Source organism: Phodopus roborovskii, unplaced genomic scaffold (genome assembly GCF_943737965.1).
Source record: "Phodopus roborovskii unplaced genomic scaffold, PHOROB, whole genome shotgun sequence".
In the NCBI taxonomy this organism is placed as follows: Eukaryota; Metazoa; Chordata; class Mammalia; order Rodentia; family Cricetidae; genus Phodopus; species Phodopus roborovskii.
The window spans coordinates 3998440-4070201 of NW_026126487.1; the positions used below are offsets into that span (position 1 = coordinate 3998440).

Sequence of the window (71762 nt, forward strand, 5' to 3'; positions counted from 1 at the left end):
AGTTCCAAAATACGTCAGTCTCAAAGTTACTAGACAAAAAGGATGAGCATTCTGCAGAGAATGGAGAACTTGGGCAGGGAGGGCCACGAAGGAGAACAGGAAGGGCCCAGACAGCAAGTTGCTGCATCCCTGAGATAGGACAGTAGTAAAGAGTATTTGCCCTAGGCTTGAGTTCCACTCAGTCCCACTTTAGCCCTGCAATCCAAGACAAGGCATTTGGTCACAGTAAAATGGTTTAATACCAATAGTGAATGTTATGTGAAGGAGGCTTAACACAGTGGCTAGAATCACTTCGTCCAGGAAATAATACGTTACCACACGGGTCTCTGGTGTCCACTGTGCATTTAGCATTTGCTCAGCATTTAAGCCTCATGACTACTCAATGAGACAGTCTGTTATGATTGTGTCTCAGAAGTGAGAAACTGAGTCACTCAACAGCCCCAGGTGGCACAGGTGGGAAGTGGGTGCCTGAGTTTAATGTCATGTTCCTAATAGGAAGGTTTGAGTTCCTATGCTGGCTTGTTATATCAAGGAAGGCAGGAGGCCAGGGCTTCTGGTGTTTGCCACAAACATACCACAAACATGGATGCCAGCTGCAGGTTCACTCAATCTAATAGTCTTGAATAAAACCCAGGAGTCTGCTAGAATGCTAAGGTCTTGAGAAGTGGCAAATGGGCATCCGTGGTGAGCCTTGAAACCATAAACCCTACTGGTACCACAGGGACTAACCATGATAGGTGCCGTCATATCCTTCTTACAGGTGGGAAACAGAGCTTCAGAATCTGAAGGTCACGCAACACAAACAGTGATAGGGAGCCCTGAAGTCAGCTCTTAGTTCTAACTCCAAAATCTGAATGCATGGCTGTAACAACAGCCCACGGTTTCTATCTCATCTGAGTTGCATAGGCCTAACTTTAAAATTTTGGGGAAAAAGTCTTTGCCTCCAATAGATTTAAGGGAAGTATTGCTATATACAGTTGTTGTTTTAAGTGCTTTGTGTTTATTTACTCATTAATCCTCTCAACAGTTGTATGAGGTAAGTTACCACCACCACCAACAGCGGCAGTGGTAGCAGCAACAGCATCTTACACATGTTAAAAGATGAGGAAGCTGAGGTAATGGACAAACAAAGAAACTCAGCCCAGAGTCTGCAGGCAGTCAGTAGTGGGATAGTATTAAAACTCAGGCCACACCACTGCTAGGTGTGTCCTTTACCCTTGGACCATTTGACTTCTCCCACAAAGTCCCACACAGAGTTTAAAATACTTTGTACTAAAGAAGATGATGGCATGTCCTTTAATCTCAGATGAGATGGCCAAACTCTCTGGCAAGCTAACACTGTTGACCTGCAATGACCTCCCCCACCCCCCAGGCACCTCCAATGAAGAAGGACTGGAGATTTTTTTTTCTCTAGCTAGGAATATAAAGTCATGGTTATTGAGTCAGCAAGATACTTGGCACTTACAAACAGAAAAGTAGATCAGTAGAACAGAAGAGAAAACCTGGAAGATGCTCAGTCATAGGACATTTAAAGGCTGAGAATTCCTTGCTAATCAAAGCAGAAACATAGCTACTTGATGGTTTTACCAAAAATAATGAAGTGGAATTCCCACCACACACCTTCTACAAATGAACTCCCACTGAATAGATTAAAGACACAACTATGAAGGACCCAAACTGTCAAATCTTAAAATATAATGAAGGAAAACATCAGTGAGGGGAGAACTTCTCACATTACACAAAGGCACATAAACAATAAGGAAAGATTGTTACATTTACATAGTAAAACAAATAATTGCTGTCAAATCGTGAGCAGAGCAGGAATCTTACACAACCAAATAAAGATGCTTGCACTAACACAAAAAGATGAGCAGCCAGCATGCTTATAAGTTCCTGTGAATTAAGAACATACAAGCCAATATGTATGTATTGGGGAAATGCGCTGCCATTTCCAGAAGAAAGGACCAACAAAAAGGCATGGGAGAAGGTGTGCAGTATAATAAGCAGTTGGAGAAGTGCAAACTAACCACAATAAAATACCATCTCACAATGTGCAGATTGCCAAGAGTCAGCAGCCCAGATGTGAAGATGAGAGGGGAAAAACTGAGGCTGCTAGAAGGAGCCGTAGGTGCTTCCATCACTTAGAAAACCACGTGTCACTGCTTCATAAAGCTGAGCATAACCTGGAAAGCAACAATGCTTAGAAGAATATTCTCTCCTAAGAATACTCCCTGGAGAAATTCTTGTGAATGTGGATGAGAGACATTTTAACATGCTTATGTTGATTGTTTGAAATCCACACACATGAGCACACACTCCTTCCAACACCCCCATGCACACACATAAACCCATGTCTTTTACACTGAATAACTAAATGAATTGTGGTCATGTATTTAATATATTAAATATATACAGTAATGGAAATTAGGAAACTAAGACAAACACCATCATTCTGGATAAAGCTAAGAAGATATTATTATGAACTATAATAAAGCCAAATAATGCATTATTTGGTAATAAATTCATAGGTGGTAATGCCATGAAGAAAAAGTAGGGACAATGATTTTTAAGTTCAGGACAGTAGTTACTATGTGTGCAGAAACTCATGCTGGGAGGGAATGGGCTTGGGAGGACTGAATGGAGTCTTGCATAGTCATATAATAGCTATTATAAATGTGAACTATACACAACGCTTTCACGCTCGATGAGTTTCACACACAATCAAAACAGCATCTGTGTTCTGTTTCTGAGAAGTAAGTCCATGCTTTAGATACTTATGGAGTGCTGTCTGTTACAACTTGCAGATTGTTTCTGAGCTTCCATCTGCTTCAATATTCCCAGATGAATAAAGGTCTAGTGCAAGTTGATCATAACCCCTCTGTCCTCAAGACAGCTAGGAGCCAGGCAGGCATGATCCCTCTGTCTTCTAACTATCATGGCCATGGTAAGGCCATCCAAGGATGTGTCTGGGTAAGCAAAGAAGGAGGGAAATGTGTTCCCTTCAGGAGACTGCATTGTGTGTTCCAGATACACTTTCCCATTATCCCTCCTGGCTCTTCTGTTACAACATGTCTTGTTTTTCTTTTTCTCATGGCCTACCTCACTTCAGTGATGGCCTTGGCCACAACTCAGAGCCCAATCAAGCCTCAGATACCTTTCTGCTGTGCTACCTGTCATTCTTGTTCTCCTCACTTCTGGAACCTCTGTCACTTGTTGATGTAGGAGCTGTAGGCCTTCCCAAGATGAGTACAAGCAAGTTTCATTGGTTAAGGAAGGATTTTAGATTTTGTCCCAAATAAGAGTGGAGGAAGAATGAGGGTAACGGTCATGGACATATTGCCAAAACGCCTTCCTGCAGTTTTAGAATATTCAAGTCTCAAGGAGCTGGGACAAGCAGGGGAGGCCACCTGGAGACTGTCACAGCCATCCTGACATGAGATGACATGGCTCAGAATAGGGAAGTCACCTCTGAGGTGCAGAGATGTGACATGATTTGGAGTCCACAGAAGCTGTGCAGGGTTCGATATAGGATCAAGAAGAGTTAAGAGTGACTCCCTGCTCAGTGATTTGAGGAACCAGAAAGAGGGGGGCATTGTAACCTAGGCTGAGGGCAACTGTGGAGGGGCAGTTTACGTGTAAGTCATGGAGGGGGCACCAGAGGCTCTGATTTGCTCATGGCCAGTTCAATGCCTCTGGTTGTCCAGGTAGAGCTGCCTAGATTGTAGTTGAACCCAGAGCGCTAGGACCCAGAGCAGAGGGCTAGGCAGAGAGTGTAAATGTGGAGGTCAACAAGGGACAGTGGCCTTCTGGTTCCAGTGACTATAGGGGTCAGCTGGGCTTATAACCTGGCAGAGAAGACACTGAGAACTGAGACATAACTTTCTAGATGAGTAGGTTTGTAAACCTCAAGGGGTTCAGTGGGAAGTACCCCGATAGAGACAGATCTGAACTAGTGTGTTTTGTATTGAGAAGACTTGTTATACTATTTGTATTTAAAATACAACTTAGGCCAGTGACCAATAACCCTGGGCAGGCCAGCTTCAATGAAAGAGATTTAATATCCTAATAGAGATGGAGATAGAAGAGAGGAAAGGGATGGTGGAGGAAGGAAGAGGGAAAGGAGCAGGGAGAGAAAGAGGTGGATGCAGAGGAGGAAGGGAGGGAAGAGGAAGAAGAGGAGAAGAAAGAGGCAGAGGAGGAGGAGAGGAGAGACGGGGGGGGGGGGGGAGAAAAAGGGGGAGGGAAGGGGAAGAGAGAGAGAGATGTATAGGTAGACTTCCCTTTCTCTTTTGCCTTAATTGTTCTGTGATGCCTTGGAGGTAAGGGCTGTGTGTGAAGGAGCCCTCAGGCCTCAGCTTCATGGATGTGGATTCTAGATGCACTCCAGCCTAACCTCTGCTTGTCAAGGCCTGGTGTCTGCAGGGAGATGACCAAAGATGGACTAACAGCACCAGCTATGGCTTTGCATCCCATGGGCTGTGTCACCAAGTGCCATGGTAAGTGGAAGTGACGCCTCCCCAGAGACCATGTTAGCTCTGATAATACTCCAGCCTCCTGCCCACCACTTGCCCTCAGGCCAACTGGTGGGGCAGGGTGCAGAGCACGAGAGAAGCCACATGGCCCCGATGCCCCTTACAACTATGAGCAGGGAGTCTGGGCCGGAGATGAAGGAGACGCCTTCTCCTTCAGGACAGCTGTGTCCCCCAGATGTCTTGGAAGCCATGTGGGGAACTCTGAGAATTTGCCAATCAGCCTTCTGATAATGTCCATGTGGTTAGAGAATGCTTCTCTCCATTCCAGGGTCCTGCCCATCCTCCTTGTCACTCACTATGTTCTCAGTGAAGACCCCGCCCTGATGCTCCCTGATGCCAGGACCCAGGGCTCTGCTGAGACCCTTCTCTGACAGCAGACACATGATAATCTCAGGTCAGACTGGAAGCGCTGGGAGAAGTCAATAGTTGGGAACAGTTTCCATGGGTAAACCTTTCTCCTTGGGGGGACAAGCCCAAAGTATTTTCTGTGCCATGAGCTACTCTTTAACCCACCTTTTCTTGGTCTCATATCCTTTCCTGTCTTGCTTGTTCAACTTATTCCCAGGAGTTCCCCCCTCACATATTCTGATCATTCTTTCAAATTCGTCTTCTGGATGACTCCAACAAAAACTAATTCCCACCAAGGAACAAGCTCTCTTCTACTTCTGTCTGTATGAGTGTCTGCAGTGCTAGCTATGTAGCAGGTTATGTCAGATAACAACCTAATCCTGGATGGGGAAGTTACATAAATAACTGTACCAGACAAATGCACAAACCCCAATAAAATGGAGATCTAATGCTTGTGAGCACTGCTTGTCAGGGAAGGTTTCACAAGGGAGTCGGCCTTGGAGGCTTTGGAGGGTGAACAGACATTCACCAATAGACAAAGGGATGCGAAGAGCACATGAAACATTCAATAGGGCAAAAAACCATAATATTAGTTGAGTATCACCTATGTTGGTAGAGAAGAGAGTATATTTTAAAGACTTATTTTACTTTCTGTGTATGAGTGTTTTGCCTGCATGTATGTTTAAACATCATATACACACCTGGTACCTGTGGAGGCAGTTGCAGATAGTGTGAGCTGCCATGTGGGTGCTGGTAACAAAATCCAGGTCCCTTCCAAGAGCAGTAAGTACTTGTGACCGTATGTTGACCGCGCAGGAAAGGCTTAAGGAAATCAGGGACAGAATTAATGGTCAAAAGTGTGGTCAAATGGACAAGCAGAATTTTGTTTGCCCTGCTGATGCTCTTTATGCTGTGAAGCTTGGAGAATCAGGATGACCTTTTGAAGTTGTGAGTTATCTTTTCCTGATTGCTCAAGTATCAAATGCTATTGAGGAAAAGTGGGCAGATAGATTCCAAGAGGTGGAAAGGAGAAAATTACATTATTCTAAATCTATGGTTCATTTGGTTGTTCTGGTATGTCTCCGGGATTTCAGTTGAGGTGTTGGATTTGCATTTCAAGAATTTCTCTGGTAGCTGCATATGATTATATGGCTAGAAAGGTTCACAGAGTGAGCAAGAAGGGCTGATGGCAATCCTCTGGGGCTGCAGGAGGGTTGCCAGGGCTTCATAGGCATTCAGGAATGAGAGTATCGGGCTTGAAGACCAGCTAACATGCACTGAGCAGAGGGGAATGTGCCAGGTCAGCTAGAGGGATTCAGGTGTCTTTATTCACCAGAAAATGGGGACCAGGAGACCTAGGTTTCCCTTTCAGCTTTGACACTTCCCACATGTGGGACATCAGACAGGTCTCTTAATCCTTGGGTTGGGTTAAGCATTTTCCTTCCTCATAGACTTGTCACAGAGGACCAGAAATGATCACCATTGATGACAGGGAGCCTATAGTCTCCAGTTCTCATTGTGAAACCTCTACCCTTTGCCTAATCTCCTGTTTCCTGTCATCAGTCCCCAAGAGATCAAGATGAACCTACAACCCTCTGGGCATCCCATCATCTCCTCCCTGCATCCTCTCCACAGGATATCTGAGTTGCTGGCCCTGTGTGTGAAAATCCTCTAAAAAGTCCCATGTAGCAGCTATACAATTACTCAGGCATTCACTCATTTTATGTGCCAGTGAATATTTAGTGAGTTGCAGGTTCTAGAGACACAGAGGTAGATAGACAATGCTTCTGTTCTTTTGGAGCTCAACTGCCATTCCAGGAGAGATGAAATTAATTAGTCAAGTCAGTGATTTGATAGAGAATGGGGGTGAATTTTTAGGTGCATGAGTCTGAGAAGGAATCTCTGCACTAAGACCTGAATAACTCAGATGGAAGCAAGAGCAAATGGAAAGGCCCTGGGGTAGCCTTGAGCCTGGAATGTTGAAAGCATGGAAAGATCAGCGTGACTAAGTGTTATCGAAACTTCTTTCCATGCTGTGTAAGTGTCGTCCCTCTATTCCTGCCTGCTGCCCTTACTGATTTGACTTCACCAAATTCCTGTCCTCCCGTGATCACAGCTAGCCCTGATGGCAGTGGGCTCTTTACACATTGGCCTGGGAACTTCTGGGTATTGTCTTTCATGACTCTTAGCTGGGTTGATTCAGACACAAGCAGAAGTTGGATAAATAAACTCCTGGGTCCAAGTAGCTCACCCTTAAACACAAAGAAGATACTGCTCAAATTGTCCACCCATCCCCTTACTTTGCTTCACCCACACCAGCCCATACTACACCAGTTTTCTCACCCTTCTTAAGGTTTATTTATTGTGTTTCCTGTTTTCTTCCTGCTTCCGGGACTGAACAACTAGCTCTTTGACAGTGTTATCCACTTGTGGGAAACTAAAAAGGCTTGCTCTGGCAGTTGGGGAGACATTTATAAAAATGAGTATGTATCAGTACTCAGCCTTACAGAACAGGGTCACAGCCTCCAAAGCCTGCTAGCCTGCTGGTCACAAACAAAGCCAGGAGTAAAATCCTGGGCCTGACCTTTCAACAAACTGAGCTGGCCAAAGAAAACTGCCCAAGGGCCCAGGCCAGCCCTGCCCAGCCGGTGAGCTGAGCCACCAGTACCAGTGCTCATCTTGAAGCACGGAATTCCCGTTTTGCTGGTGGAGAGAACTCTCACCAAGTACATTAAGTGGTCTGTCCTATGAGAGCTCTGGTGTTGCTGTGGTGGTGGCTTCCCCCACCCCCGTTTTTTCCAACCCCCCTTTCACAGACTAGATCCCAGTTCTGGGAGTCTGTTGCCCTCTTCCTTTGCTCACAGGTCAGAGCCAGGTATCTTTGGGAGCTGCATGCTCTACTCCTGCTGAAGAGAGCCGCAGAAAGGGTGTGAAGCTAGGTCCCCACTCTTCCCTTGGAGTCTGGCTCCCGCCACCCCAGAGCCTGTGGGAGCTGAGCCCCCGCCTCTGTCAGTCCCGGCCATGCTGTCAGTCTGCATTAGCGCTAACAGGCTCCAGACGGAGCGGGCTGGGCGCGGGGCTAATGCAATAGGCGCGTTACCTGGAGCACAGGCTACATTACCAGGTCGGCCTCCTACGGGCACGGCCAGAGCCAGCCAGCCCGAGTCCTGCCGGCTGTCCCGCACCCTCAGGGCTCCCAGGGCCCCGCCTGAGTGCCACGCGGCGGAGCTCAGCCCGGGCTGGCGCCTGCGATCCCCGAGCTGCCCACCACGTGAGTGCGCCCTGCGCGCGGGACCGGTAAGTGTGCTGCCGGCCCCAAGCTCATCGTGAGCGGCTGCACCCACTAAAGTGTCCCGAAGGCTTCCAGGGTTATTAGGGGCAGTTTCCCCCACCCCCCTCCGGAGCAGGACCCGGGTCGCGAGTTGACTCCCAGCCCAGCACGGCCCACAAGAAACTTGCCATTTAGGGGTGTGTGTGATAGTGCGGTAGGCAGAGAATGACCCAGGTAGAGACCAGGGTCTTTAGCCCGACCCACAGGGCGGCCCAAGGAGGTCCCCACCTATGAGTTCTGTCCCAGTCGGACGCGCGTCACAACCTCTGTCTCCAAATTTTTCCAACACATGTGCTCCCTTTTCTAGGAAGCTGGAGTCTGCTCTGCACACGGATCCCGACGTTCTGGGTTCCCCTGGGTGGTCTCAGTTCGTGCAAACAGACTGCAAGCCCTGGTGACCACTTTTTAAATTTTTTTTTCCTTTTTATACAAGTAGAGCTTCGGTGTGTCCCCAGTGCCTCCGAAGTCCCTCTTTCCAGCCGCACCCATGCTTCTGGCGCGAATGAACCCGCAGGTGCAGCCGGAGCTCGGCGGGGCGGACCCGCTGCCTGAGCAGCCCCTAGGGCCCTGCAAAACCGCGGATCTGCTGGTGGTGAAAGAACGCAACGGCGTCCAGTGCCTCCTGGCGTCCCAGGACGGTGACTCGCAGCCCCGGGAGACTTGGGGCAAGAAGATCGATTTCCTGCTGTCTGTGGTCGGCTTCGCAGTGGACCTGGCCAACGTGTGGCGCTTCCCCTATCTCTGCTACAAAAATGGTGGTGGTGAGCGCAGGGTTGGCTGAAGCTTTGTACTTGGGAGGCTGCTTGCTCTTGCAGTGTCCGCTGGGAAGGGAGCAGGGATTCCCATGCAGGAGAAGAGGACACACATTAAGAAATTTAGTGTTCAGGAAAGAACTCTTTAGGGCGCCAGGAAATAGGTTCAGGGTGCTCTCCCTTAGGGAAATTGAGGCAGGACCTTGGACAGTGGTAGGCATAGGGGTACAAGGACAGAATAGGGGGCACCTGGTTGGGTTAGGAACTCCGAGTCAATCTGCCCTCACAGGAAATGGGTCTAGGTTCTCGAAGAGTTTAGGATGTTCTAGCACTCTTAGCCTTGGGGCTCCAACACTTGGTTCCGTAAAACTGGAGCCCTTGGATCACCAGAGAGCCACAGGGGTAAGTGCATATAGCTTTTGTGAGATTACACCACTAGATGCCAAGAGCTCAGCTGGACCTTGAGGCAGGAGGCCTGGGAGACTAGAATGTCCTCTTCAGTTTTACAGGCTCTGGCTATATTGTTGAGTAGCGAGCAAGTGAACCTGGAGAAGACACCCACCTCTTTTTCCCTCTTCTTGATGAGCTGTCATTTTACCCCTCTGCTCTGGAATGAGAGCAAAGAGGTCATATATAGCCCCATGGAAGCAGCCTTAAGCTCCTTCCTGAAGGACTTGGAGCCTAAGATGCCCAATCCAGTCCCACCACCTTTACTGAGATGAAAGCTCAGGAGTGCCCTGCACAGAACCCAGGGACATGAGCTTCTAGAGGAAGCTATTGGGTCATCCCTGGTACTACAAGACAAGGCCACACCTTGCCTTGGAGTAACTCTGACTTGGAATTTAAGGGAAGTCAGTTGGAGGTAGGGTGAAAGTTTACAGGGGGTTGGAAGGAGCTTGTGACTTTATCCCCCAGAGTTCAAGATGCAAGGCTCTTTGTTTCTGTGTGCTCTCTGGACACTTGCTTTGGGATAAACAATACCCAGTATTTGTAAAAAGGGTGTGGTCACCAAAGAGAGCAGGTGGCTCTGAGTTGATCCTGTTGCATATAGAAGCATCAGCTCTCACTGAGAAAGGGGATCAAAGCCAGAGCCAAGTGATGAGCAGCTATGTGTTCCCTTCCTGACACGGGTCTGTCACCATTAGACACTCCAGACAAGACAACTGGGGCAAAAGTCCCAAGTGTCAGGAGATGCTTCCTGGCCTCTGATTGTCCTTTTTACTTTCCTGGCTCAGTACTCTGATCCACATATGTTGGGCAAAGAGAGAAAGCTAAGGAAGAGGAACACAACCACAAGGTGAAGCTTTTCCACACATTGTGGCTGCAGATCTGCCAGGGACTCAAGGTAGATTTGAGCATTCTGCCTCTTGGAGGCCAATGGTAGTAACAACAAAAAAGGTAGATTTTTCTATATTTGTAGCAAGCAGGGAGATGATGAATAAATGACAAATCGGGAGCCCTTAGAACAGGTTGCATGTCCTTAGTGACCATCTGAGACTGCTTGTCCCTAGACACCAGACACTCTTGTCATTAATCAACAATATTTCTGTTCTCACTGTAAGGCATACTACTAGGCTCTGCAGGGGTTACCTGGATATATATATATATATATATATATATATATATATATATATATATCTCCATTGTGCCTGCTGGGAGCCCTGATTCCCAGAAAGTCCTCATTGTCACACTGTGATATGTCCTTTCTATTGTTATATGCCCATTGACACTAAAGCAACACAGATGGCCAACTTGACACATGTGCTAAATAGATATTTCAGGGTCCTCATTGATAGAATGCCCAAATGGCCACTGCCATGTTGCAGACAGAACAGCTGCCATGTGCTGGATGATCGATTGGGTTGCAGGGACAAAGTACACAAATTTGTCACAGACATAAAGTTTTCATGGAAATTGTCTGAAGTTCCCTTTCATGGGCATCCTGGTCCTGAAGTGGCCTACTCTGCATTGTTCTATAGTTTGTGTTTTGTAGACCTGTTTCCCAAGCAGGCTAGGAAAATGTGAGGTACAGACTGTAGGATTTTAATGTCCAATAACATTCAAATCCCAGAATGTGATAGAGGTCCCTATACACTTGTATTGAACAGATATGTTAATGAAATAACCCAAGCTCTCAGAGACACATTGTCAATTTTAGGAACCATGACAGAAACATGATGAAACTAACACAGCAATGTGTTGGAGATGACGATGAGGATGTGAATGTGTGTGTGTGTGTGTGTGTGTGTGTGTGTGTGTGTGTGTGTGCAGCCTAGATATCAGGAGCCTTGACGGTGAAGTTATAGGCTCCAGTTTCTAACATGTATGACTTTCAGCAACTCTCCAGGCCTTTGTTTCCTCATCTGTCCAATAATCTTGTTCAGCTAAGAGGAGGGCCAAGGACAAAATGCTCAGTACATGTTCAGAGCTAGTGTTACAGAGAGTGGTCCCTGCTTTTATCAGCATCATTAGGATGCCATAGGAAAGGGATGGGAGAGTGACTGGTTCTATAGAGGTTTATGCTGAGTAGTGACTGGGGGTGGGGAGTGAGCTGTGGCTAAAATGCAGCTGCTCCAGGCAGGGAGGGCTTGAAAAAACAGCATTTTAGCTTCCACCTGGGACAGGCTCCTCAGAAGAGGAACTTAGGCTGGCTGGAGGGCAAGTCAGGAGAGATAAGGGTCAGAGCAAGTTGGGGCTGGGCTGCAGAAGCCTTGGGTGCTAGGCTGAGGGGGAAGGGCTGCTACATCAGTGAATTTCCATTGCTGATTAGGAGGTTTGCAATTGATTCTGGGGACAGGTAGCATAGCCAGCCACAAGATCCAGTGCAGAGTGCCATGCACAGAGGACAACCCACAGAGGCCACCTCCAGAAATGAGTACTCAGTCTGGGAGAACAGAGCAGTCTGATTTTAGTACTCCCTTCCCTGCTCCAGGGGATGCTCAGTTGCCCCTGCAGGCCTCGATCTCCCCTGAGATTACACAGTTCTTGTGGCCCCATTCTCCTCCTGTAATTCTGAATTCAGTTCCAGGGATGGGCGAGCAGGCAGGCATTTCTTCCATTTTACAAGGAGCCAAAGACTTGAGTTTGAATCCCAAACCTGCCATTCAACTGTGACCTCAGACATCAAAACTTCTGTTATAAAGTGACACAATTCATGGCCCCCCCAATGCTGGACACAAGCCAGGCTTCATCATCCTGTCCTTTAGCAGCCTGGCCCTGGGTCTTTGTGTTCTTTGGTGCCAGTGTTAACATAGAACTCTCCAAGTCTGAGTGCTTATACTGGCCCAGACTGGAGAATGTTTTGAACTGAAGAAGGTGCCAATAGTTTATGCCCCTGGCTAATGTTTTATGAATGAATTACTGTCAAGGATCAGCCTGTCTGAACATCTTCCTGAAGACTAGCTGCAGGGATGACAGACTGTGAGTTCCAGATTGTTCCCTTGGAACCTGAGATTGGGCCTGTGCTGATCTCTGGAAAGGAACAAATACGTAGGTGACTGAGTACTCGTTTCTGGAGGTGACCTCTGTGAGTTGTCTTCTGTGCGTGGTACTCTGCACTGGATTTTGTGGCAACTGTGGATTCTGGGGTTTGGGCACACCCAACTTTGAATCAGAGTCTGATATTTGCTGGAGAAGTGGCCTTGGGCAAGCCATATGGTATCTTGAAGCCTCAGTTTCCTTGTGCAGAAAAGAAAGGGGGTAAATTTAACCTTTTCTACAGAGCCAGATAACATCGGACAATATAAAGTACTTGGGATAATGTTGCATAATAGAGGCTCAATGGAAATGTTATGTTTCCATATTTTTGATGATACTGGTTACAGTATGAATATAGGTACAGGATAAAGTCCTAATTCTGAAACATGTAGAATTTATTCTGAAAAGAAATTGATGGAGGAGATAAGGTAAAAAAAGAACTACTTAAACCTGAGGCCATAGCATGGCAGCTTTAGGAGGCAAGAGTTGGGCTTTATCCATATCAGACAGTCTATAGTGTGCCACTGTAGATTGCTCACCTGGATGGTAGGCTTAGCATTCCTGCATGGGTTCTATGAGATGCTATCATTCTGAGTTCCCAGTATACTTCCCTCACTACCCAAATGCCTGGGATCCTCAATACCACATCTGGGGTTTCCTGGCTTGATACCTTCATGTCTAGCTTGGATATATGGCCATCCACATATGTATCCTGTTTGGGTGACACATATTATTTAGCTCAGATGCACAGGGAGCCAATTAGCATGGTAATCAAGCTGTGGGGTTACCCCCACCCTTTTCTAAAGAGTAAAGTATTGATCTGGGCTCATTATTATCTAGTGGCCCACTACTCTGAGCTGGCCAATAGAAGCTGAAGGGCTGCTCCCAACCAAGCAGGATCCAATTGAGAAAAATGCTGTTGTGGCTTGTCCTGCAAGCCTAAATCCATTGCCTATGTGAGAGTTCTAGGACCAGTGGAGAAGGTTCAGGGCTTGCATTACTGACACCCTCCATGTGAGTCACTGCAGAGACCTGTTTATTCAACAGAAACTCATTGGCTAATGTCAACCCCTAGTATAAAGACGTGTGGAAGACAACCTCCACCTCTAAGGAGTTGTAGTCCACTGTAGATAATCTAAAAGTTCATGCTGTATTATACCATATTCCAAGTATGTTCTAAATGGGGGCACTGAGGTCCTACTCAGTTCTTTGTGGGTCACATTTCCTGTAGTAATACAGTTCTGAGCATCCCAAACACTTTCAGACTTATTCCTCTTAAAGAGACTGGAATGGAGGTGATGGTAACCAGACTCCCGAATGAAAGGGCCAGTCAAGTTTGGGTGTGACGGTGCAGGGAGATGTGTTGCATAAAGAGAGGTAGCCTCCAAACTCATTTCCCAAACTCAAGCCCACCTCCACTGACCTCTGAGAGGAGCTGACTCACTCACACCAGGGCGGTGCGCATCTTGTCAGGAGTTGTGCCTGGGTAGCACAGCTCAGACAAGAGGTCATTTTGAACCAACATGAAAGTGAGAGAGAGAGAGCCTGAGTTTCCTTTCACCCAACCATACCCCAGAAACCTGGCTCTGGATTTTCCTGGGCAAATGACCCCAAGGACCTGTTGAACAATGTTGCCTGTAGGGGCCTGGGAACAGAACTCAGACTTAGGACAGCATATTCCAGAGGCCTCTTATGTGGCCTGTGGAACTGAGGATGAAAGGAGCTCAAGGCCTCCCTTGGCTAGCAGAGTTCAATATAGAGCTCTAAGAGCTGGGAATTCCATACTTGGAGTTTTTGACAGAACTATTACAAAGGCCTATTGTCAAAGAAGGTTGTGGCTGGAGTTTGTTATTTTGAGTTATGTCTACAAGAGGACTGTGCCCTAGCCCTGCAAGAGTTTGGGTAGCTCCCTGAGCTTAGATATTGGCTCCTAAGATGCTACGGGGGGGGGCCAAATCTGGCTATTTTATTGGCCTAGGCATTGTTGGGCCTGATGGGAGCCTCAGGCCGTGACAGTCCACAGCTGAGCTGCAGGCATTCAGGAAGCTGCTCTGTGCATTTTTATTCCTTGAACACACCAGAGTTTATCTAGAATTCTGAAGGAAGTCTGTCCTCAGGAGATTGGTCTAGATGACCTTCCTCTCCTGCTGTAGCTTCCAGTGACCAGACTCCCTCTACCTCATCCTAGTCCCTCAGATTTGAGCCATCACATTCCTCTTGGTGCCCTTTCCTACCCTACCCCCAACCACTTTTCCTCAGGTCCCCCTCACCTTCTCAGGTGTCTATCTAGTGACTGTAGAGGCTGCTGGCTTCTCTTTCTGATGGCCCGGCATTTACATGGAAAATTCTAGGGCCTTCTGTGGCAGTGGAGCTCCTCTATAATGGTGGGATATCTGGCTATGTAAGTGGCCCCGTGAGACAAATGCTTTTTCATTTTTACTAAATCTATCCAAAGGCCTTTGGCCAGAGTCTTTTTCTCAATGGATACTTCTCTTCCTTGTAAGGTGCTGTGAGCATGTGTGTGCATGTGCACGCACAAAAGATGGAGTCCTAGCATTGTGTGAGTATATATTGGTGTGTGCTGTGTGAAGTCATGTTTTGGGGGGACTTTCTGGAAGCTGAGTCCACAGGGAAGTGTGTCCTGTTACGGTTTTCCCATGTCTATCGAATAATCTCTGCACTTACATAACAACGGCACTCTAGAACTGTGACAGGATCTGGACTTTCAAAGCCTGTAGGAGGCATGTGGCAATGCATGGTCACATGAGAGAAACACAGGTTCACAAGGACATGACAGTGATGGCCAAGCAGCTTTTAACTCCATGATTCTGATGCAGAACTGGTTATAAAGAGATGTCCTTGGCCCACCACAGCTAAGCAGACCCCATCCTAACTCTTCACCCACACTCCCAATTTTTGTTTTTGTTTGTGAGAGCTCACACCAATGTGATACTTAGTGTCCTTTTTTTTTTTCAGAGACATTAGACCACTGAGTGTTTTCTGGTTTTCATTTATACTTGCCATATAACCACTAAAAGTTTTTAAATGAATTTAATTACATCACACACCCCTTCCATTTCCTCCCTCCAACTCCCCATGTCTCCTGTCACCATTCTTGAGTATTTGAGGATTTGTATTCTGTGGGACTTCCGTTGGTCACATCAGAGTCATTCATTGTGGAGAGCTGTAGCTCATGTGGACTCATCCATATCTGCGTTTCCTCATTTTGTTTTGACTTACAGTCAGCAGCAGGGGACATGGGCTTCAAAGTGAGTAATTTACTGGGTTGGAGGTGCCTTCTGGAAGTTTAAAGTTAAGAGTGTTAGTTAAAACAGTGATGAGTTGGCCAGGTCTTTATCTTGGCCAGATAGAAAAGAATGTGAACTCTCTATTGGCAAATCTTAGAGCCAACATCCAAGCACTGATATCTGGCTCTTCCCTTTCCCCTCCCCCTTGGGCTACTGACTTCAGTCTTCAGGTCTACTCAACTGTTTAGGGCCTAACTTCTTACTCTAGTCCAAGCTCTAGACCCCCATGGGATGTAACATGTGACAGAAGAGTGGGCCCAGGCAAATCAAGCTTTGCATCAAAGTTGTAAGTATTTACTAGTATGGAGAAGCATTTTCTAAGCCTCAGTTTCTTTGCCTGTAAAGTGGGAGTAGTGGTAATTATCTCTCAGGGGTAGTTCTAAATTAATACTGTGTACAACCTGTGTGGCCTGGCACAGACTGGGTCCCATTAAAAGGCACATGTCATTTTCTCTAAACCCATGACCTCCCTGCATCATCACTAAGTATCCTTATCAACATTACCCCTGACAGCCTGTGAGCAGATGCCAGAAGGGCCCTTTCTGTTTGAGATGGGGGTGAGGCAGAAGCTAAATGGAAGAAAGGAGATCTTGACACATGGTATTTCAAAGAATGCCTGCCTGCAGCAGTCTTTGGAATGCTGGTTTATCCTATGACAAACAGACCAGATAGCTTGGCTTGTCCCAGATTCACAAACATTCACTCCTCTTCCTACATCTTATTCAGATTCATATCTTTTATCTGTGCTAGAACATTCTAGAATATGCAGGATATGTTGGGAACAGACCTAGAACTCAGAAGCCAGGCATACCTGAGCCAAAATTCTGTATCTATAAGTTACCAGATATATAAGCCTAGTTAGTTCACTTGATTTGACACTAAACTTCATTTTCCTCCTCTGGAGAGTGATCACAGCACTTGTTTGCACCAGTGGGGTTCTGGGTAGTACAGCTGAAGTCAGATACTTGGTGCTTGCATGATATGCATAATATAAATTAGCAGTAGTTTTTGCTACTCTCCAACCTGGGCCCGTGTCTAGTTGGAATGACCTAGACCAGCATATTATGCTTTATCCCTGCAAGCCTCAGGCTTTCCATGCAGAAGGCAGACACTGAGTCAGTGAGTGAGTTTGACCTTGGATACCATGTACCTCTGCTCCAGTTCTTGTGTAGCCAAGAGCTTCAGTTTCCACACAGAATATGGAGTTAGCAATGATCTTTGCTCTGTAAAAATGTGCCATGAAGATATAATGTGGTTGTGTGGAAAGTGCCTGTATCACAGCAGGGGCTTAGCCAGAGCAAGCTGGTAAGCTCTGTGTTAAAAACAACAGTATTGTCAACTTGGCTCATTTTCCTGGTGCGGATGGGTCAGAGATTGCCACAGATACAGAACCATGGCCAGATGTCCAGGGAGAGTTTGGTCTTGTGCTGGCTGAGCCATGAGCAGAGCTGCTATTTTGCTTTGATCCTGCTGACCTGGCATATACACATCTCTGAGTCACAGCACCAGATCTCTTAGCCCGTGTAGCTCACTGAGAGTGTCAGAACGCACAAAGACTTGACTCTGGCGCCGAGTCTTGTCTCATTCCACCAGTATTGTCTCTTGCAGCCTAGGAATCTCTTCAGGTTCTATGTCAATAGATGGGCTTCTTATTGTACCAGGGTTTTTCTTCAACAGCCTACAGCAGGATGAGCCCCATGGACAGGAAGGAAGCCTGAAGGAGAATCCCTCTGTCACTTATCAACAGATCAACAGTTCCATCAGGAAGTGTAGACTTCTCTCTCTGCCTAGCAATGTCCTTCAGGGGACACATTGACCCTGCCTGCGTCATATTCTCGTGGGTTGCTGTGGCACTCTAAGGGGAATGCAGTAAAATCAGGTTTGGGGAAGCCATGTGAGACTTCCAATGATACCAGTTGTGCCATCTCCCCCTGTCTGGTCTCATTCCTCTTGCCTGTGAACAGAAAGGCTGGGCCTGCCAGGGAGGTTCCACAGTGAGGCTTGGAAAGGCTCTTCATTTAGCTGACTTTGGTAGAGGATGCATCTTGTGGTGCTTCATGTCTTGCACTGTGCACCGAAGCCTCCAAGAAGCTGTGAATACACAGCTCCTTAGCTGTTCTTCACTCAGATTTTACTCATCTGACTGCAGATGGGCATTATTGTAACTGGGAGCACTATGACTGCCATACTAGCTGACATAGGCATACCAACTGTTCTCCATAATTCTGTTTTCCCCCAGAAAACCTCCAGATGAAGTGGATGGACAGGGTCCTCATGGCTATTGTAGATGCTTGACTGCAACCCTTCAAGGGGCAGCTATCCTACAGGTCTAATGCTGTGTCTATGTTTTGTAGGTGCCTTCCTGATCCCATACACGCTGTTCCTTATCATCGCTGGGATGCCACTGTTTTACATGGAGCTGGCTCTGGGGCAGTACAACCGGGAAGGCGCAGCCACAGTGTGGAAGATCTGTCCTTTCTTTAAAGGTAGGAGTGGTCTGAGGGAAGTCAAGTATTTTCTCCTAAGCCTTACTTGGTGTCTTCTGAAGAATCTGCTCCCAGGGTGTGATTTAAGGTAGACCAAATCTCACATGGGACTCAAAGGGATTGACAAGGTCAAAATTGTCCACCATTCAAATTCACACAAAGAAACTAGGTTACCCATGTGAAGTATAGCTTTAAACTTGAACTCCAGACTGGACCTTACTAGTTGAGTGGATGACTAGAGAGTATTTTTTATATATGAAAAATGCAAAGATAGAAGAGATCTCAGCACACATAGCTCTGCTCTCACTTCTTTCTCTCATGGCAGGCATGATAATTTGATCATGGATGCCTTCAAGCTCAAGCAGAAAGCTGCCTTGGAAAGCTTAATACAGTAGCCATGATGGCTGTAAGATGAGCTTTCACTTGAATTTAGAACAAGTCTCTGGGAAGTAACAATGAAAACTGTCATTCTCCTTCTCCTAGATCTTTGGGAGAAGGGTATGGATGAGGCCAGAGTCTTTCAAACACTGATTAGACAAGTGGTGACAGTGAGAACAAATGTGCCTCCCATGAGCCTCTTCCTAAGCAGCAAGAGTCTCCTCAGCACCTTGTATGTACTCAGTTCATGGTAACGACAGGGTGATATAAAAGTCTTATAATATACACAGATTAGCATCTTTTCTGTTTAGTCATCCAAAACCCAACTCAAAAACTGCTTTGTTTTAGTATTCTTTTTATGTTTTTGCAAATTTTGACTAATTATAAAAGTATACAAAGTGATGGGCTTCATTATGGAATTTCAAGCTTTCTCTGGGTGTCTTAATGAAACCATGAGTATATAAGGGAGATTTCACACACACACACACACACACACACACACACACACACACACACACACAACTTTGATTTAATTTATTGGCTTACATTAAGGGCTAGGGGTCTGGTTCCATGTAACTTAGTTCAGGTGCTCAAACAGTACTGTCTGGAATCTCTCTCTCAGCTTTGTTTTCTCCTATATTAGTATCATTCCCAGGTGCATTCTTCTCAGTTGCTGGCAAAGACGGCCATTAGCAGCTACAAGATTAAATTCTACCAAGTTTAACAGTTGAAAACAACAAACATATGAGCAAACAACAATAACAAAAAAAAAAACCCTAAACCCCTTATATACTCAAGACTTCACTATAGAATCCAGAGGAAGCTGTCACTGGTTTGTCTTGAGTCGTATGACTGCCTGTTAACCAATCAGTGTAGCTACAGGGAAGTTACACTCTGATTGGGCCAAGCCTGTATTATAAGGCCTTGGCTATATCAAAGAAACTGGGATTACTCTTTCAAATCTCCAAGGGTCAAATTACCGAGGGTCATTGGGTATGGCGCATGTCTTTAATCCCAGCACTTGGAAGGTAGAGGCAGGTGGATCTCTGTAAGTTCCAGGCCATCCTGGTCTACAAAGAGAGTTCCAGGACAGCTACTCTTAAAGCAATGAGTGTGTAAGAAAAATTTTCTACTCAAAAAAACAAACAAACAAACAAACAAAAAAACAAAACAAAAAAAGCCACAGCTATAGCCCTCCAGAAACTTCCTAATTACTCAGTCAGTGTGTTAGCAGAGGGCATGGTTGGTTGAGGGTAGAACCCTGTAAGAAAACACACCCTGCAGAGAACCAGTCAGGCAGCACTTGGTTGGAGCCTCCTCCAGTAGCAGGTTCCAGAGAAGGATTTAAATAATTCAAGTATAAGGAGTTACCATGGAAGGTGAGATGGTCTTAGGAACATCAGTTGGAGACAGGAATCCTTTCTTTAGTTAAGGAGCCCATCACTGGCCAGTTCCACTGTAGATAGTGAGAGATGTAAAACACACCCTGTGTTGTCCCGATTGAGTGATGAGGGAGCTGCAGTATTTATATTCCAACACCTGATACAACATTACGGCCCTGGCACTTCTATTTACCTGATGAGTGACCAAGAAAGCTACAGTGCCAAAAGATTATGGGTGAGGCTCTGGCAATCTGATCCAGAAAAGCAAAGGTGCAAGAGTGTGCAGTGGCTGGATCCCACTTCTAGGGGTGAGGGGATAGCTATGTAACTGGAATCAAAGCCTGACCTCTTTGTCCACACAGGAGTGGGCTATGCTGTGATCCTCATTGCCCTCTATGTTGGCTTTTATTACAACGTCATCATTGCCTGGTCACTCTACTACCTCTTTGCATCCTTCACCTTGAACCTGCCCTGGACCAACTGTGGCCATGCCTGGAACAGCCCCAACTGCACTGACCCGAAACTCCTCAATGTCTCGGTGCTGGGAGACCATACCAAATACTCCAAATACAAGTTCACACCGGCTGCGGAGTTTTATGAGTAAGTCATGGGTGTGTCACCTGCATACTCAGGCCTGGGCAGGAGCTGAGCCAGGCATTCAGGAAAACCACAGACCAGCACGGCAGTCAGCATTTGAAAGGTGCAGGCCTGATGCCAAGTTAAGAGCAGAAGATACAGGCATGTATAGGGCAACCAGTGGGTCGGTCCTCTGGTATAGGACAGGAGAGTGGAGGTTAGGGGCAAGTATGCCAGCATTCCAACAGGAAACAAGGTGGTGTTGAAGGTGTGTGCCCTGTAGGATATAAAAGGCACTCTGCAGTAAAACTTAGGTGGGAGAATGGGAGCTTGTGGGAAGGACAGCTGCTCAGAGGAAGTGGCCATAGAAACCAATGATGTCAGCCAAGAGAACATCCAGAAGCTAACTTGCTGGTGGTGGCTCCATAGCTGGAATCCACAGCTGGTCATGAAGTTGTCCTTTCATACATCCTGTGCTGGTGGGGCTGCCATATGCGGGAAGCAAACCAGATGTTTCCAGCTTGGACACAGTGTGTTTATAGTGAATGCGTGACTGTGTGTGTGTGTGTGTGTGTTTGTGCGCGTGCGCACGTGTGCGCATGTGTGTGGCATTGCACTTGGCAGTTGTCAGAACATTGTCAAAACTATAGACAACATTTCAGTTGGAGTGATTTCAGAAGTAGAAGAGCTGTAAGAATAGTATATGGAAACCTTCTCCCCAGCTGCTGCTGTTTCTTTTCCTCTTCCTCTTCCTCTTCCTCTTCCTCCTCCTCCTCTTTCTCCTCCTCTCCCCCTTTTCCTCTTCCTCCTCCTTTTCTTCTTGGTTTTTCAAGCTGTGTAGCTGTGGAGACTGTCCTGGAACTAGCTCTTGTAGACAAGTCTGGCCTCAAACTCACAGAGATCCTCCTGCCTCTGCCTCCCAAATGCTGAATTAAAGGCATGCACCACCACCACCCAGCTCCTCCCCAGCTTCTAATGTTGGGGAGCCACTTTGTGTTAGGAATAGATCCCCACCCCTGCCAGCCTGGTCCCGCCTTTGTGCCAGCCCCAAATAATTCACAGAGACTCTGTATTAGATATAAAGCTGTTGGCCAGTTACTAGTTTCTTATTGGCTAGCTCTGTCTTAAATATTAACCCATTTCTATTAATCTAAGTATTTCCACGTGGTCTCATCTTACAGAAGAGAGGGTCTGGCGTACTACTCTCTCTGTCCTCCATCTTGAATCTCCTCCCTACTACTTCCTCTCTCCTCCTAGTCCACCTATCTTGCTTTCCTATTGGCCAACAGTGCTTTATTCATTAACCAATAAGAGAAACATATTTACAGAATGACATCTCCCATCAACTTTGTAGTATGGAAATCAGAAAAATAGTGTTCACATGTTACTGTGAACACTATTCACATGTACTGAAGACTTCATGTGAATTTCACGCTTCTCCATGGATACCATGTCATGATATTTAGTTGTCACATCTGCTTAGTCCCCTCCAAAATGCGTGAGTTCTTTGAGTTTTCTTTGGATTTCATGACCTTGACACTTCTAGAGAGTACAGGCCAGGGAGTCTATGAAATATATGTCAAGATGGATTTAGTTGTTGTTTTCTCACATTCTGATTGAGGGTGTACACTTTTGTCAAGGGCACCATAGAGGCACTGTGGTTCTTTTCTCAGTAAGCCTTGTCTGGAGGACATGCTGGCAATCTGTCTTGTTACCTGTGATGTTAACCTTGAATGTTCCTAAGGTGCAAGCTGCCAGCTTCTTCCTGGACAGAGATATTTTTACTTTGGTAATTTTTGCCTTTCAGAGAGGTACTTTAAGGTTATGCAAGTGTCTTGTTTCTCATACTTTAACCTACAGTGCCTATTGCTAATTTTTGCAGGTGAGGATTTCTGCCACAACATTTAATTGTCCCTTGCTATTTTTATTATTCCTTCTAGAATAACTGAGTAGAGTCCCCCTGTAAAAATCAGCTTTCCCCTTTATGTATTTAATCCAATTTACTCACTTGCATCAGAATGGGATCTTGGATTTTTATTGTGTCTGTGCTTGACTTCCAAGCCATCACTATTCATTTTCTTGACCTCTTGGTCTTGCTCTGTTTTCCTAAGTCTTGGTGAAGGGAATGGCTGCCTTGTTTTCAGCCACCTAACTTAAATATTTGCATGTCTCTGCCCTCAAAAGACAGCCTCAGTTGATCCCTCCAACACAAGTGAGCCTCATTTGAGTGATGCCCTATACACATGTTCGTGGTTGAACACAGAGTCCACACCACAAGCATGGAACAGGATAGGTAAATCCCACAGCACTCTATCCTCAAGGCTCATGTGAGCCATTGCAGAAGCCCCACACTTTGCTAAACAGAAACACAGATCACATATTCCGAGGCTTTGGAGTCACATATGTAGATTTATCTCCCTGGTCATATAAAAACTCCAACAGATGAAAGTACAGATACCATTGAAGTCCAGCTCAGTGAACCATGAGTCTTATTGGGTTATCTAGAGGGAAATGGGCAAGGGGTTACTTACTGGAGCAGACATGACTCAAAGAAAGTTGTAGCACCAAAGCCCATGCCAGCATGGGTGTCAACTCACAAAAGCTAGAGCCTGGAGGACACTGCACAGCAGGCAGGCAGCTCAACAGGTTGGACAGTGTTCTTTTCAAGTTATTTGGTCTAAAGCTTCCCAGGCCTATCAGCTGGCTTCTGCATCTTCCAGGCAGCTGGTCTAAGCCTTTGTAGCTTTTCTCCTCTGAAAGTCTTCTTGGCAGCTCTGTTCTGCTAGTCCCAGAGAACTCTCAGCGTTCACTGCTTACTCGGCATTGAGTGGCCCAGTTAAACTGGTCAGTTTCAAGGACTTCCAGCAACTATTTTGAGTTGTTTGCCTTTCTGCTTAAGGAGCATTCTCATTAGGATGGAACCTGGTTAATACAATCTTTTCATATGGCCTCTGTGGTCTAAGTTGTTGCTTGTCCTATGAATGAGGAAAGGGGAACAAATCATCAAGCACCTCTTCCCAAACCCCCAGTTTTGAAGTAGCATTGGAAGGGAGTTTCCAAGGACCAAGCTCTTAGTATGGTGATGATGAATCTTGGCTACACACTGAAATTACCTGGGGAGTTTTTCTTTTCTTTAATAATTTTTTTTAAGTTTCATTTTACATTCCAACCTCAGTTCTCCCTCCTACCCTTCCTCCCACCTCACTCACCTCCTCCCTAGCCCTGCCCCCCCCCATCCACTCCTCCTCACTCCTCCTCATGGATAAGGGCTCCTATGAGGAGTCAACAAAGTCTGACACAATAGGTTGGGGAAGGACAAAGCCCTTCTCCAATGCATTAAAACTGAGCATGGCATCCCACCATAGGGAATGGGCTCCAACAAGCTTGCTCATGCACCATTGATAGATCCTGGTCTTACAGCCAGGGGCCTCACATGGGGAGTTTTAAAAGCTGCTGCTGCCAGAATCTTAGCAGCCTGGGTACAGCCAGGGCAATGGACTTTTGTGATCAGTATCTCCCCAGAATCCTAACAGGCAGCCATGGCTGAAAGCCCCTGGATGAGTCACTATATACAGTTTCCTGTCCCTGTGGGGAATCTCATGCCATAGAAATTCTAGGGCTTCATTCTTTTCCAGAGGAGCATGGACTCAGACCCCAGAACTGTAAAAGAGTTTGTGGGTGAAAGTTTTGGGAGTTTCTTCATATTTTATAAGTGTGGTTTGGACAGGGAGGCAGTGCAAGATGGGGGGTGGCGGGGAACTGCTGATCCATCCTTCCTGGCTTGATTCACTCACAGAGCAAACAGCATTGTTTTTCTTTAGCTCCTGGCAATGGTTGTTCTTATAAATTAAAGTAGTAAATGAAAGCCCCTCATCTTGGTCTGGTTAGTATCTGATTCCTCCCCTGAGTGGCCAGCACGTCTACTCCCACAGAGATAGATTCACAGTGGGAGGGAGAGGAGACCTTGAGTGCTTTAGTTGCAGAACTGAGCTCCTTCCAGGCCCAACCCACATGGTAGAAGGAGAACATTCTTGTCTAAGGTTACACAGGGGCTTGGGGGCATAGGGAAGGGAGCAGAAGGTGGGGGGGTTGTCAAAAACCTTCCACTCTACAGATTTCTCCTTCCCCCATCTGCCTCCTGCTCCCCCAAGCCTTCATAGCTACTCTGAACTGGTTCTGAGCATGCTTTCTCATCAGGCCCCTACCTTATTCTCTTCATCTGTGGAAGTAGAAATGAGTTGCATCGTCAGACAGCAAAGTAGAGGCCCAGCTTTAGGCCTGAGGCAGAGCTGGGCCTCTGCTCTCTTCCCCAGGGCTCTTGCCTCGTAGGTCTGGCTCAGAAGTTCAGGGGCCTCTGCTGGTAGACAGAGCCCTTTCAGCCCTCATCTTTCCTCAGCCCCGACTTTACGTTTCCCAGAACACAACATTGTTATGGGCTGCCTTTGGATTTTGTGTAGTACATGTCCCTTTTATTGAAATACTTAGGCTTTTAAGACAGCTCAACTCTGTCTGGAGAGCCAGCAAGTGTGACTTCCAGTGCCAGCCCCGTGGAGTTTGGGTAATTCCTTCTTTTTCCCCAGGCACCCTGGCCAAATTTGTTGCCATCTTGTAATCATTTAGCCTGACAGACTGAACATATCATTGGAAGGAACAAAACTGCTGCTCTCCCCAGGCTCTGGCCCTGAAGCCATACAGAGCCATGGCTGAAAGCCACTGAAGTTTTCATTGTATCTGTAAAGACACCTTCAGTGAATGTGTCAGGATAGAAAATTTCTACCCATGATACCTCTGGTGAGGAAGGGAATTCTCCCTCCTCCCCAGAACTAAATGTTTAAATGTCAAGTGAGGAATGGAGCCATTTTGGCCCGCAGGCCATGGAAAACCTAGATGGTGCCCCCCAAATGATGATTCACACACAGTAAGTTGCCAGAAAAGGAATAAAACCCAAGTACCTGTGCCAGCCCCACAGCCGGGGAGGTTGGCCCTCAATTCTCTACTGCATGACCAGCTCCGGAGTCTGGTTCTTCAGATGCATGTGGGGATGCATTCTCCATGAGAGCACTTCAATAAGCTGGGGGGATTGTCTGCAGTGTGTGTGTGTGTGTGTGTGTGTGTGTGTGTGTGTGCATGTGTGTGTGCGCGTGCGTGTGTGTGTGTGTGCACACGATTTTTAACATTAAATTAGTCAAATGGCATTGACACATCTGATCCATAAAACTATGAGACGAAGCAGAGTTAGGAATCAAGTGAGGCTACACTGTTTTTTTCTCCATTTTTGCTCATATTCAGCCATTCATTCCACTCCATCCTCCCTACCCCTTTTTCTCTTTTCTTCTCTCCCCATCTCTTCTCTTTTTCTTCCCACCTTCTATCATAGCTGTCTCTCGAATAAAGGTTATACGTCTGAGACCCACTTTTGATTTGAGGGTAGCAGGACTCAAATGTTGGCCAGGCTGACAGATCATGTTGGCAAATGTATTCTGGGATTCAGGAACAGGAGGTTCCAAGGCCCTCCCCTAAGGTCAGGGGAACATCTGAAGATTATAGATAAGTATCTTGCTGTAGGACCAAAGAGGCAGGTGTGGCGAGGGAAGCATGAGCTTGGCAGGGGTGGGCTCTGGAAGCTCTCTGACACTGAAAGGCTTCTATTGCCTAGAGCTAGACTTCACACCTTGACCTGTGTAATTTAGGGTAAGATGAGTTTATCTGGGCAGTGGGGTGGGGTAACCACTGTCCTGTATGTTTGGCAGTGTCCTTGGTCTCTACTAAGTAGACACCAGCACCAGCCCTTTCCCTCCATGTAGAATATGTAAGATTCAGATGTGAGAAGTTCTGTTTTAGGTGACAGGCAGCCTCTAAGGATTTGGAGACAAAAGAGTGACAAGGTTAGATGGATGTGTGCATGTCATCTCCCAGTAATACAGAGTGGACTTGAGAGAGCCGGTATGAGGCAGAGAGACCAGGACTAGGGGAACCAGAGACATGTTCACACTTTCACAGGCCACTCACAAATGCTAACTCCTCGGGGGCAAGCTGGTGGATCCCCAGACCTGGAGTAGATGCCCTCATCAGCACTGAGTCTGATTTTTTGAGCTGGTCCAGTAGAGGTGGCTCCACTCCCCATTACCATCACCTGTGAGCTGCTCCAGGAACTCAGGCTTCCAGAAGAGTTACAGGTCCACTTCTTAGGAGCCTTCCCTTCCCTAAGTACAAAAAGCCAATTATATTTTGCCAGTAAATCAGACAGTTCTGGAAGGCTCAAGTTGGTCTAGAAGAAGCCTGTCATTTTGGGTAGGCCTTTGACTCAGTAGGTTCAGTCTTTGGCTGCCAATCAAAGACATTGCTGTCCAAGTACCAACTCCCCAGAGGTTCTGACTTAATTGGTTAAGAGTGAGTAGATAGCAGCAGATCTTTTATGATATAAAACATCTTTTAAAAGATTGAGTTTTGTCTGTTCTGGTGGCCCATGGGAGATGGAAGCAGGAAGATTGCCATGGGTTCCAGGCAAGCCTGATCTACATAGTGAAACAGAACATCCAACAGCAACAACAAAGAGAAATACTTATTTTGACATTAGGCAATTACTACTAATGTGTGAGTTGAGAATCCTGTTACTGAAGGGGGTAAATGCTCAGAGACAGGTTGCATGCATAACTGATTCAGGTTCTGAACTATATGCAAATTAAAGCCCTTATTTCATAATTCTCTTTAGGTAGAGGTGGAAGAAGAGATAGACAACAGGGGGTTGGGGAAGAGAGGAGGATGAGAAAGGATTGAGGGATGTAGAGGAAGGGGGACAGATAAGGCAGATATAAAAATATACATAAATATTGGATGACATATAGATAGATATTAGACAATTAGCTGTCTTTCCATCAAAGATGCATAATTTATTTTTGCCATCAGTGTGTCCTTTTGAATTAGTGTTTCATTGGAAGGAACAATAGTGTGTGAACCTGCTGCCTGCCTTTAACACTTCAGTATGGTTTATAACCAGTTTCTCTCTGGAGCTGAGCACAGAGATTTGCAGGAGAACACTCAGGGAAGTGAAATCCCAGTGTGGGGAAATGGGAGCTTGCCTTTGGAAATACAAAGGACCTAGAGAGCCGGGCCTTTACCATAAATAGAAGGAGGACTTGAGAGAAGCAAAAGCATGTTGGGGACTCATCTTTTCCTCCCTAGATCTCCTTGCAGTGGCTCTCTCTCTCTCTCTCTCTCTTTCTCTCTCTCTCTCTCTGTCTCTCTCCTTGAATAGAAGACAGTCTGTTGGTTTTACTTAGAAGAGTTGAGGACATTTGTCTGTTTTGAAGATAGCACGTAGCTACCAGACCTGGGCTGAGCCCTAGAAACACGGGACTGATTTATCTACCTCTCTTTCCTGGAAGACCTTTGTGCAGTGAACCTGTATATCATACTGTGAAAATGTGTCTATTCTGAACAGCTACAGACAAAAGTTTGTGTTTTGCCATTATCTTTGCAGTGATACAGAATGGCACTTGTACTGATACTAGGTAGCTAAAGTAAATCCAGAGATGATAGATATAGAGTGTACAAAAGGAGCCTTGTAAGAAATACCAAATACAATGTCATTTTATCTAAGGGATGTGAGCATCCAGAGACTTCAGTAGCCATGGAAGTTCATGGGACCAATTCCCCAGCAATACTGAGAGTCACTAGCAGTCAGTGTTGGTGTCCCAAGTAGAAGCTCTTTTGGCAGAAAAGTCAGGAGCCATGGAAACTGAAAGTGTTAAAGATATATGACAAGGGTTATTGTTGAACCCTTCTGGAAGAAAAGGCATTGGAGGCAGCAATTATCAGCCAGCTATGGCCTCTGAGTGTGGCATTCAGAGGCAGGTAGGTGGAGACTATCCTGGGGGCCTCCTGTAACTCCCTGACTGCTCAGAACATATACCACTCTTTGTTGTAATTTTACACTTAATGCTACTGTCAGTGTTGGATATAACCCTGTCAAGGCAGGGACTACAATGCTAGCGACTTCCCAAGTGTGTCTAAGATCCAGATGGACTAGCCTACAGATAACCTTTCGAGAGGAATGCATGACATAGGTATAGTCAAAGGCCCCACTAAAGTACTCTCTGTTCTGCTTGCTTGATTCTTAGGATGTGAAATTGTTGGTGAACATCTGTACCCCATAGGACACTAGTTCCTAGGGCCTAATCTATTTTCTCCATTTGTCTTAGTTGACCATGTGGCCAAGTGACTTCGGGTTCTAATTAGCTAGTAATCATTTTGCTTACTGTTCTGTTTTTTATTCCCTCACTGTACATGTCTGTGGAGTCTCAACTTCAGAATGCTTTTTTTCTGTTTGTATTCACTGATTAAAATGCCTTTTCTTTAAGGATGGCATAGCACAAAGAAATGCATATCACAAAGGGCCGGCTCAGTGACTGTAACAAACTGAACACAGCTGTGTGACCAGCACCCAGCCCAGGAATCAGGGTGCCTAGAAGTGCCCATGTGTCCCTCCCTAGTTGGAAACCCTCACTTCTAGTCCAGAGTGACTTTTAGCTATCTAAATTAATTTCCCATGTTCCATAGAACTTCATATGAATGAAATCAGAAATTGCTCATCTGATTGTCTGCCATAGTCATAAGGTGTGGAAGACTCATTTCCATGGGCATAGATGCTGCATAATACTCCCCAGTTTGTCTATTCTACTAATGGTGGATTTGTGTGTATAAACACTAATTCTACTAATGGTGGATTTAACTGTTTAGGGATTGTTGTGTGTGTGAACACTGTTCTTTCTCCTAGGGAGAACTGCAAGTTTAGAAAGTGAACTCTGGAGAACAGGGGTCATCCCTGTCTTAACATCATGTTCCTAGGGCCAGTAAGTGGCACTTCAGCAGGCCATCCTGGGAACAGGCCATAGCTGGCCATAACTGGCCCACACAATAGCCCTAGAGTTAGGGAAAGTGTCCGGTCCTGTCACCATCCCTAGGCACTTCATCATCCTCCTTGCTGCTGTCCTCTTTCCTGCTCACAGGCGCGGTGTCCTTCACCTACATGAGAGCAGTGGGATCCACGACATTGGCTTGCCCCAGTGGCAGCTGCTTCTCTGTCTAATGGTCGTCATTGTCGTCTTGTACTTCAGCCTCTGGAAGGGAGTGAAGACGTCCGGAAAGGTGATGTCTCTGTGCTTCTTCATCTGAGAAGTGGGCCTTGGAAATACATGTCCTGTTGTGTATTTTCCTAGCTACAATTATGTAATTGGTGCAAATAGGTGGGTCTAGAACCACAAGTTTGCCACTACGTGAGCAAATCTGTTAGTCTAAACCCGACTCTGCCCAACAGCAGGTAAAGGGGCACAAGTAGATCAGATCTCATATTTTCCCTTGAAAGATTCTATAATAGCAGAGACCAGGGCTTGGGGCATCCCCTAAAGTCTGAGACCAAGGCTAAAGATAATTGACTTTGAAATCGCTCCTAAAACTGCATGTAAGCATTGCACCCTACTCGGGAAATAGACAATTGTTTTACTATAAAACCAGTAAATCCATGCTAAATTTATGGGAGAAAGGTGTTTTGAAAGATAATTAGATGTGTGTTTTGGTTTTAATACAGTGTTGGGCACTCCTAAGTGTCCAGATACTTAGGAGAACACAAGATTACTCAGACAGTAATGGTGGCATTCTGCTTGTACAATGCTCCCCCCTGTGGTCAGCTCTAAGGGATGGAGTGTGCTTAGGAAATGGCTCCAGTTAATTCTTAGTTTGGGGAATAAGATGGGGATACCAACCCCACGGGGGCTCCATGTAGCCTAGAACCCAACTGTAATTAAAGACAATAGAGCTAGGAAGTGTTCTTTCTAATGTTTTACTTAGATAGTACTTTGGAACAAGCCACACCAAAATATAGTAAGTTAAAATGGCAACTATTTTGCCATGTCTCATAGTTCTGAAAATTGACTGGGCACAGGTGGATGGTTCTTCTCCACGTGATATTGCCTGGGCCATGTCTAGAGACCTGACTGGGACATCCTAGGTGGTTGGGACTTGCTGGGAGCTGAGTTGAAAGGGCTTAGGTCAAAGGTCTTAGGATTGCTTCCATGTAGCTTTTCTGTATCTTCTGGACATCTCACATCATGACAACGGACTTTCAGATCACACTCTAAACAGAAGAGACCCCACACGTGGTAGCTTTTCCAGCCTCTGCTTGCATCATGGTTGCTCTTTGTCCCAGTGTCAAAACCAATCTAGGATCACTATCATGCTAGTGCTCTGTACATAGCAGGTCTCTGGTAAATGCTTAGTAATGGGTTGAAGATTGGGTGGGCAAGTTTAGGGGACTTTATAAAGTGCTTAGCCCAACTTCTTAAGCTTTTATGAGCACCTATTATGTGCTGTTCTCTATGCTAGGACTAGCAATACATAAGAAGACAGATTATTTCCTCAGTTGCTTTCATCTGTTTGTGAGCCTGATGGGCTTGGGGGTCAGTGGAGATATCTGGTATTTTGAGTCGTTATCCAAAGACACCTATGGTCAGCCTCGTTCAAATTAACACCAGTGGTCACAAACTACACTTGTTATTATACAGTTTTCTTTAAAAAACAATTAAACTTAATTTTACCTTAGAATAATTTCTCATTAGGTAGTCAAGTTATATCTTAATAAAAATACAAACTGCAGGCTTTTTAAACTGTTATTAAACCAATGTAGCAGGTAGCTACATCTAGACAGATGGAGGTAGCCATGTGTATGTCTACCTATACTTTGATGAGGTAAGCAATATTTGCTACCATGTGACATGGTCAAAAAATCCCAGATGCCACATTTGTGGACAATGGATGCTTTTCATCTGAGAAGATCCACAAAGGCCATGGAGAAGGTGATATTTATGCTTCACCTGGTAGGATAGGCATGGGTAGAAGTGTGGAGAAAGGGAAAGTTTCTCACTGGAAGAAACTGTGAACAAAGCCTTAGACAAGCCTGCTTGGGGTTCCCTGAGTGCTCTTGGTGCCAGGATCAGGCCTCAGAGCCCATCCAGAGAGCCGCAAAAGATGGATGTGGGGCCATCAGTATTCAAATATGGCAAACCAAGCTTATTCCTCACAGCCAGGAGCAAACTATATGCTGCCAGCAGGGACTGGTGTTACCAAGAGGCCAGCAGGAGGAGGAATGGCTGAGTAGGCTCAGTTCCTCTTGCCAAGTGTACTTTCTGAGGGGAGGAAGAGGAAAGCACCCTCCATGTGGAAACATGACCAGGGATGTGAGTGGCTCTGCAGGGTAACTGAAGCCAGGGCCCTGATTTGCATAACTCCCTCAGAGTCCTGAAGTTTGAGCACACTGAAGCCCAGGTAGTCCACTGGGGAGGGCATTTCTAGAATTGGCTTCGCTTGGGACATTCCAGGGCTGTCTTTAATTGTTTTTATAAACTGGCTGATGAGGAATCCAAGAGTATTGCTTATTTCTTTCCAGCACAGCACATAAGCTTTTCTTAGTCTGCCTCCAGAGTCACAGAGGGGGCCTAGAATTAGTCAGACATGTGCCAGGGATGATAACTTGGAAAGATACTGACTGCTCGGCTCTTGGGAAGGTGGGGATATAGTCTGAACCAGGAGAAAAGGACACCCCAGACCACACACTCAGTGACAGCTGTGTTGGCCCAGTGAGCACCTCTGAAGAGGTCAGAGGGGGTCAGAAGGGGTGCTTGCCTCCCCATCTCCTGAGTTCCCACCCAGCCTGTTTACACATTACACTGAGTGTGAGAAACTTCAGAGGCCCCTCTTCCAGGGACATGAGATGAGCTGGCAGAGTTATCCAGGACCAGACATTTGTTACCCACTTCACGGCTAGCCTTTGGGCCAGCCATTTGTTACACATTTCATTGTCAGGGCTGTTTGGAAGGTGGGAACATGTAGACCATGTCTTGAATTCTAGCAAGAGGTGGTAGAATTGGGAAGGAAGACAGAGAAAGTCAAACAAATTCAGAGATTAAGTCTTAGAATATTTAATAGATTAAAAATGTTTTTGTTTGTATTTTCATTTATAGTCAAGGCATAATTCTAACAGTCTTCCCACTGCTGTGTCAATACAGGCTGATCCTGGTTTGCCTTCATGATTTGTCTAAGCTATGAACTTAGTTACACAGAATAGGGTCATTTGTATATGATCATGTTTACACTAAACTGTATTACAGCAACCTGTTTTTTTAAGCAATGTTAATGCTATGCCATACCTTATACATTCTTCTGTGTAAAAGATTATCTTTGTTGGTGAAAACAGCCCTGGAATTCAGTTCAAAGACCACAGATCCGAAGTCTAGAAAAGTTAATGAAGTTTCACAGAGATGTAGTGTGGATATTTGCTTTATAATTTATTTTAATTCTCATTTGTGTGAACATGTGTATGTTTGTATGTGTGTGGAGTTCATATATGTTTTTGTGTGTGTGTACATGTGAAGCCCAGACGAAAGACTAAGGACTGTCATCCCTGTGCACTGTTTTTGTTGTTGTTATTGTTTGTTTGCTTGTTTGTTTAAGAGAGAGTTTCTCATTGGTCTGGAACTTGGCAAGTAAACTAGGCTAGCTGGTCACAAACGGTAGGGAGCTTCCACCCAGTGATATGGGTCTAGGGAGATGCTGAGGATCCATTATTAAAAGTATGTGAGCCTTGGTATGTATTCAGGCCACAAGGCCAAGGATGGTCTCCGTCAAGGTGAGATCCATGGGTTACTAGCATTGATGTCACCCAGAGGCTGGTCAGAAAGAGGAGCTCCTCTCCCACCCACACCAAATTAGATCTCTCCAGGAAGGAGCTGAAATCTGAGCTTTCCCAGAGGTGTCCCTCAGGGTCCTCTTAGACTTGCAGGTGGAGAAGCTCTGAATACCCACACCACTGGGAGGAAGCTCTGCCATCTCAGGTTCTTCCTCTTATGAGCCACAGTCATCTTCATTTTTATGACCAGCCATTGGTTTGAATTTGTTACTGTGGCAGTTTAGAAATTATCCACACAGATCCATCCAAGAGTGTTAGAATTTATCTTTAGGCATGGACAAGGTGGAACATGCCCTTAATCCCAGCATTTAGGAAACAGAGTTTGAGGTCAGCCTGATCTATTAGAGCACATTAGCCAGGGCTACCTAGTGAGACTCTGTCTCAAAATAAAAACAAACAAAACAAAAGCAAAAAACAGTAACAACAAAAATCCCAAAGAAAACTATGTTTAAAGTGACAGAACAAAGAAAAAGGAGTCGCTCGTTTGTTCTTTATCTCATGTTTACAATTAGGCCTGGGATGGAAATGACAGGCTCTTCCTTTGCTGTGCTCAAAGGGACACACATGGATGTGAGGGAGCTGTCCTCCAGCTTTTGACAAAAGGTTCTAGATGCCACACAAAGCTTTAACTTTGAATGTATGGTCACAGGAAAAACATCTGCTCTTCCTTGATGCTTCATGCACTCACACTTGGCTCCATCATACCCTGATGTGTTCTTCAAGAAACCAAATCTGTGTCGGAGCCTCAGTCACAGCCAGTGCAAGACCACCTCGAGGCCCCATGGGAGATTTCTTAGAGTCAGAACACTGGGTGCTGTTTCCATGGGAGGAGTGTGGTCACACCCAGCCTGCTGGGCAGGACAGTGCAGCTGGGCCACAGCTGTTGACATGAGTTGTAGGAGACTGTAACTATTAGAATAAGGATGGATGACGATTCTTCTTTGTTCCAATTGCCAAGGGTTGAGATCCGTTTGCCCCATTTGGAGAGATTGAGTCATCCGACACTAATTGTGAGGCCACCCAGATGCAACATCTTCACCGTTAAGGGCATGTTTTTCTCCCCATCTGTTATCAAGTTTGTCCTCCATGTTTCTGCATCAACAACCCCTCAAAGAACAGAAGCCAAAGTACATATTCTCAAAGACATTCTTAGAACTGGGGATTGACTAACTGAATGACATTAAACAGGGAGCCTTCTCTGGTTCCTTCCAAATTAGATGTGCTCACCACTGATGAGTCTACTCACTTTGCTTCCTCACCCAATCATTAACTCTTATTTTCATTCTCTTTGACTAACTCGGTCATTCACTGATTCTCTGGTTTGTAGCTTACCTGATCTTGCTTCCTTCCATTCCTGCACTCAATCATCTGACCAATTAACTACCCATTTATTTATTTAACCAAAAACCCAGTTCTATAGTCAACCATCCATCCCATCTTCTAACTCAACCTTTCATCTATATGAATGTTCATTCATTCACTTAACATACATTTTAAAGGACCCATATAGACCATGAATGAGGAAATAAGCAAGACAAAGTCCAGTTTCTAAGTACAGCTATGGGAAAATGTGTGTTTGTCACTAGTATATTAATCTTTGTTTTGAGGCCATATCTTTCTAGGCTCACAAAGAACTTTACCATCAGTCTCCCATGTTTCCTCTATAGTTGTGGACTCCCTAGGGGCAGAGTGCCTAAGCTGGAGTGGGGGGAAACCCACCTGGTCCTTAAGCTATGTGTCCACTCATGTTCCAGCAGAGCCTTCTTTGGTTCTGACTACCCAACCCTGGCTCAGTGTTCTGTTTAGGGTCCAACTTTTCTGAAAAAAAAAAAAAAGCTACAGCCCACAGTTGCATCAAGAGTGAAGGCATTTAACCTTGGCTACACATTGACCACAGTTGGAAAAAAATATTGTTGTAGTTGAGGCTCTACCTTAGGCCATTTGAATCAGAAGTCCCAAGTCTGGGATCTCTCTTCCACATTCTTGTATGTAACTCCCCTGGAGTACTACAGTGTATAGCCAAGAGCATGGAGGATCAGAGACGTTGACAAGCCTCCTAGCCACCTCTCTCTCTATCCCTCCAAGCTGGGTATGGGTATCTGTTCTGATTCTAAAGGTAATCTCTTCCCTTTTGTATTTCTGCAAAGACAGTTTGTCTTGGTCTTGGTCTGCCCCTACTGAGATGGGGATTTTTTTTTTCTGTTTTCTGTCCAGTCACATGCACCATAGAGAGAGAATGTACTTGAGAGAATGTACTTAAATGTAGATAAAGAAAAAGAGAGAAGCTAAATGTTTTGCATATAACTGCAATCACAATGCCTGGGAGACTGAGACAGGGGGTCATGAGTTTGAGGGATCCTGGGCCACAAGTGAGCCAATGTCTCATAAAATAAAAGATGTATCTTAGAGGCTGAGTACTTGCTTGACGTGTAGAAGGAGCTGGGTTCTATCCTGTACGTACACTGAATGAAATAAAAGTACATATACACAAAAAGAGAAAGTGTTGAAGGAGAAGGAGAGATGGCAAAGGAGGGGAAGGAAAATGGAGAGAGAAAAGAGGGAGAGACTTGGAATTTTAAATAGCCTGCCTTTCAGTTGAATGCAGCAATCAATGCCTGAAGTGTGATGGAGGCAAGACTGATGGGGAAGGGTGAGTGTACCCAGTTCTATATGAAGTAGCTTACAGGGGTCAAGAAGTGTAGCTTTGTTGAAGAAGAGGCATCTGGGGCTTTGACAATCTAGTTTTTGCCCTTGCTGGCCACCATTGCTGTCTGAGCTCTATTGTCTGAGTCACTGACTCCATCAGTTCTGAGCTTCTTCAGGGAGCTCTGCATCTGTTCATTGTTCTGTCCCTGTGGTTTTGCCAAGGACATGGCCTGGAGATGAAGATGGTGCCTCAAACACTAGAAGGAACCTGGGGGAGGGCATGTTTGGCTTTCTGGAAAAGATCCTGTGTCTTTGTCCTAGTAACTCCCTAGGTCACAGGCAGAGCGAGACTCTCACAGCCAGTTTATCTATTGCTCAGGTCGTGTGGATCACAGCCACCCTGCCTTACTTTGTGCTATTTGTGCTCCTGGTCCATGGGGTCACACTGCCTGGTGCATCCAATGGCATCAACGCCTACCTGCACATTGACTTCTACCGTCTCAAAGAGGCCACGGTGAGTACCTGGTGGCCACATACCACTGGGCCAGGTGGAGGGGTATGTGGTAATGGATGCAGTAACCGGATTAAGAAAGGTAAATTTCAGTATGTTTCTTTCTTAGTTGAGTGTACAGCTTACACCTATGCTATAAAGCAAGGACCAAGATGCAACTTCTTTATTATATAGCTCTTAGAAAGATGGAAGACCATATGCCATGGGTCACCTTGAAACTTGTGAAGCACTTCCATTGGTTCTGCTCCTGTGAAGATACCCTCATTCACTCAGATATGTAGACACTGAGTCCTTGGTGTAGTCTCAGTGAGTGGATCTGCCTTCCCCCATTGTAATGAAAGGTTGGGGGAAATCCACGATAATACAAGTAGAGATGTGGCAGGCATCATCACACTCAAATACCTTAGTTTAGGTGTACTGGATATATTTATCATATATATCTATATATACATATATCTACACACACACACACACACACACACACACACACACACACACATATAGCAATCTTGGATGCTGGAGAAGTGAGACTGACTTGGGCTAAACAACGACACAGAGGTTGGAGAAGAGCTCAAATCTTCAGTCCACTAGCCATATACTTTTGTAACCAGGAGAGGGGATTGAAAAGTAAACTCCACTGTCTCCAAAGGCCCCCATTGGTTACCAGTGTTTGCAGCTAGAAGGGCAGGAGGAATGTCTTCTGAAGATGCCATCTTCATAACTCCTGAGAGGGCCAGAACCTTTGGTCTTTCTCTGACCACATTCTAGCTTAGAATTTTAGGTTTATTAACTTTCTTGAAAATATGTATGCTAAATGTATCCACTGGGCTCCCCCAGCATGTGATTACTCTGGTAGCCAAGGCCAGGAGACACTAGGGAGATTCCAGCCTGTTATTGTACTTCTTATGTCTGCTTCAGACCACATTTTCTGATCTATGGCACTCTCAGGGAGGCAATCCAGTTCTGTAGGAAGTACAGATGGTGATGAATTTTGTTCACTGGTTTCAGGTATGGATTGATGCTGCAACTCAGATATTTTTTTCCCTGGGGGCTGGATTTGGAGTATTGATTGCATTCGCCAGTTACAATAAATTTGACAACAACTGTTACAGGTAAGCACCCCTTTAGAGCTTGCCCATGCTTGAATCCAGGGGGTGGTCCTTATAGGATGAGAGAGGGCTTTATCTAGACAGCCTTTATCTGTCTTCTGTGGACCACCCTGGTCATTCTGGAAAGCCCAATGTGGTCTATCGGGCCCAAGGAGTGTATTTCACTAGAAGACATCTCTTGGAAAAGTTGAGGTCACCAGCTATAGGTGCCTATAGGGAAAGATTATTGGGACAGAGGAGCAAGGCATAGCTTCCAGAGAAGATGGGACTGCCTGATGCTGTCCATCAGATACTCCATGAGACAGAGGCAAAATTAACAGGCAGGTGAGAGCTGGCTGGGTCAGAAGGAAGACTTTAGGGAAGGTGAGATGCTGAAGGGACCATCTCCAGTTTGGATCAGTGAGCATCTAATGCCACTTCCTGAAGACCCTGTCTTATGAGGAATTCATAGCTGGGGCAGATTGGACCTAGCTCTCCATTTAACAATCAAGGCAGAATCACAGAAAGAACAGGATGGATGTGCCACCAGGAGAGGTTTTAGGGAGTTCAGGAAATGGGAGGACCATTCCCTCAGCATTGTACCACAGTGACAATTGAGGTTATGGTAGGCAGGGATGGAACAGATGATATGGACAATGACAAGGAGATGGTGTGTCAGTGGATGAGCATTGCTTTGTTTTGTTTGTTCCAATAGTATACACTAGAACTTATGAGAAACAGGCCAAGAAGGAAGGGTGAATCATCTTAGCAATGTTCTGAAATGACAACACAAAGAGCTAGGAGACATAGTAAGCCATGGGGAGTTTACTTAAGAAGAAAGGAACTCTGATGTCCCCAAGAGTTTATCAGTGCCTTTGGTGAGCTTTTTGCTTACACACTACCCCAGCAGGTACTAACCCAGTGGTGGTGTGGCACTTGGATCCATGTGACAGCAGGGCAAAGGAAAAGAGGAATGGCCTTTGAGATGGCATGAGACTGAAGATTCCATAGATGGTCAGTGGTTCATGAGCAGAGTGAGAATAGAGTCAGGTGGACTTGCATTGTCAATAACAACCCCCTCCTCTCTCTACCAGGGACGCCCTGCTTACCAGCACCATCAACTGTGTTACCAGTTTTATTTCTGGATTTGCAATCTTCTCCATACTTGGTTACATGGCCCATGAACATAAGGTCAAGATTGAGGATGTTGCCACTGAAGGTAGGTGGCCAGACCACTTTGTCTCCAGCTAAAGGAAGAAAGACTGAGCTGGCTTCATAGCGCCTCTGTGGTTGGAGGACTGTGATGGCTGGACTTCCATATGTTGGGCATTCTCTTGAGGCTATCAGTGAACATTCCTGGCAACCATGGGCCCTAAGTATATAACAAGACTTTCCTCTAGCAGTTTAAGAGGAACATATTTTGGGCTGCACATTCTGCACCACCCTTTGTGCTAAATTACCTAATAATTACTACCAAATCTGTTCCAGTTCTGAAGTCCTCATGGTGCTGGGTCTAAAGGAGGTAGCATTAGGTGTTCATATTGAGTTATTTTTACACAAAAGATATTTAGTTAGCTTATTCCCCTGGAAGCCCAGAGCATGGAGATTGGTTGTCCAGGAGGCTTCTGGTGTAGGCCATATGTTGTTTTATCTCATTATAGAGAAGTAGAAGTAGAAACATCCATGCGTCAAAAGAGTCATGCTTGTAAGATGGGCTGGATTTATAAGAACTCTCTCCATGAGAGCTCTCTTAACTCTTACTATATAAGAGTTAAGTGGGCTCAACTTAACATCTAATTGTATCTTTAAGGTCCTTAACCTCTTCACATTACTATACTGGGGAGCAAGCCTGAGCATGAATTTCAGTAGAGACAAACTATGTACCAAGTACAGCAGCATAGCTCCACTTAGTTCTCACAAAGAGCAAGGCATGGGTCATCAGATTCTCTTTAAAGATGAGTCCTTTGGATTTAAGTTGCTTGTGAACTGGTGAGCAGTGATGTTAGCATTTGCTCCCAGTCATCTTGCATTTGGAGTACCTGTCCTTTTCTGTGGCCTTCTGTGTTCTTAAGGCTACAAGGAGGTTGAGATCCAGGGAGGGGAAGGTTTTTAGTGGACTCTGAGGGTCATGAGTTTCTGAGAGTCAATGTAGAATCCCACAAAGTAGAAAGAAAACATGTGGCTTGTAGTTGTTCAGGCAAACTGCCACTCTCTCTGCCTGGCTGTTTGGTGCACAGGTTGTGTTCATCTGTTTTGTATTACCATTAACAAAATCCCAGAGACAATTGACTTATGATGAGACAAGGTAAGTTGACTCACAGTTTTGGAGATTTAGTCAATGACTACTTGGCACTCTTGCTTTGAGACCTATGTTGGGCCCACATGGTGGAACAACCTGTTCACCTAATGGCTGAGGTGCAAAATGGATAGAGGGAAGAAGAGCTTGGGTCCCAATATCTCCTACAAGGGCACATCCTCAATGAGTGGAAGACTACATTGGCCCTCATATCTTGAACTTCCTACCACTTCTAAACTGCTTTATCTGGGGATTGAGACTTTGACACAGGGTACTTTAGAGATCTCAACAATAGCACAACTAAACTGTGTGTCCTTCTCTCATGCCCAAAGCCTTAGTCTGTGCTGCCTACGCTTAACTGATCAAGAGGTCCTGAAGCTGAGGTGGAGCTTCTTTGCCATGTGCAGCCCCAACTGAACATCCCAGCCATTAATCAAGCCTTAATATTTCTTACAGGAGCTGGCCTTGTATTTATCTTGTACCCAGAAGCCATCTCCACTCTGTCCGGATCCACATTCTGGGCTGTTCTTTTCTTCTTGATGCTCCTGGCTCTCGGTCTGGACAGTTCAGTGAGTGATGCCTTTCAGAAAACCCTTCTCTACCACTGTAATCCATACCAGTACTCAGCCTGGAGGGTTGCTGCTGTCTGGTGTCTGTTTCTAAGGGCCCTATTTTAATCCAAACAACGAAGTGAGTCTTCCTTCAAAATAATAGCCTAGGTCAAAGCCAGGAACCTACAGTAACTCCAAATTGTACTGAATCTCAGACAAGCCAGCCCAACACTTTGCTTTTGCCGATGGAGAGGCAGACTTCAGAAAGGACATGGATAGAATGTTCTGTGACCCAGCACGTTCCCATTCATTATATTTTATTACTAACAACCAACCCAAACATTTTGGACTCTGCTAGGTTACTATATCCCTGTTGTTGATGTTTTTAAAAATTATTTAGTTGTGTGCAAATTAAGTTCCTGACATCTTTTTAATGCCTGTTTCTACCCTTCAGTCTTAAATGCCTTAGGGAGGAGCTGGCCAGCAGATTTCACTGTCTTTGCTTTTTTTCACTTGGTGGGTCTGCCAGAGCAGTGTGCTGGAAAGGTTTCTGGGGATGATTCCAGACCCCAGGGAAGAGTATTGAGGTTGATTAACAATGTTTGCCAAAGAGCAGTGGAGAGGAGAGTGTGTGATTATTGTCTGACTCAGCAGTGGCTCCTAAGGAATAGACTCACAGTCTGTACTTAAAGTGACTGCTTTGCTTAGAAAGGCAGTAAGGGACCCTTGTCATATACTATGGTATGAAGTTCCCATTCTTGAGAAGTTCTTTGGTTGATGTTTTCAGAAGGTTCTATTTGCAAGTAGACATGTCTACTTGCACTGAGCACTATATCCCTTCAATCTCTAGTTCTCATCAGTACTCACCCAGGCTGAATGAATCAGGGATCAGGGACCTGTTGAGGAGGCAGGCAAGAGTTAAGGCATCCCCATCCCATATAACTCGAGTGTGGCTGAGATTGGGGCAGAAAAAGAGGAAAAGATGCTTGGGAGGAAGGCAGGGCCTGCCAGTTTCTGAAGAGCCTGATGTGCATGAAACTGATACTGAACTACCTGAAGGAAGCCCTTCATTCCTGCCCCTCCCTCCTGGTTCTCTACAGATGGGGGGCATGGAAGCTGTCATCACAGGACTGGCTGATGACTTTCAGGTCCTGAAGAGGCACCGGAAACTCTTCACATTTGGTGTCACCATCAGTACTTTCCTTCTGGCCATGTTTTGCATAACCAAGGTGAAGTTGGGCATGGGGCAGTCTGGTACTTTCTAAGACTGTTTAAAAAATACAGACTTTCTCCGTCTTGGTAGTGGGATGGGATGAGTGGAGCTGAGCACAGGGGTTCTGCTATCCTGTACCCTCACCCAGCCCTTGGTTAGAATGCAGACACATTTAGCTGTACAGCCCTGCCACCCATGTTTGTAAACAGGGCTCTGAGCATGTGGGAATGGGGATAGGAAGGATTTGTAGTATGGGTAGGATCGCCAGTGACTGTTTATACCAAGGTTGGCTCAAGCCCTTTCTCTCTGTACCCAGGGAGGAATTTATGTCCTGACTCTGCTGGACACTTTTGCAGCAGGCACCTCCATTCTGTTTGCGGTGCTTATGGAAGCTATAGGAGTGTCCTGGTTTTATGGTAAGTATGTCGCAAGCCTTGGTCTTCCTGGAGTTTGTTTTATCTGAGTGCGAAAAGGACTTTTTCATGTCCAGAACAGCCTCCTGGATTTCCAGAAGTGAACCTGTCATTTAATAGGTGTGAGTCTCTCCAACCCTTAGCTTACTGGGGCTTCTCTGTACCAACATTTGAAAGACAACCAGTAGTGAACTACAGGTCCCCGGTCACTGACCCGGACAGCGACCCTGACAGATTGAACAAACAGAGCTTGAACTACAGATGAATGATGAACGCTTGCTTTTAGATTGGCATGACCCTCCTGATACTGATTTTTTTTTCATTATGGGTCTGAAATTCAAACTGAAACAGATATCCTATATTTTACCTACTAAATTCACTCTGGAGCTGGACTGAGAAATCAACTGTCAGATGTGTTATAATTGTTCATTTCCCCTTTATGTGAAAGTAGTAGGCTAATCTTGTCTTACTCTTTCTAGAAGGGATTGCAGCGTGTATGCCTAATGGTATCTTTCAGATTATAGTTAAGGGGTGTCCACGTGTACACGTGCGTGGGTTCGACAGACTGTTTTTTACAGAAAGACAATGTAAGAGGGAAGAGCCAGGCTGGGGTCAGGGTACCTGGCTCCTCAGTCTGGATCAAATTCTCCCTTCTCTGAGCTCTGGCTTTCCTCTTGTAAGATAATCCGAGTGGCACATGAAACGTGCCTGTCCCAGAGTTTGTCCTCTCTCTTGTTTGCCATTAGCAAAGTGCCTGTTGGGCCTCCTGCATTCCAAGGTGTCAGTCTCTTGCCACCTGCCCTGCACTCTGTCAGAACCTCATGTAATGGCTTCAGGGGAGGCCCCAGGCCTGCATCTGTGGGCTCTCTGTGACAGGCTTGCCCTATGTGCTCACAGGTGTGGACAGGTTCAGCAATGACATCCAACAGATGATGGGGTTTAAGCCAGGCCTGTACTGGAGACTGTGTTGGAAGTTCGTCAGCCCAGCCTTCCTCCTGGTGGGTAGGGTGTGGCTGGGGCACTTGTAGAAGAGTGGCTGAATACAGGTGGGGGTGGGGAGGGCATATTTAATCCCTAGGGGAGGAGGTTCTGGGATCTAGAGGCCTGGTCATGCAGGCAGGACTCTTAGAAGGGATGGGGGATAGTCTACCTCAGGGGGTCTCCAGCCAGGTCTCCTACTCCCCCGCCCCGTGCTGTTGTGTTGGCTACAAAATCACTTTTGTTCCTTCCTCGCCTGCTGTCCTTGCCATCTTGAATCTTCGCTACCGCTTGCCTCTTGGACACCTCATCTTTCCTTTCTCCTTTCCTCCTATGATCATCTCATTTTCTTTCTGTCGCTGCCATTCTCTCCTCCCTTCCCTGTTTCTCCTGAGTCATCTTTCCTCATCTTTCCTCTCCTCCCCCATCCTTTCCTCCAGTTTGTGGTGGTGGTCAGTATCATCAACTTCAAGCCGCTCACCTATGACGACTACGTCTATCCTCCCTGGGCCAACTGGGTCGGATGGGGCATTGCCCTCTCATCCATGACCCTGGTACCTGCCTATGTCATCTACAAGTTCTTCAGCATTCGGGGCTCCCTTTGGGAGGTGAGCTTTGGGATGGCCATTGTGGGACAAGGGGGTGGTATTATTGTTGGGGCAAGAGAGCCATAAGAGGATACTGGGGGTCAGCATACCCATCTCATTTAGCAATTGATGAGCCATCCTGAGCCCCAGTTTCCACATCTGTAACCCGAGAATAATGTCTTGTGCCTTGGAAGGGAAAAGCACTTGGGTACTAAGTACAGAACCTGACCCATGGGAGGTGCTTCCCGAATGGCTGCACACTGCCCATCAGTATTGTGGCTGTTTCTGCTGCTCACAGGAGAAGGCAAAGCTCAGCCACGCTGGTCCCCTTTTAAGTGTGTGTTATGTCCCCAGATATCCCGTCTCTCCTTGTCTGAGTCCACTATCATTTTTCTAATAACAATAATATTATCAACCTAAACGAAGGATTTCTGAAACTATTCCTTTTCCTTTATATGTGTGCATCGTGTGTGCGTGCATGTGTGAGTGCACACACACGCACACACACACACACATACACACAACCAGAGGTGCCCTTTATCCTGATGTTACATCATGACTTATTTTGCTGTACAAACTAGTGGTGGTAGTCTTTCCAAGTGTCCTTACTTTGTAAGGCAAAGACCTCACATCTGAGCTGCTTTGGCCACATCTGAGGTCTGGGCCAAGGAGACTCCCTCCCTCCCTTCTCCCTTCTTCACAGAGAGTGGCCTATGGCATCACGCCAGAGAATGAGCACCACCTGGTGGCCCAGAGAGACGTGAGACAGTTCCAGGTAGCTACAGAGCTGATCTTGGGGGTGATGTGGGGCAGCATAGGGTGGGTTCTGGTTGTTCTCTGTGGGGTGTCCAAGCAGGCTCACAGTTGGGAAAACTGGGTGGTGGCCAGCTTCAGCTTAGGGACTAAGGTGATGGTTGCCCAGTCAGCCACCTGCTGCTGCTGCTGCTGTTTCCTGATGCTGAATGCTGCTTTTATTCTAGTTCTGACATGGTAGTGACAGAGGCAAGCAATTCGGTGTCACCAAACTAAGCTGGACATTTTATAATCTTGAAGGCATAGCAGTAGGGCATTAGTGACAGCTGCTGGCTCCAGGGGTGAGAGTGAGGGTGGTGCCTGCTAGGCTTGGTCTTTGGGGTGGCTTCTTTTGCATTCAGCCTCAGCATCAGTTAAGGGCCACGTTCTGATCTGGAAAAGAGACTGGCTTTGGTTTTTGTTTTTTGTTTTTTGTTTTTTTTTTTGCCTCCCCTTTGCTCCTTGATGTCCCAACTAGCTGGTCCCTGGTCCCTTCAAGACCCCACTGGCTCTGTCTTCAACCATGTTGGTCCTGCTGTCTTTCATTGCAGTTGCGGCACTGGCTGGCAATCTGAACCTGGCTCTGAGGAGGAGGAACCCATGGGCCAACATCTGGACTAAGGGCATCCTCTTCACCCCCATGTGGACACCGCCTTGGGATTCCTGTCCTAGAAGAAACCTTTCCCATCCCTCTTGTTTTTCCAGTTACTAATGATTCTGTGACTCTGGTTTTGTTTGCCTTCTGTTAATCAGGCATGAAGGCAGTGAGTGTGGAGAACTAGTGAGCCTCCAGGAAGAGGATGAGAGGAGGGAATGGGGCATGGCTTCTGGAACTCTGGCTAGAGGGCAATCACAGTACACACATGAGCTCAGGCAGAACCCCTTCCTGAATTTGCTCGTTCTTCAGATCATAGAAGTTCATTGAGAAGATCAGTTCATTGAGGCCAAAAGAAGACTGACTTTTGGCTAGATATCAAAAGCCCAACCAAAGCCTGATGGGGTCTGTGTGGGAGCCAAGGTTACCCCTCTTTCCACCTAGTCGCCACTTAGGTACCTGAGCCTCTGTGTGGGAGTTGAGGTTTATTCACACCTAAAATGTGGCTGGTAATGTTTTAGAGGTTTTAAGTAAAAATCCTCTGATTTAAGTTTTCTAGTTAATCTGAGATTGATTTTGTAATGTTCTAGAATATTATTCTAGCTTTTGGTGTTTGGAGGGTCTTAAACCATGACATTAGGGGAAGAATTAGCTGGACTACTAGTGACAAAGATCCACAAAGTCAGATACTCCAGAAAAGTGGTAGAGACAGCTAGATGAATCATCCTTGCCAAGGCCACACACTGGTCATGTTCTGTCTGACTCATGAATGGCTCCAGAGACCTTCCTTGGGATTGAGGCATAGTGGATATCTCTGTCCTGTGGGACCAGGTGGGTACCTGAAGGCAACCCGATAGTCTGCCATGGTCCTTCCGGTCCATAGACACATCCTAAGCCTCCTCCTGGGAACCTGGTACACAGGGAAGGTCCTGAGCCATGGGATGTATTGGCTCTGAAAATGGTCTGTTTCTTCCTTGACTAGACTTGGCACCTTGGAGAGCATGATGGGATCCACCTCATCAGAGCACAGCCCCTCACATCTAGGGAGGATATTCTAATTGGAGAGGACAGGTTGGTGAGGTCAAGAAATTTCTAGGTTCACTTAGTGCCCTCTGGTGGTTAGTTTTGATTCATCGAGGGCTTGAAAAATGAATGGCTTCTCCTTGGGATTTATGTTTATGGTCTGAGTCTCATATGCCCTTATTTGAAATCTAGAATCATAGTTTGTCATTGTGATAGTGGAATTCCATGCTTGTTTGTTTGTTTGTGTGTGTGTTGTGGGGGAAAAGCCACTGGGCTCACTGGGTTGTGTGGGAGACACATGGAGAAACTAGGATGTCCCCAGGCAGGGTGCAAGAAGAGGCCAGGTGAGGGCTGCTGGGGTTGGGAGATGTTTTACTCTGAAGACCCCAAGATTTACCTGCTGAATCAGGGACCTGAGTCATTCCTTAGAGGAAATCCAGGGATGATTCTTCCATATAAGAAGGCTGGCTCAGCTCAAGGCATCCCCAGTGACAAATGTCTTGGGGCACTGGGGAAGAGGAACTTCTACCAACACCACTGAATTAGAGGTGCAAGTCAGAGCCCTGTTAGCAGACAACCTCAACATCTGTGACAAATAGCACACTTGCTACCGTTAAAGTTTATCATTATTTAAGCAAAAATACTTTCAGCCACATGGCCTCCCCACCCCTCCCCCTCCCCCACAGGAAAAAAAGGGTTTATCCTATCTCCCATCCCCCCATCTCCCTGGTGAGAAGACAAAACTTGCTCTTGCTTAAGGTCTCAGCTCCTGAGGCACTAGGGTGGACCCTCCCTCCATTCCCATCCCGCCTTCACCCTCCAGAGCACCATGCAACTCCCTGTTCACCCCACCCATGGCTGTCACCAAATGGCGGAGTACATAGAGTCCCACTTAGGGGGAAAGGAGTGTTTCTTAGCAGAAGAACAGTGTGATGGGAGAAGGGTAGAAGAATGTTATTCATCTCGTCCCACTGGCTCCCTGAGAGGCACTGTTCTTTCCTTTGATGAAAGTCGTCACCCTTTGAACATCGGGCCCTGAGAAGCAAGTCCACCTACCTGTCATGAGTGAACACACTCAGAAAGTCTGGGTGCGCAGGATCAGCACTGGCCCATCATTTTCTCACTGCTAGGTGGTCCCTCTGCCTGTAGATGCTGTCCCTGGGGTGAAGTTGAGATGTGGTGCTAACCGAATGAATCCCAAGCTAAAGCAAAGGTGCTGTTCTGTGACAAAGTTGGTTCTGGAGACTGGGACAAGGGCTTCTTGGCTCCAAGCCCAGATGCTCTGATGGGGGAGGTAGGTTGGGGCACTCAGAAAGGCTCTGGAGGTTCTCATGAGGGTACTAGGAGGTCACTGCACACACTTTTCCACCTGCACTTAGCAGATGGCGGTTATGCTTTACCACAAGTAATGCTTGACTCCCTTATTGTGACTTTTTTTTAATAGCGGGGTTCACCCAGGACCAGAGTGCTCCTGAGTACTGTATATGACACTTGACACTCTTGATATTTTATCATATTTTTAGAGAATTATTTTCTATAAGCTGTGAGTCATTTGTTTAAGAACATTGGTGTTATTTAGACCCTACCTGACAGTCTTCATTCTAGATTATGGTGAGACAGAGGAGAAAGGGGATACCAACTCACCCCAGAAATCTTCCTCAACAAAGGTTCCTAAATTGCCTTAATTCTCAGAGGGTGTTCCTGCCCAGGCAAGAGCCAGTCCCCTGCCGTACAATCCACCATCTAGTCTAGACCCTCTAGATCTGGCAATGTAAGACTGACATGTTCTTACCAAAGAAACCATTTCTACCCCATGCATCCGTTTGTTTCTTTTGAAAACTACAGAGGGGAAGTGATCAGAGTGGGTGTGTGGTGTGGTGGAAACAGCACAGTATTGAGAATCAATTAGTGGACGATCTGCAGCGGATTAGCTGTGGCCTGAGAGAGGAGCACCACATCTTTGGGTGTCAGGGAGTTTTGTCTATAAAATCAGGAACTCGACTGGGTAATCAATGGAAGGACACATAACAATTAAACACACAAACAACAATGAAGCACAATGACATCCTTGTGCTGAAGTCAGAACAAGGAAAGCATGTCACTTATAGCAGAAGCTTCCAAAAGTGACCCCATAACTGACCAGCTATTGGGCTTAGAAACAGAGATTTCTGGCCTGCAGAGCTTTGGGATTTCTTTACGTCTAGTAGCTCCCCTATCTCAGATATTTTTTTCAGCTTACATCAGAAAGACTTGGTGTCTGAGAAGATGTTGAGCCCAGGCCTCTTGATCTGACATGTGGGTGGTGCTGAGAAGATGAAAGGCATTGCTCTGCCCTGTGTTTGCAAGTCTGGGTACCCACAGCTCTACCCAGAGGCAGTGTGCTTGGCCCTGGCTGGTGAATGTGAAGTTGCAGGTGCCTGTCCTCTTCCCCCTCTCTCTACTTCTGTGTAAATAGGATTGATTCAGTCTTCTCCATGTCACAGACTGTTCAAGTTTCATGCAAATCTCTGCGTCTGCTTTGGATGTATTTTGAAAGTTGTTCTCTTCATGGGAAAAATAAATGTACAGTATAATAAAAAGACATTGCCTGTGCTGTCTATTTGGTTGTGGAGTTCTGAGTGCTGTTCTATGCATGTAAAAGCTGTGAGTTATGAAAGGCAAGTGGACATTTTCTCTGATGAACCACCAGGTAGTAAAGAAGAGATTCTGGACACAGTAGCCCACCTTTCATCTGGATGTTTGCTCTGAGAACCCATGGAAGAGATGGAGACAGAGGGGGTTGAGTGTGTGATGTTACCTCAAAGATCGAGTCTCCTCTCCTCCCCTCTCCTCCCCTCCCCTCTCCTCCCCTCCCCTCTCCTCTCCTCCCCTTCCCCCTCCCCTCACCTCCTCCCCTCACCTCCCATCTCCTCTCCTCCCCTCCCCTTCCCCCTCCCCTCACCTCCTCCCCTCCCCTCCCCTCCTCCCCTCCCCTTCTCCCCTCCCCTCTCATCCCCTCCCCTCCTGTCTTCTCCCTTCCCCTCTCCTCTCCTCCCCTCTCCTCTCCCCTCCCCTCCTTCTCTTCCTCTGTCCTCCTTTCCCTTCCCCTCCCCTCCCCTTCTCCCTCCACTCTTTCTCCCTTTCCTCTTCTCTCCACGTTCTCTCCTCCCCTCCTCTCCCCATCCCTCCCTGTGCCTCATCCCTTCCATGTTTTGTTCCTTTCCGTCTGTTTTGAGCTCTGCTCTTCTCTGGAACTTGGGATCAAACCCAAGTCCTAGAGCACACTGAGCAATGCTCTCCCCTGCTGAGCTACACCCCTGGCCCAAAGCACATTTTTGTTTAAATACAAAGTGGATGCCATGAGACAACATGCCTGGTGTCTAATTTTGTTTTGTTTGTCATTTCTAGGCCTGGGTTTCAAAGGAATCAGAACCTCTGCTGGATTGAACTGGATGCATGATTTAGTGCAGATGTGGACTTTTCTGGGCAGAGGGTCTATTCACACTCAGGCTCTTGGAGCTCATGTTGGTTGGGGGAAGTTGTGAACTCAACATGTTTGTTCTCACCTTTTATTGAAAATAGATTATTTCTGCCACATAATATATCCTGATTATGGTTTCCCCTCCCTATACACTTCCAGTTCCTTCCAACCTCCCCGCCCACCCAGATTCACCCCCGTTCTGTTTCTACAGGATAATAATAAACTAAAATATGATAATGTAGAACAAAGACTAACACACAGGAATAGGACAAAACAATCAAACATAGGTAAAGAGACCAAGAGAAGGCATAAGAAACAGATATAGAACTAGAGATCCACTCATTTGCACACTCAGGAATTCCATAAAACACACTAACCAGGAAACCTATAGGGTAAAAAGAGAGGAAATATATATATATGTATATGTATATACATATATATATATTTAATTTATATGTATATATTAAAAAGAAAAGTCCTGACATATGAGACAAGGAGTCCCTAATGATGCTACTGTTGAATTCATTTTCTGTTGGCCACCTATTGCTAGGCATGCAGCCTACCTTTAAGAGTACCCCCAATGAAACACCCTTGAATTTTCACTTGCAAATGGTTATCAGTTGAAGATTGCTTCTGGATTAGGGATGGGGGCCTGTGTCCATGCCTCATTTCTGGTCTAGGACCTCCAGTGGTGCAGACCCATGCAGCTCCAATGCATGCTGCCTCAGTTTCAATGAAGTCATATACTTTGATCATGTTGATTTAGAAGGCCTTGTTTTCTTGGTGTCCTCTGGCTCATACACTCTTACTGCCTCTTCTTCAGTGGGGTTCCCTGATCCCAGAGAAGAGAAATTTGCCAGAGACATCCCCTTCAGGGTCAAGTGTTCCAGTGTCTCTCATCCTCTGCATAATGTCTATCTGTGGGTCTCTTTATTTGTTCCCATCTGATACAGGAGGAAGCTACTCTGATAATAGCTAAGAAAGGCACTGAACTATGAGTACTGCAGGATGTCATTAGGTGCTATTTTATTGCTTCTTTGTAGCTATGTATCTGTCTGCCTATCTATCTAGAACAGAAGTATTTGGTTTTACCCTAGGTACCCCAGCTACCTAGTCTCAGGTTCTTGGTTACCCAAGTAGTGTCAGATATGGATTCCATCTCATGGAATGCCTTAATGATTGCCTTCAGTCAAACTATATATTGGTTAGTTACTCCCCTATTGGTGAAGTGCCACCATTACACTAGAATATCTTGAAAGCAGGACACCACTGTAGATCAAAGGGTTTGCAGCAGATTTGGTGTTTATGTTTCTCCTGTGGTAGAGTGCTGATTACCTTCTTGTACAAAAGACAGTAGCCAGCAGGGGTGAATACTCTATGTGGGGGTCAGTTTGATGTCTCTGTGTTCAATGAGGTATGTAGGTGTTGTCTTCAGCAACTGGGCCTTGCCATCAGTGTGTAGAGTGCAACCTATAGTTTCAGCAACAGCCTGGATTATTTTGGGGTTCTCTTGGGACCCCTTTGGTTAATATCTCAATTAGATGTAACTTAGTCCTGGTGCTGGAAGCTTCACTTTGTGACAAGAGATGGCCAGTTGGGACTCTCTCTCCCCCATTCTGGTTCTGGGTCATCTCACTAAGGATGATGTTTTTCTAGTTCTATCCACTAGCCTGTGAATTTCTTGATTTCATGTTTTTCTCTCATGGTTGAGTAATAATCCATTATGTAAATGTACCACATTTCCTTTATCCATTCATCTGATGAAGGACATCTAGTTCTTTTCAATATCTGGCTATCAGGGATAGAGTAGTGATGAACATGGTTAAGCAAATGTCTCTGTGGTAGAAACAAGTGTCCTTTGCCTATATACCCAGGAGTGGCATAGCGGGTTCTTGAGGTAGATCGATTCCCACCTTCTTGAGGAACTGCCATATTGATTTTCATGGTGGTTATCCAAGTTTTCACTCCAACCAGCAATGGATAAGTGTTCCCCTTATTCCACATCTTCACCAACATGAGCTGTTGCTTGTGTTATTGATCCTAGCCATTTTGGTGAACATAAATGAATCTCAAACCAGTTTTGATTTGCAGTTCCCTGATGACTAAGGATTTTGAACATTTCTTTCTTTCTCAGCCATTGACTTTCCTCTTTTTAGAAATCTGTTTAGATCTGTTCCTTATTTGCAAACTAGCCCTAATGCATTAGTACAGGCACTAACTTCAACAATTAGTAAGTGGTACTCTATGAAACTGAGAAGCTTCTGTGTAGCAAAGGACACTGTTGTTTGAACAAAATGGCAGTCTACAGAATGGGAGATTTTTTTTTATTTTTACTACACACCTGATACAGGGCTAGTTTGCAAATATATAAAGAACTCAAAAAATCTATATACCAAGAAAAAGTCACTCAATTCAAAAAATAAGGTACAGATCTAAACTCAGATGAGGAAAGTTAATTTTGCCTCATAGTTCCAGAGAATGCCTCTGTTTTTCAGGCCAGTGAGAATGCTGACACATCATTGTACTGTAAAGAAATGATGGCAAGGATGATGCTCCCTGTGCCAGTGCTGATATCCACCGCGACCAAAAGTGAAGGAGAAAGAAGCCTGTATCTAGAGACAACTTAAGCAGCCAGCTGGGTTCTAGAATGCCATTATCAAGTACCAGATTGGTCAGCTTCAGGCCTGGAGAGGGTGAGCTGAGTTAGAGTATTGGGGCATGAGGGCAAGTAAAGCCTGGGCTTCAGGAAACTCAGTAAGGCTGCCTCTGTCCCCAGGAAAGGCCCCAGTGATGCTGTGGCCTGGACATACAAGGAGCCAAGACATATCAAGTCTTCAGCAGAGGGCAGCTACCTGCTAGGCGAAGAACATTCTTTTTTTTTTTAGATTTTTTTATTTTATTTAATTTTATATAACAAAGTCCAATTAAATGAAAACAAACATTTATACACAATATTTGAGAATTTGGGCGTCGTTCTTTCCAAACTACTTCCTGCTGGTAAGGGGCGCTGTCTTGGGGGGGATTCGAAGAAGATTCAGATATCCTGGCTGTAGTCTGTAGGGCTATTTTGTCCAGCTGTTTTGAATGTAGAGTTAGCTTGTACTCTGTTTCAGGTGGTCTGGCGTGATCAAACCACATTAGTCTGGAAGGAATCCACATCTTTTCATTTTCTGTGGAAACAAAAATAGAAATCCTTTTCCCCAGTAACTTGTTCTTCAACTTAAATTTTGGAGTCAAAGCATTTTTTTAAATTTAATTTATTATTTTACATGTCGATCCAAGTTCCCTCTCCCTCCCTCCCTCCTTCCCTCCCTTTTACCCTCTCTGCCCTCTCACATGCACTCTAACCACCCTCCCCTCCTATCCCCCCACCCCAATTCCATGTGTAGGGGAATGCCATCCAGTTGGGGTCATGTAGATCTGACAGGTCCTGTGAAGTAGGGACTAGGGCTTCTCTCCTGTCTCTAGATTAAAGCAGTTATCCCTCCATGGGGGATATGATGAAGAACATTCTTTACATGCCTGCAGCTCTAGGCTGAACAAGCTGCACACATTCCTGCTCTGACTTCCCTGGATGATGGACTACAAACTGTAATCTGTAAATCCTTTTCCACCTCAAGTTGCTTTTGGTCATGGTATTTTATCACAACACTAAAAAATTGACTACTACACAGGCCATAGTCAACTCAGCAACAATTTACCTGCTTGCTGCCCACTTTGAGTTTGTTCCTAGGACCTCACTGAGTTTTTCTCATTGCACAACATTCAATTTTTCTTATAATTGCCATTGAATTTCAGCCCATCTCTACAGCCACTCTTGTTCCTGGGGAGGACACTTCAGGCATGACCACTCAGTCTGTAGCTTTGGCATATCAAGTGAGCTGCAGAGTTACATCAAGGAATGTTGGGGAACCAGGAAGAGACCAACAGCTTCACACCTACAGTTATAGAGCCCTGTTCCTCAGGTTTTGGAATTGGAAGGGAATTATGGTACAAGGATGCCCAAGTTAATTTTAAGCCTCAGTTAAGAGGAGGAGCTTAGGTCCAGTCACACAAGCCACTGGTTCCCAGCAGGATAGACAGTGCAGGAGCATCAGCACCTTGGACAAGGCCAAGGAATGGGCATGGCAGACAGGTGGTGTATGTGTACTGGTTATTGTTCTGTTTTACAAATACCAACTCATTGAGTCTGCCTCAGAGCTTCAGGGCAGGGTGAGGGGAGAGGGTGCTGTAGTGGTCAGTATTATTTTTCCAGTGTGCAGTGGTCAGTGCTATGTTTTCAACATGCAAATGGAGAAAATAACTTGTAAGTTCTTTCTGGAATTTGAGCTCAAGAGGCCTGGCCACATTCTGTGCCTTTAAGCTTTCTCATGTGCTATGTTTCCTGGCACCAGCCGCAATATGAATATGAGTTCTCATCTAGTTCCAACACTGTCGTCAGTTATAAATACATTGGGTATACATATGTGAATAAGGTTACTTATTTATTTGTGTGTGTGTGTATACATATATATATTATACGTCTTACATATAATTTGTAAGCCAATATAAGCTTACATATAAGTGTATACACATGCATGTTTCAGTAGAACATGAAACATATGTATTTCAAGTGTCTACAGTGTATTAGAAAGCAAATAATATATGTCAAATCACAAGACTGGAGAGATCAACTTGAAACAGGGCTCCAACTTCACAGAAAAATGATTATACTAGTTTTCTCTAATATATCCCAATTACATGCTCTGTGGGTCTTTATTCAGATGGATATTCTGTCTGGGTTCAACACTACAAAACGAGATCTCTCTGTCTCTGTCTCTGTCTCTCTTGTTTTACCCTCTGTGTCTCCCCCACATAGAGATGTACATAACTGTATATAATGTGCATACACATATATTAGGGCAGAAAGTAACTGTATAATAGAAATGTAGCTATAATCTCTCATCAAAAGGGATTCTCTCAATCTCCAACCTCGTAATGATGTCTTGTAACACAAGCTCTCCTAGCAATGTCTTGTGACAGGCTGTGGATCAGTGTGATGATTTGTGTCTAGCTGACTAGGAGTCAAGCCTCTAGGCACATCTGTGAGGGATTATGAAGACACGCGTTTTTCAAAAGATCAGGTTTAATTGGACAGTTTCTTATTTGCATATAATGCATTGCAATGACATTTCCCTCCCTCACGATCTTCTCTTATTCCTGTCCCACACCTGTCAATGTCCTACTTCTTCCCATGACATTCCCCCTCTACCTTTGTGCATGGGAGGTCACAGCCACAGAGTGTGCCTCATGACAGCAGCTGTGTCCTATACAGATAGCATCCTCTAGTGCTCTTTCCTGTCCTCCAGCTTTTATCATCTTCCCACTCCTTCCTCTATAACATTTCCTGGGCCTCAGGGTGGGTGAAACAATGTTCCACCTAAGGCTGAGCATTCAGCATTCCCAAAGTCTCAGTTCTTTGTACCGAGTCTCTTTGCATAGATGGGTAATGGGGGACCCTTATAAAGGAACAGGGGTTGAAGGGCCACATTAAAAAAAAAAAAAAAAAAAAAAAAAACTTATATTCACTCTACCTTTTGGGATCAATCATTCCTGGGCTCTAGTGAGGGGACTTAGGTTTCAGGCTTTGTCAGGGCTTGCAGACATACCTCTGTGCATTTACAGAGGCCCCTCTGACAGGTTGAGTGGATGTCTCAGCTAAGCAAAGCATTTCTGTGTTCTTTAGCTCCCTCTCTCCTTCCCTGGCAATAAAGAGAGCTGTAAAATACTATATAGTCACCAGGTGGCACCAAACACACTCCACTCCCATGCTAAGACACAGCAGAAGGAAGTCTAGAGTCTAGAGTTGACTGGAGTCTTTTTTTTCCCCCTTCTTCTTGATTATTCTCAGAGCTTATTTGAGTGTAGAAAATGAGCTATTGTCTTATCTAGACACAAAAGTCAGTTGATTTCATACACCTGTGTCATGGGGGAAATCACTTGTTTATTCCCTGATGAGAATGCCAGTCTGTATAGGCACAGACTAGTACAGTGGTTCTCAACCTGTGGGTCATGACCCCTCTGGAGGGGGGTTGAACAACCCTTTTACAGGGGTCACCTAAGATCACCAAAAACACATATTTACATTACAATTCATATCAATAGCAAAATTATGGTTATGAAGTAGCAACAAAGTAACCTTATGGTTGGGAGGCTGGGCTCACCAGAACATAAGAAACTGTATTAAAAGGTTGCAGCATCATGGAGGATGAGAACCACTGGATTAGTGAATGCAAGGGATAAATAAACCTAGCTTTGAGATCTTCAACCTGAGAGGGCAATAGTTGGCTCGATGGCAATGAAGCACTGTTGAGTACCTACTGTATACTCATTTAAATCCTTTTAGTGTTTCTCATTGCCGTTAAAGAGATTCAAAGTTTTCTCTCTCATCTCATTTCCTCTCCTTGCTCCAAACCACAATTCTTAAACTCCCTGTGACCATCCCCATTCTCCTTCCTTGCTCAGAGGGTTCGGTATTGACAGTGCAATGCAATAGAAAGCAATGCTTAAAATGAGGGCTGGGAGAGTGCAGGCCCAAGCAGCTTGGGCTGCATCTCAGTCCTTCCCACAACAGGATGTCCCTCCGCAGCTTAGCCCGTTATTTTCTGATGTCTCTGTATATAAAACCAAGTGACGGCTGGCTATTTCCTGGGATCTCACAGATGTGGCACAAGTAGGGGTACACATAGCTAAGACTGCTCCAGACAGGGGCCCCATGAAGCCTGCAAACAACAAATTCTGGGCTTCCGTTGTCTATGCACTTGTCAGTAACAAACCTTTGCCCCACTCCAGTGGAGACAGTGTAGCACGAAGCTGCTTTGGTCACCCTGAAATTGAGACTGGTTTCTGGCAGAGAAAGCCTTTTAAAACCACTCTCCATATGGGTGATGGCACACACCTTTAATCCCGGCACACAGGGGCAGAGGCAGGCAGAACTCTGAGTTCGAGACCAGACTGGCCTACAGAGTTAGTTCCAGGATAGTCATGGCTGTGTAGGGAAACCAACCAATCAACCAATCAACCAAACAAACCAACAGGATTGCTCTCCAAACATATGGGATATGATGCTGTCTCCTGGCTGATCTTATCAGAACTTAACTGAATTGTAGGACACTCATCATTGCCTATTGGAGAACTGCTGTGTGGGGAGTGCCACACAGCTGGCGGTAGCTGCAAATAGGAACACAGAAAGGAAAAACATTTGACTTTTCCTCATTCTGGATTAACCCAGGCAAAGGAGAGCCCCTTTTCAGAGAAATTCTGATCAGTTTCCAGAGCACTTCAGAGTTTCCAGAAAAATAATTCCAAAGTTCCCAGAAGTGGATTTGCCCTGTCTTGAGATGGGGCAGTTGGTAATTCACTGAGTTCACAATTATGAATGTAGAATCTGAACGAGGTGAGAAAGTATCTTAACACTCTGACTGGTTATGTCAACACAGGCAAAATCCCATGATGCAGAAGTTGCAAGGAGCCCAGGCCCCAGGCTGTAGTCCAGGGTCATTCCCAGGAAACAAGTGCGGCTGTCTGTCAACTGGCCACCAGAGAGCAGCGAAGAGCTGTCATCAGAATGGGCGCCTTGGCACTAACCATCTGAGCAAGCCAAGATTGCTTTGCTCACAAGCATTCAAGCTATGCATGGAAGTTTCTAGATTCATATTCCTGCTCTGTCCCTGGGTGTGGCTCTGTGGTTGCGAGACCTCTGTGGTCACAGAACTGTGCTTTTAGAAAACCTTCACAGTTGTTTGAACACTTAGCCATCACTGTCTTAAAATGTATAATTTTAAATTTATAATAACAATATTATGATACTACTACAACGATGACTAGACTATTAGTACTAATGATGATAATAATGTTTCAACTCTATATTTTACAGGTGGCTGGTCCTGTGACTTACCAGTAAAGTTTCCTTGGGCCTTGTGTTGCCTTTCATGGGAGGTGAGTTCTCAGTTCAGTTCTCAGCTTTGCTCTGAAGATTATTTGAATTAATGTAAGCTTTTAAACATATTAACAACATTTATAACATTTATTTCCTGTTATTATTGTGGGGTTCAAAGCAATAATAAAAAGCGTTCAAAAGGTCCATCTGGCTGGGCATCTCCAGTTAACCCATTTAGTCCCATTGTTAAGTACTTGCCTCTTGTCCAAGGATTATAGTCTAATTCGAAGCCCTCTGGATGTAGATAGCTTGCCTATAGTGATATTATGTATAATTTATTAAAGCTTGCCTGAGGATTCAGAAAGCAAAGTTAGCCACAAGCTATAGAGGTCAGGCAGTGGTGGCACACACCTTTAATTCCAGGACTCAGGAGACAGGCAGATAGATCTCTGTGAATTCAAGGCTACCCAGGCCTAAGTTAAGAGTGAAGAGTAACAGAGCTCATGCCTTTGACATCAGCACTTGGGATCACACACCTTTAATTCCAGCACTAGGGATGTGGAGATAGGAATGATATGGCTGGCCAGAGAAAAGAATATAAGGAAGAAGAGACAGGAATTCAGAGCCTTTTGCTTCTGAGGATTCGTGGAGACAGGCTTGCTATTTCAGCTTGGTAGAGGTAAGATCTACTGGCTTGGATGATTTGCTTCTCTGATCTTAAGCTTGGAGTTTTTATTATTCGTGTTAAACTTGCCTTTATTCTTGTTTCTGATTCTGCCCTAAAGAGGAATTAGCCCATGGTCACAGGGAGGAGTGACAGTGACCACACAGGCTCATGCCTGCATTTTTGCTTCATAGTATCTGCCATCCTTTCGCCTGAGGATTCACCTAGTAAATCTAACTTTCCCCAGGCTCCAAAACTGTCAGGAGACCAAGAAGAAATGAACACACTGCTGTTTGTCATGAAAGAGCTGCATTGTGAGGGTTATGAACAGATGGAGGGGTCTCCCACTCACTTGCATCACACATCCAGTGATGGAAGAAGGCCAGGTGGAGGCAAAGGAAGGAGGACCCAGTATGTGTTGTCCATGAGTTCTATATAGGCTGGGCGCTGCATAAGTCATGGGGCACAGATACACTCTTCACTGTAGAATCTTTACCTGGTCTCCTGCTTGAGAGAGACGTCCAAAGTCCCCAGACCCGATGGGGTGGAAAGATAAACAACAACAACAATAACAACAACAATAACAAAATTCCAACAAGAGAATTTAACTGTGAGCGAATAAATAGAATAGGGAAGATGGGTTAGCAAGTAAAGTGCTTGCTGTTCAAGCATGAGGCCCCCACTTAAGATCCCCACCAGCCACATCACAGCCAGGTGTGGTGACATCTGTTTGTAACTGTTGCTCCTGGGAATGTGTGTGGTACAGGTGCATCCCTGGAGCTTGCTGGCCAGTGTAGGCAAAATGGTGAGATCTAGGTTTTCAAGACACTTGTGTCAAAAAATAAGGTAGAGAAAGTAGAAGACACCATCATCAACCCCTGCCTCCACTCCACATGCTCATGCGGGAGCATACACACACACACACACACACACACACACACACACACACACACATGCTATACACACTCACACACACTATACACACAGACACACACACTCGCACACTACATATACACACACTATACACACACCACATACACACATACACACCACACACATCACACCACACACACTACACACACACTATACACACACATTATACACACCCATACACACCACACACACCACACACTATACACACACCACACACACACACACACACACACATACACACTCACATACACTCACACACACTCACACAATAAGCAAACATTCTTAAGTCCAGGTTTGTGCTTGGCCTACAAGTATCAGAATCAGAATCAGGGTGGGAAGGGTGGGACATGGGCAACAACTTCTCTTCAAAGTTTCCCTGTGCTACTGCAGGGCAGTGAGGTGAGGAACTTCTCAGTGATGTCTTAGCCTCTTGCAGGCATTGGCTTCTGAAGCCTTTCTTCCATTTTCTTATCTCCAATATGATGTATATGTATATGCATATGTATGTGTATATAATATATACACAAATATAATATATACATATATTATAGGCCTTTTTATCTTCCTTCCCTATTCTGGTCATCTCTATTATGGGTAGTGACTTGCTTTAAATGAGGGCTCAGCTCAGCAGCATATTCTCCCAATTGCTCAGCAAGGATAGAACTTTCAGAGCCTGGGGACTCCCAGATGCCTGCTCTGGGAGGAGAAATGTGTTGGAGTGTCTGTGTTACACCCTGAAGCCAGGCAAGAAACAAAGGGGTTGTGAACATGTGTCAGGACAGGTAGGAACATGTGATCAGGAGGAAGAATGTCATGCCACATATTGTGGGGTCAGGTTGAGCTTGACTAGGCAGTGTGGTTAAAGAATCCAGCCAGGGAAAGGGGGCTCTGTGTGGCCTCACTGAGTTTGGCAGTGACTTTGGGTCAATGCCTTTCTTTCTTTGCCTCAGTGTTCTTCTAGCTATAGTAGAGTGGACACTGTTAGTTCTCTGCCTAATCCTCTGCTCACTGTTCCTACACACAAGGAAGCTTTCCTTCCAAGCACCAGGGATGTGGATGATCATCTGCAATGTCTCATGGGATTGGGCACAGGGATGTAAAGAAGTCACCTGTGAGCAAGGACTAGAGGTTGGTGTATAAAAATACCCCTTCTGACCTCTCTTGGAGAGAGGTCTGTTTTATGCTACCTCCTGTTGGCTCAGTTTCCGCTAAGAAGTCTCTTTCCACTGTTGGAGGAGCAGATTCCTAACATGGTATCTTTCCCATTCTTTCCTAGTGTTTCACACCTAGTATGACTGAATTCAGGACTTAATCTTTGGGGAACCGAGCCCCCAGACATTGAGCTGAGCCTCTGAGATTCCATTAGCTGTTGTAAGTGCACTGGGGTTGTAGTTCCCCTAGGTGAATTGACCCATTGATATCTATATACCCCTTTTTCCCTTTGTAACTCTGATTCATGGAATATTAATATAATCACTCAATTTTGCCTTTTGTGTATCTGGGTTGTGTACTGTATCTTTCCTCTACTTTAAATATAAACATATAAGTGTGTGTGTGATTACATTTTCATTGTACATGGTTTTCTTAATACAGTGTTGAGGTTCAGGGCAGGCCTGTCACTCAGATTAAACAGGACTGAAAGATAAGGTTTAAGACTTTTGTGGTTGGGGTGGGGCCAGGGAGAGCTTATGAGGCTGGGATCTTACTCTGGCATCAAGGGAGGAAGTCCCAGGCTTTCTAATCAGCTTCTCCAGATAAGGAGTGAGAGAGGAAGGCGACGGGCGAGGCTTACAGGTTACCAGCAGTCAAAGGTCAGAAAGTGGAGCCACATTCCAAATTCTACAGCATGGAGTTTAGTCTTGCTTTTAAAATCTGGTCTGACAAATCTCCTGGGTAATACGATCAGGCATTTTAATTTCATGTAATTATTGGTGTGAGGGGATTAAGATCTGTCAGCACCCCTTTCTGCTCGTTGATGTATTGTTCTGTTTTTCCTGTTTTGCTATCTGTCTTTGGATTGAGAGGTTTTGATTTATTTTATCTCCTCTATGGGACCAACTTAATACTTCTTTAAGTAGGCTTTAGAGGTGATGATAAGGATACAGTACATGTCTATGTTTAAGTACACTACACTTCCAAATAAACAATACTGTCAGCAGCTATAACAAGGAGACTTTCTTTTTGTTTAGGTGCAATTTTCTGATGAATACTGTGCATGTTAAGAGATATTCCTGTCTGCCATCTTCATGCCTTGGGCAGATGAGATGCTAATGTCTTCTTGCCCACCATGATAATCTGCCAAACATATATTCCATAACCTTGAACAAATCATGTTCCCCACATTCCCTATTGAGGGATACTCCCTTAGCCTAGCAGCAGGGGGAGGCCTAGACCCTATTCCAAATGACTTAAAAGATTTTGATGATCCCTCACTGGAAGGCAGTGGAGTAGGGGGGGAGATGGGATGGGAGCATGGTTGGGGGTGCATGGGAGGGAGGGAGAGGGAACTGGGATCAATATGTAAAATAAAAAATAATAATAATAAAGAAAAAAACACACAAAAAAAAACAAAAACAAATCATGCTCCAAAATGTACCCAAGATCTTTCCTTCTGGAATCACCTTTAAACTGAGCATGATAGGCTTTTGAACAACAGTATACTCAGTAGTATGCTTCTTAATTGAGCATGCTCAATAGTGTGCTTCTTAATTGAGCATGTTCAATAGTGTGCTTCTTAATTGAACATGCTCAATAGTGTGCTTCTTAATTGTGTAAGCTCAGTGATGTGCTTCTTAACTGAGCATGCTCAGGAAGTGCTTACTTACCTCTAAAGAATTTCTTATATCAATAAGTGTGGGTTCCCTGAATAAAATTCCCACCTTTCTAGGAGGGTACTTCTTTGGAAATGTCTCCTAAGCTTTCCTTGCCTGATGCAGGTGACAGACCTTTCTCCATCTCTGAGTTATAGACACTGCTTGATTTTGGATTTGCACTCAGCAAACTGGGACTCATCGCATTCAGATCTAGTACCCATTACAGCAAGCATAAAAACCTCATAATAATACTTCACATTCCTAGCTCTTATCACCTGTGCTATGTTTTCTAAAGATGTATTGATTTTTATTTTACGTGTATTAGTGATTTCCCTGCATGCATGTATGTGCACCACACTCACACCTGGTGCTCATGGAGGTCAGAAGAAGAAGTTGGATTCTCTGGAACTGTAGTTCCAGACAGTTGTGAACTGGCCCGTGGGTGCTGGGAATCAAACCTGGCATTATGGAAGAGCAACCAATGTTCTTAACTCTGAGTCACTGCTCGAGGTCTTTTGTCATGCATTTTGATGCGATATACTCTGTAAGCCCACATTTCATTGCTATTATTTTTTTCCCTTTGGATAATTAATGAATTAAACTGAAGAAAAAAGTTACATTAACTATTATTTCAACTTGTTTTTGTTGTTTGTCCATTTCTGTCCTGGTTAGTTTTTCTTTTTGTCAATCTGATATAAGCTACAGTCAACTGAGAAGCGGAACCTCAATTGAGAAAATTCCTCCACTAGAAAGGTCTGTGGGAAAGCCTATAGAGTTGTCTGCTCAGTTACTGATTGATGAGGAAGGTCCGTGCCTACTGCAGGTTTTTCCTCCTGGAAAGGTGGCCCTGAGTTGTATAAGAAGGCAAGACGATAACACCTGGAGAGCAAGACAGTAAGTAGGCAAGCAGAGTTTCTCCATGGTGCTACTGCCCCAGTTCCTGCTTTGGTTTCTGTCCTGACTTCCCTCAGTGACGAAATGTGACTTGAAAGTTGTAAGATGAAATAAACTATCTCCTCTCCAAGTCACTTTTTGTCATGGCACTTTATCACAGTAATAGAAACCTAACACATAAATTTGGTGTATATAAACACTTTGCTTTGTATTATATTTCTTATGCATGACAATCTTTAATATTTCTTATTGCACATGTCTGGCAATTAGTTCTTCAGTGTGGTGTGTGTGTGTGTGTGTGTGTGTGTGTGTGTGTGTGTGTATTTAGAATTTCAGGTCGAAACTCCATACCTACTGGGTACTGAGTCTAAGTTTTCATATATGTCAGGTAAGCACTCTATTACTGAGTTACAGCCCCAACACTTTTAGTTATTTGTTTATCTGTTTCTTTGTTTAGAGACAATTTGCCCAGACTTGTCTTGAACTGAAGCCTCAGCCTCCATGTAGCTGTTAATATAGCCTGTGTCATTGGGCCTGGGGAAATCTTTCTTCTCAGGCCCATAAAGTGGGTGACTTAATATTTTGTGAGTTGCTTGGTCTCAACTTAAAAACACAACTCTCACCCCAAACGGGATAAAAGATAGATTCTAGAGCCAAATATGAGTGGCCATGGCCTGGGAATACAGATCCAGGTTATCTCAAATTCTATGTTCCAACCTGCTAAGAATTTAATGAAATTTTTGTGGTATCAGAACAAAGGAAGTCATAATCAAGGCATATTTTGTTTATTTCTGAAAAATTTTATACAATGTATTTTGATCATATTTTCCCTCCTCCCCAAGTCCTCCTGTATCCTTCCCACTTCTGTAGCTATGGACCTTCATGTTTTCTCTTTCTTCCTGGAAAACTATCAAACCAACCAAACCAAACAAACAAACAAAAAAACAAAAAACAAACAAATAAAAAACCCCGAAAACCAAAAACCAATAGGACAAAGGAAACACAAATCAAAAATATACACACAACAACCTCCAAACAATCAAAACGAAATGACAAAATTCAAACCACCACCACTGTAACAACAAAAGGACACACAAAAGGATCATAGGTCCTGTTTCGTGCTGGCCCACTCCTCCTGAGCATGAGGCCTGCCCCAGAGTGTGGTTGATATTTATTACACAGTGACACTCCACTGAAGAAAATTAGTTTTTCTTCTCCCAATAGCTATCAACATAGTTTTTTGGTTAGTAATGTGACTTTGTGCCCACTTCCTCTTTGCTGTGCTGGGACTTTGTTGTGATGTGTGGATGTTATGTATGCTGTCACAGTCTCTGAGTTCTAGCTTCTTAGTTGGTAGAAGCTAGAGTTCTGTTGGTGTATTCTAAAGTATTTGCCCAATGCCCCAAAAAACTTTAAGCCATATAAAGAGGGGATAATAAATAAGTCAAGGGAGTCTACAGGTTGTTCCAGGATAACTTAGCTCTAGACATGTAACATTCCAACCTTTCCACATCACTGAAGTACTAATCTGTCAATCAGCATTGCAGATTGCAGAAGGCTGAGTGTAGGTGAGGTTCTTTCTAGGAACTTTTACTCACAATAGAAATCTGCCACAAGCATCCTCCATGATATAGGTGCAGGAAGGACTTTCTGAATAGGATTCCCTCCACTCGGGACTAATGCCAACAACTGACTAATGGGACCTCATGAAACTGAAAAGCTTCTGTACAGCAAAAAGCAGCCAATCCAGAGCAGAAGAAGTGTACAGAGACAGCAAGACTCTCTGCAGACTGTATATCCCATCGATGACTAATGTCTAGAATATACAGAGAATGCAAAATAACAAAGAGTTAAGAAAACAAAGAACCACTATTTAGAAAGGCTGTGGATCCAAATACGGAGTTCTCAAAAGTAATATGATTGGCTAATAAATACCTTCTAAGAAAAAAATGTTCAATATCCTTAGCAATCAGAGAAATGTAAGTGAAAACTATGTGGTTATTTGGCCTTACCTCAGTCAAAATGGCTAAGATCAAGGAAACAACTGACGACAAATGCTGGTAAGAATGTGGGCAAGTGAGAACCCTTATTTGCTGTTGACAAGTGAAGGCAGCCTGGTGTAGCCACTATGGAAATCAGTGTGGAGGACTCTCTAAAAGCTAAAAATAAGGCTACATAATGACCTAGCTATGCCAATCCCTGGCACACACCCAAAGGACTTAGCATCTCATTCCATAGACATTTTCTCAGCCATGTCTGTGGCTGCTCTAGTCACAACAGCTAGTAAAAGGAAAACAATCTAAATGCCCTTCAACTGATGAATGGGAGAATGAAAATGTGTTACAGATACACAACGGAATATTACTCAACAGTAAGAATAGTGAAATTTTCAAGCAAATGGATGGAATTGGAAAATAATGAGAGAAATAACTCAGAGCCAGAGAGGCCAATGGCACAGTCTCTTATTTGTAGGTCCTAGCCAAGTCTTTAGTTGTGAGCATATAAACTGGAGTACCTGGGAAGAACTGCAGAAGCCAGGAGAAGCAGCACAGGGCCATGGGGGAGGGGTGGGTAGCCAGAGGGATAGTAGGATAAAGGTGCTATAAAGGGGAAAGGGCAGAACCAAGGGGAGGGGAGGAAATACAAAGGGAGGAGGAAGACGGGGAGATAAATAGCAGTTAAGGATGTTTGAAAGGCCACAGGAAAACATTATGTTATAAGCTTATTTGAACACACACACATTATATTCACACTAAATATAATTGCATTTAATATATATCATGACTCAAATTTAATATGATAATGATCCACCCCAAAGCCATAGACTAGTTAGAAACCCAGCCCTGAGCATGGGAACCCTTCCTTCTGGGTGTTATTGTTGGAAAGGTGTTCCAAGTGATTCCTAAAACAACACACACTAGTGCCTCCTGGAAGATGAAGGTAAGACCCTATTGCTGAGGACATTTTGGAAATAAGACATGGAAGCATTGAGCTGAATCTTATCCCAAAACCCTCCCCCTAACATCTTCCTAAGTCCTCCAGTGTCTGAAGGAGCTGGGTAAGCTACTAAGGGAGAAAAACAATTGATAATCCTACCCAACCTTAAAGCTTATTAACCTCAACAATAATTGGCCCAGAAAAGATATCTCCCAAAGTACAATATAAAAACTTGTATCCTGGGAAGTAACCAGCAGCTGTCTAATTGGACTTAAGGTCTCTAAAGAAGAGAATTCCTGTCTAGTTCTGCAAACCTAGTCAACTGCCAGTGGCCCACATGTGATCAAGCACATCAGGTACATATGGGTCAAACAAACTGGTTTAGGGGAATGAAAAGCATGTGACTTGTCTCGGGTATACAACAACCTCCAGTATTCCAGGGACTATCTGTCCTTGGACAAGGGCTTGCAGATGAGAGGTACTTTTGTTTGATGGATCTCTTAGTCATAGTAATTAAAACTTAAAACGTAACTTGGGCTTTCACGTTCGTACTCTAGATGACCTCTGTGCTAGCTGCATGACAGAGACCATACCAGATTCTCCTCTAGGCCCTTAAGGTAACACATGTGGCCTAACTTCAGAATTCATCCTCATGAAAGAAGTGACAGTACTTTGAGAAGAGTTTCAATGTAATTGTGTGTATGGGATTGTGTTACACCAGGAAACTTTTTCCAGATTATATTTAAATATGCCTAAAATAAACCACCAGGTGTTTGACTCTAGAAGTTTGAATTAACACCAGCTACTGAGTTTTGTTGAACCAGATTTGCTTCCTCCCTCACTTGGAATGTTACTCTGCTGGCTGTGGTGTTTGCAGAGACCTCCATACCTTCTCTTTCAGCTGACTGTGTGTGTGTGTGTGTGTGTGTGTGTGTGTGTGTGCTGCATGTACTCTATCCCTATTGCCTTGGGTATCAAAAATGCAAATTGATTCATATTTTCTAGTTTTACCCCATGTTCTGCGTACTTTAATGTGCTTGTGTAAGGGATGGTTTCTGAAGGGTTTTCTTAATGTGTTGTTCCATCTTCAACTTCAGGTTGCTCTGTGTGTCTGCCTTTCACAGTATCTGCTGACTCAGTGGTAGTGGCAGTTTTTATTGTCTGGTACAATTTCAACCTTAGAAGGGCCTTGTAGACAGGACGCTTTTGGAGATTATACTCATCTGGAACACTGAAATATCCCTGATGACCTTGACCTAGGACAGTTTTCCTGTTTCACACTAAGAGTAACAGAGTTGAAGTGTTGCTCTGTACAAGATGGTTGAAGGGCTTTCTCCTTTAAGGGAAAAGGATCTGCATGAGCTTCATGCCTGCATCCTGGAGGTAGGTTTTCTCTAGTCTCTTTCATGAGTATCCACCCAATAAAGGTCCACAGAGATGAATTTCTAAGGATGTCAACTCTTCCTTGGATCTGTTGTTCTATGACCTTATACTTCTAGACTTTATTCCTGTTTTCTGGTATAAAACTTAGTTTTATGTCAACTTGACACAAGCTAGAGTTATCTGAAAGTAGGTTAGTTACCTCAATTGAGAAAATGCCTCCCTAACATCTGGCTGTAGGCAAGTCTGTAGGGCATTATCTTAATTAGTGATTGATGAGGGAGGGCCCAGATCATTGTGGCTGGTGGTCCTGGGTTAGATAAGAAATCAAACTGAGTAAGCCATGGGAAACAAGCCAGTAAGCAGCACTCCTCTATGGCCTCTGTATGAACTCCTGCCTGGAGTTTCTTGCCCTATTTGAGTTCCTGTCTTAATTTCCTTGATGATGAACAGTGATATGGAAGTCTAAACTAAATAAACCTTTTCATCCCTAACTTCCTTTTTGGGCAAGGTGTTTCATTGCATCAATAGAAACCCTAAGACCCTGTGCTTTTGAATACTAATGATTTGACTTACAGGATTAGAGGGTGGGATTTAGAGCTGCATGGCCCAGCCACCTGGGGAGGGAAGTGGGACTAAAGGTTGAACCATCACTTGTGGGCAGTGTTTTAAGAATTTATGACTAACAAAGAAGCAGAGGGTCAGTGTTTGAATAGCTTTGAGATGGCTGAATATGTTTAGGGTCTTTTGATTCTCTGATTTCTGGGATGTGGTGTTTAGGGATTTATAGTCTGTACCCATGACCCCCTCCCCCCCCCCAATCTCTCTGGCTCCTTTACATTGTTTTCAAGTTCCCTTCTGTGCCTAGTTTTAAGTCCTTTATCTATAGCACCAAGAATCATGAAAGGGATTGTATATACAGCCCCACCCCTAGAATGATGAGCCCCATAGTCTACCTGTAGAGAGAATGTAAGGTATTTCATCTGTCTTCCAAAGTGTCTGTCCTCCCTTTGACGTCAGGATAATCACTGATGCTATAACTTCAGCTCCTTCACGCAGGAGGATATGGTTTGGGTGGTCATATAGCTTTCTGGGCTGTTCGGATAGAGTGAGGCTCCTAGGAGTGCACATGTCCCAGCGAATCCAAAAGTGTCTCCTCAGAGTTTTCTTGAGGTGGTTTTGGGGTTTACTTTAGGGGACTACTGCAGTGGATCACTTGGATCAGAAGGCCTTCCAGATACAGAAAGGTTCAGAACAGTCTTAGAAGAAATAGCCTCAAGTGCTGTGTTCAGGAAGGGGCTGAGGAACCGTGAACCATGTAAAGGTGCCACAGTCACCACAGCATCTCTCTATCTTCCTCTTCTTAGGTAGGAGGTTAGCTCTGACAGGGACTTACCCAAGCTCCCTAAAATAGCACATAAAAATTTGTAGAGGGCTTTCTCAAGATTCTGAAACAAATTACAAAGATAACAGTGGTTATCAACTGGTCACTTGGGACAGACCAGTTCAGGACATATCCTCCAAGACTGGAATGTGAAGAACAATAGATGGTCATGGTCTCTGCCTAGATCAGGGACTTCCTCACTAGGGCACCGTGAGCTGGGAGCTTTAGTCCTATTATACATACTTTTCTGTCTTATATGTCTACAGACTGAATTATGATGAAATGAGCTTCCAAATAGAAACAATCTACTTCCTGGAAGTACATACCATGGAGGAAGAAGGAGGAAGGGGAAGTGGGTAGAGGGGAGATATAACCCTCCTGTCTGCTGGGGTTGGGGTCATTGTTGCTTAGCTCAGTTCATACTTTTCCTTAAGAGTATATTTTTGTGTGTTGTAATTAAACCAACTATGTGATCTATTCTTGGAGTGTGTCATATCTGAATTAATTTCTTTGGGGAACATAAGAACAGAGATTGCTACTAAGGTCAAGACTAGAGGCAACTGAGACCTCCAATAACCATGTATATTGTCATTCTGTCATATCCCAGATTCCCAGTTCCATTGTTCAGTGTTGGGTAAGTCCGAAGTCCCCATCAGTGCCCCCAGGCATGCTGGGATTCAGCCCATATACAGGTCAAGCTATTTCCACAGGGCTGGTCTTCCCACTGATGGTGACCTCTCTCTTCACCTTTCTCTTTTTGAGAAGGATGGGCTCATCTGGAGTTCAAGACACAGACACTGACTTGGTTCTCTCCACAAAACCCATTTCATTTATTTTACAAATTGAAAACAAACATTTCTCTTCCCTGGCTTCTGCTCACTCCCAATGCAGTTTTCTAGCCTTGGTGATGAGAAAGGTCTTAGAATTACAAACATCTTCTGGGGATGCTTGCCTTACCCTGCCTGCTAAAGGCTTCCAGGGCTACACCTCTGCCTACTCATTTGGATGTCTTTTCCACCTCCATAGCTCGGAGCTCAGTCCAGAAAGCTACTTCCTTGTCTTTTAGCTTCTGGGCTTGCTGAGTGGTGGCTCCAATCTGCAGGTAGCCTTCCTTCTGGTCATACTCTGGCCAGTGTGGCAGTCCCTCCCCATTGGGGTTCCTGAGAACAGAGTCAAATGGAAGTCCTTAAAGCCACTGTGTGGCCCTCACATTTCTCTGAGGGTTATGGGAATTCCTTTGCTTATCACTATATGCCAAGAGGTCACATAGCCCCAGAGACACCTCCCATCTTCTGGGGGGTAGCCCACCCATTCTTAGGGAATTCTCACTGTCAGAACACTATGGCTACTGCTTGGGTCATGTGGACTTTGCCCATTGGGAGTGTCTTTAGCACCCTACATCACCCACCAAACCTGCCCCATCCTTTTCGCCAGCCTCACCCATTTCGAGCAAAATTGCCCCCAAAGCTTCATCATCATCTTGCTGAGGTTGATCTCTTCCTCTGAGGCACCCTCTATGGGGAAGAAGACAAGAATCCTTTCCTAATCACGGCAAGGTGCATGGGCAGTGCTAGCATAGGTCAGGAGTGTTTAGAAATGTAGTCTTCACTTTTACCACACACCTGCTGAGTCAGAATCCACATTTGTAGTGGAGTTAGACTGAGTGTTCTGTTTAAGCCTGGAAATGACTAGTCTAGGATTCACAAATGGGCATGAGTCTTTACATGACCTGGCTGCCTTTGTTTCTCTTGGTGGCCTGCTCCTCCCTCCCTACTCAAGGATACAGTGCCAAAGCCAAGTTTCCTTTGGCTCATAGGTTGCTGACTTGGGTCTTCTCTCATTCTCATAGATTCTGAAATATACCAGAACTATTAGCGTTCTAAGGAGTCACCTAAGTAGGAAACAGTTGGAGAAACTGGTGTGCTATGAATAACCATGATGTGAGTCACAGGTCACCTACTCATGCTGGACATCAATGTGCTGAAGATATTTGTGAGAAGGTTTTTTTTAAACATTGTTATTAAAATATATACTTTTTTATATTTTGACATATAAGCTAGGATATATATATATATATATATATATATATATATATATATATATATGACCATACCCAAGCTTAACACCAGCATTAATTCTCTCTTCACTCACATTCTATAGAGTCCTGCAATTAGAAGAGCAAACAGTGTTATTCATGCCTGAGACAGAGCACTGCAGATAATATTCCATTTGGCCTAATGATAACAGGTTAGGCTCATAAGGGTACCACTTTACCTAGGGGTACAGCTTCCTGTATGCCTATTAGAGGAGGATAAACAGTGGAAACTGCTTGATATAGTTCTGTCTTTGTTGTAGTTTGGATGTGAAATGTCCTCCTTTGGTTTGTGCATTGGAACACATTGGTAGCACTGTTTGGACCGACTGTGAAGCTTTTAGGATGTAAAGGCTTGTAGTGAGTAGGTCACTGAGGGTGAGCCTTGAGGTTTTCAGCCTAACTTCACTTCCTAGTCTCTTTCTGCTTCTTACCTCCTAATGCCATGCTTTCCTCACTATGGTTAACTGTGGTCCTTTGAAACTGTGAGTGGGAATAAACTCTTTATCCAGCTTTGGTCAGGTATTTTGCCACAGAAATGTACAGAGACACTTGCTTAAAGCCACTGAACCAGGACTGGAATCCAAAGTTCCTAACTTGAAGTTCAAGCCAACAGAGAACTATTACCTTTTAAAAATGGTGTTCCCCAAACAGAGTAAACTTCATCACCATGGTCTGCTATCACCATCTTGGGTCTTACGTCAGACACAAAGCTTGGGCGATATGTAAATTCATACATGTAGGTGGGGGCTCCAGCATCTGAGGAGACATGGATTCATGTACAGTGCATGTTACCAGACCCACATGGGTGATATAATGGCCTCTACCTGTGCAGGAACCCCCACCCACCAGATCCATAGCTAGAGGGAAACGGGTATTTAGGGGATCCTAGGGACTTGCTGCTTGAGTGAAACTGGGATTTGAACAGGTTCTCAATGAATGCAGAATGAATGAATACAGTGCAGGCAGTGTGTGTCTGGGTGCATTTCAGGGATGATGGCCTGTGCTCCTTCATTCTGAGCAGAACTGCAACTCATAGGCGTCTTCTGTCAGCCTGCTCTTGAGCATCCCAGGGCTTTTCCTTGATCATCCAGAAAGTGATGCAAACCCAAGCCACCCGCCTGAGCATGAGGACATTTAAATGCAAGTCTATGAAGAGAGCAAGCACTCGGTCTCTTAGGATTCATGAATCCATGCAGCTTGGGATTCTCATTTGAGTCGTGCTTGACTGGAACACTTCAGGTCTGAAGGGAAAGTGAGTTTATTTACCTTTCTCTCACCACCA

At 45.0% G+C, this 71762-nt stretch overlaps 2 protein-coding genes across 4 annotated transcripts in view; one reads left to right on the forward strand and one right to left on the reverse strand.

Annotated features, from left to right (window-relative positions):
• The first annotated feature begins 4375 nt into the window (after positions 1–4375).
• Positions 4376–45271, forward strand: Slc6a2 (solute carrier family 6 member 2). 3 transcript variants are annotated; one of them, XM_051195129.1, is made up of 15 exons: positions 4403–4496; positions 8648–8972; positions 18103–18234; positions 20357–20594; positions 29579–29717; positions 36335–36469; positions 37475–37578; positions 38649–38773; positions 40307–40419; positions 41502–41630; positions 41931–42030; positions 42925–43025; positions 43446–43613; positions 44296–44367; positions 44936–45271. In XM_051195129.1, exons 1-15 carry the CDS (start codon positions 4494–4496, stop codon positions 44957–44959), a joined length of 1908 nt encoding a protein of 635 aa, XP_051051086.1. In that variant the 5' UTR covers positions 4403–4493; the 3' UTR covers positions 44960–45271. The 3 variants fall into 3 exon arrangements, with proteins under 3 accessions (XP_051051088.1, XP_051051086.1, XP_051051087.1); XM_051195130.1 differs by lacking the exon at positions 4403–4496 and adding an exon at positions 8052–8177; XM_051195131.1 differs by lacking the exon at positions 8648–8972 and having other exon boundaries at positions 4376–4496.
• Positions 45272–69382: 24111 nt separating this feature from the next.
• The window catches only part of LOC127230027 (liver carboxylesterase 1-like), a 27628-nt gene continuing 25248 nt past the window's right edge, over positions 69383–71762 (reverse strand). The window contains 4 exon segments of the mRNA XM_051195154.1: positions 69383–69545; positions 69826–69845; positions 69847–69899; positions 71105–71236. Coding sequence (XP_051051111.1) covers positions 69383–69545; positions 69826–69845; positions 69847–69899; positions 71105–71236 — 368 coding nt within the window.

Bases quoted from the DNA above. Each gene is read 5' to 3' on its own strand.
- Slc6a2 (XM_051195129.1), top strand. The intron at 18,235-20,356 runs GTAGGAGTGGTC...TTGTCCACACAG, and splicing joins GATCTGTCCTTTCTTTAAAG to GAGTGGGCTATGCTGTGATC. The intron at 44,368-44,935 runs GTAGCTACAGAG...CTTTCATTGCAG, and splicing joins GAGACGTGAGACAGTTCCAG to TTGCGGCACTGGCTGGCAAT.